The sequence below is a fragment of the Gorilla gorilla genome, chromosome 11 (assembly GCF_029281585.2).
Source record: "Gorilla gorilla gorilla isolate KB3781 chromosome 11, NHGRI_mGorGor1-v2.1_pri, whole genome shotgun sequence".
NCBI lineage: Eukaryota > Metazoa > Chordata > Mammalia > Primates > Hominidae > Gorilla > Gorilla gorilla.
The window spans coordinates 75810460-75882548 of record NC_073235.2 but is presented as its reverse complement, the minus strand read 5'-3'; the positions used below and the strand labels follow the sequence as shown (position 1 = coordinate 75882548).

Genomic DNA, 72089 nt, shown 5'->3' with positions numbered 1-72089 from the left:
AAAGTACTTTTCATCTCCAAGTCCAACCTGTTCACCGCACATCGACTTCTACATATATTAGCTTGGGAAGCAAGCCTGCCAAGATGGCCTGAAAACACTGGAAATTGGGGCCATCCCTGCAATTAATGAGGGGTGACAGTGGCTGCACTTGAGGGTAAATCCTCTCTGGCGGACAATTTCCTATTTGGATACACTCAAGTTCACCCTGTTTGTTTCTGAATCATAATAAACGCCCTCTGTGAATTTCATATACAAACCCCTGTTCTTGGGGCTATGCCAGACCCAGAGCCCACTCTGGATTTCATGGAGGAGAAAGATGTACCTAAGGTTTGCTCCACATCACGGCGTGTCTTCTTTCGCATGCTCTCGGTGGTTGTGTTAAAGCAACTAGAGGAAAGGGTAGGACACGGAGTACTTAAGATTTCCCTTGAAGCTGTTGGCAACACTGGTTGGAGAACTTCTGCTGTTCTCCAACCAGTGCTTATGCTGCAGGCAATTTTGTTGTTCAGAAGAGCTCACCTTTTTAAAATAAACAAGCCTCATCAATTGTGGGAGCCGAGGTTTTCTTTGCACTTCACGATTTAGCTACCTTATGTGTTTTTATGGCAACCTCCCTCCCACCCCCACCCCACCATTTATCACATCATCTTATCACAGTCTCTTTGGGAGACGCAAATAGCACACTAATGTTTCCTTTTGTTAGGGTGAGTTGTCAATCTCCTCAGAAAGGGAACAACTACAGACAGCTCTTTCTTTTGATAATCTTCCTGACACTTGCCAGAGACTGGCTTATCCATCACACAGAACCTGGCTCCGTGGAGAGGCACATGCCGACAGTCAATCAGTATGGATGTCACTTTGTGTCCATCAAGAAAATATGTAATGTGAACTATCGTGTATTTTGTTCCAGTAAATAGCCTTCCTTTCTCCCTAAATCTTCTCTGTTTTTTTGTGGGTTGACAGTACAAACACAACACACGCAGCTCTGCTCTTTGACTAAGCAAGTCTGAAAGCTGTCCTCTCTGCGCTGTTTTCAGTTTACTGACGTACTCTTGTTTTTGCTGACAAAGGGGAGAAAAACGTAGCGCCTCAAATGCCCTAAGTTTGGATCAAGAGCACCTTGTTAGAATTAGGAATGCTGGATTTGGTGTGAACTTGGTGCTGAGTTACATCACCAGCCATAAGCTTCCAGCCACTGAAAATCTTCCCATAGACAACAGTCCTCACTTCCCAGATGCAGAGCAAGCCAGAGAACCTGTAGGAGAAAACCAGGAATATAGAGCCAGAAACATACAATGAAGTCATTTCTCCAAACAAGTTTGGGTAAATCAGCCAAGTCCAGGCCCCCAAATTGTTCTTGGAAACTTTTCCTTTCCTGTAGGGAAAGAGGTTGGAAGAGGCTGGGGTGGAAAAAGGAAAGAGGTTTTATATGGACGTTTGTGTTCTGTTAGGCAGGCCATGCACTGGCTGTGGATTGCCGCCTTCCTTCTTTTCTGGGAATAGAAATGGGTAAAAGCCATCATCAACCAACAATTGTGATTGTCTCCAAGATCTCTCTAAGTAAGATCTCTGGCTAGAATTATAACTGGATCTCAGACAAAATTAGATTCAATATCTAGGTTTTTAATGGAAAAATCTGTAGAAAGCACAGATATCTGATAGAAAATGGTTAATAAATTATAGAGAGCCAAACTATGGAATCCTTGGCTGCTACTCAAGAATGAGGTGGATCTTTGTGTTCTGCCACAGAGAAGTGTCTAACAGGGAGTGAAAATGGCCTTTTGCATTACACTATGGACAATGCATCCCACCTTTTATTTCAAAAGCACGATACAAATGCCAATTATTAATCACTATCCCTGGGGTAATGAGACTGTGAGAAAATTTTATTTTCACTTTTTAGATTTGAATTTTTAAAAACAAGTGTTTATTTGCTTGGGTTTTTCTTTTAAGCCAATAGGAAAGATATACTTACGTTCACTCACACATAATCTCCTGGCCAGGAAGGGTTTTAGGAGAAAAACTTTATGCACTTTCATTGCTTTAGAGAAGAGGGTGTATTTTCTTTTTCTGGGCATGTGTTAGGATGAAAAAAAAGAACAAAATCCACGTTTAAAAAGCTCCCAAGCTGACTTCACTCTCCATGGCTGAGAAAATTAAGATTTTGGTGTGCTCTGCCAATGCAAGTGAATTGAATAGAATTTGTTTAAATGGAAGATAAACTGGAGCTTCTAGGCCTCCCACAAAGATCTAGGGATCCCATGACAAAGAAATAATAATCCCTGTGGCTTCTAGATTAAAAAGAATTCTGTAGAGTCAATGTAAACAAACATCCTAATAAAAACCCGTTTCACTTTAAACACATATCTCTGAGAATTATTTTTACTTGTCTTTTTGACTGAAAATAAAAGATGTCTTTAAAAAATAAATTAAATAACTGACCAGGAAAATAAACCCCTGATTTGAAAATTCAGCAAACGTGCCAACCCACAGCACTGGAGTTTTGTGACAGAGAATCTAACTCCTGATAGAAAGCGTGGCGTATCACACAAAAGCCCTAGGGGCTGGGTCTGGGAAACAAGGGCAGTGATATTCATGGATTAGAGTGGAAGGAAATTCGTGTGTGCATTCATGGGCGTGCTTTCCACTCAAGTGGAAGGGGTGACATTACAACAACTTCACTCAGAGGACTGGAGCCAGAGATATTTTTTCACCCTATAAATTGAAAGAACTGAATGGTCTGTGGAAGAAATTCTCCAACAACTAGAAATGAAATCTGGTGAGAATTTCTTTACTGACTTTTAAAACTATATGACATGCTGTGTGGATGCAAACATACTTTACATCTCCTGCTCCAAGGCTGGGCTGGATTGGGACCACTAGAATAACAACAACAACATAGAATGTATGTACACAGGCATGCATGCGTGCACACGTGTGCACGGGCACACACACATTCACACACTGTCCTTTAGCACGAGCCACAAGATGAATATATGCTAGGGAAAGAAATGGAACAAAAAGAGATGGACAATATAAAATGTAGAAGCATTAATACTCATAGTTAATAACAGTAAAATAGGATTACAAAGCCTTTGGAATAAATCCATTCATAGATGTCACCCTAATGGCAATTTAAGAATATAATCACAAAGGAACAATGCTAAAATGTTCATTAGCAGGAAAGTAGTTTACAAATTATGCCATACTCAACAATAGGATGCAGTCATTCAAAGTGATGGTTTCGTTTTATATTTATTGACAGAAAGATAATATATAAAGTGATAATTATATAATTTATATATGTATACATCACATAAATGTGACATTTTATTATATTATGTAGTAATACTGTACAAAATTTTATTTCATAAATATTATATAATAAAAATTTATTTAAAGTGAGAGGATCAGATTGTAATACCATATGAGTAGTTTGATCCATTTTTGTTAAAATGTGTGATATACATAAAATAAAGTATAAAAGTATAATATACTTTTATATATAATATAATATACTTTTATATATAATATAATATAATATAAAGTATACTTTATAAAGTATAAAAGTTAAATATAGAGAGAACAATGTATGCAAATACTATATATAGCCATATATATATATATATATATATATATATATATATATATATATGGCATGAAAACAGGGTCTGGAGGCAGGGAATATAAGGCTGATTCACCCTTCAGCTATGACAGCAAATATCCTCTCCACAATAAACAACTTTGTAACTTTACTTCATCCTCCTCATTTACATAGGGTATACCCCAAGTAGCCGATGGAATCCTCTAGAGGGTATTTAAATTCCCCAAAATTCTGTAACGGTGCCCTTGAGCCCCTATGCTTGGGTCCACTCCACACACTGTGGAGTGTACTTTCATTTTCAGTAAACCCCTACATTCCTTCCTTGCTTTGTGTGTTTTGTTCAATTCTTTGTTCAAGACGCCAAGAACCCGGACACCCTCGACCGGTGACAAAAGGATAAGCCTGAAATCAGAACGTGATTCCCTCTAGGGGAGAGACTTCTTTTGTTGTTCTTGTTGTTTTTGCTTTTTTGTTTGTTTGCTTGTTTGTTTGTTTGAAACAGGGTCTCGCTGTGTTGCCCAGGCTGGAGTGCAGTGGCACAATTTCAGCTCACTGCAGCCTCGACCTCCCAGGCTCCAGCCATCCCTGCACCTCAGCCTCCTGAGTACCTGGGATGACAGGCATGTGCCACCACATCTGGCTAATTTTTGTATTTTTGGTAGAAACAACATTTCACCATGTTTCCCAGGCTGGTCTCGAACTCCTAAGCTCAAGTGATCCTCTCGCCTCAGCCTCCCAAAGTGCTAGGATTATGGGCATAAGCCACCATGGCCGGCCATGGGGCAGAGACTTCTGAGTGGATATTTCTAAGAACAGACACAACACAGTTTGCTAGAGTACACGAAATGTTTTGATCTAGGGGGTGGTGACATGGGTATACATAATTTTTAGGATTTTTTAAATGTTGAGATGTTCACTTATGATTTATGCATCTTTCTTTATGTACATTTACCTCAATTTTTTTTTAAAAAAAGCACAGGACCAAGATGTTAAGAATGCTATCTTTGAAAGACATGATTGGTTTTTCTTTTTCTTAGTCTTTTATATTCTGAAAAAAAGAATAAAGCAATTGTTTAGGAAAAAAATAAAGCCATAAAGACCAGGATCGTGGTGACTTTTCCTAATCAACATAGAATTTCTCTCTGCCAGACTCTTTTCTTGGTTTATGGTAGATATATAATATCCATAACATGTTTTCCATACATTCTAAACATTTTCCCCAATGCCAACAAAATCAAGTTTTCACTCTGTGGTTAAAAGGCGTAAGGAACATGAAGACCTCATCCTCCTGCCTCATTAGGAAAATATCCAACCAAAAGAGGTCAGAAACCAGAGCAGTGCCCAGCCCGGGAGGGAAGTGAATGCGAGACGGGATGAAGGAAGCCCCGGCTCCGATTCCTGCAGCTCTGGCCTAGAAGTTGAAGGGCTCCGTTGAGGTGTGTTGCTGTGTACGTGCCAGGTTATGTTTATTTCATGTTCTGAATGATTCCTTTTTAACCTACCAAGTATTTATAGCCCATAGAAACTCAGAGATGAAAGTTTTTCCAATGTGCAAAAGCCACAAATGACAAAATCTTGTTAGAGTGGCCAAAGCCAGGAGGGCTCTCAAGCCCGTGTGTGTGTCCATCCGTCTGAAGCCCCGTTCATTACGACTGAGCTTTTCTGGGCTGGTCCTCAGAGGAGAATGGGTGACCCTAGGAAACCATTGCCACCACTGTGTTGTGAGCTGAAGGAGAGCCATTGAACACAAACAAAAAGAATGCTTCAAGGACACATTGCAACACAATCAGAACCATGCCACTGGCTCTGATGGCTAGAGGTGACAGCAGGAGTGACACAATTAGGGACAGGAGTGGTTCAATTTAGGGGGAAAAAACCCACAGAAGTATGCGGTCCGTGGGACAAAAAGGCTGAGTTCTAAAGTCCCCCCAGTAAGCAGCTTCCACAAAGAGCTGACCATGTGCATGGAGCAGGCTCTGCAGATGGCTCTTTCAGCCACACTCAGACCTGGCACTGTAAAAGGAGCTCGGGGGCAGCAGGCTTGAAGGCCAGGGAGAGTGGAGCTGCGTGAGAATGTGCATGTGCCCTCTCGTACCAGAGACAGTCCGGACCAGACAAAGCCCCACCTGGCAGGACTGGTGAGTCTCCACCCTGTGTCTGCTCTCTTCCTGCTTCTTCCCTCTTCTCCCCTCCCCAGCACTCCCTGGCTTATGCATTTTGAAGTGATAAGCCAGTTTAGAATTCCCACATCTCATTTGTTCAGCCATTTTGGTTACAAAGCTCAGTCAACCCACCGGTGAATGCTTTGCCTCCAGATGAAAATTCTCAGAAAATAAGAGCTTGTGATCTTCTGGAAGTATAGGTGGGAAAAAGCTGTGTCATACCTAGCAGGAATACCAATGATGTACCCTCCACTCCCAATGACAATGACTCACATCCAGAATAACTAGGGGAAGAGATAGATGAAGACAAGTGGAATAAAATATGTGTTTTCACTAAATCGTTTTCATGGAATACCAGGCCCAGGTTAATCCTTTATCAATATGTTCACAACCCACCCACGAAAAATGAATCTCAACCAGCCTTTGCTATGCTGCTGAGGTAGGAGAGATGAGGAAACTCCCAAACTGCATCTTACCATGCTGCTCTTGAGTGTGGAGAAATAGAGGTCACGGGTCACGCGGAGCTGACTCCACAGACTCTAAACACCTAAGTATTTGACTTCTGCGAGGGCTCTGAGTACAAATGTTTAAGTTGCTGTTCTTGCGGAAGACTTTCCTCCATCAAATACGAGTGCAATTTGCAGTAACATTAGTGAGAGGAATGTACTTGCATCTTTTGGAAAAGACAAAGCCTGTAAATCCTATCCATTTTAGGAAATAGACTTTCTGTAATAGTAGGCACAAGAGCAGTCTGCCTTGAAAAAAATACAGACTTCAAATTTACCACCTTGCAGGCACTCAAAAAAGAATTTGTATTGAATTCCCGGCTTCTGAGTACGGTTGTACAGTTTGTGAATGGAGCAAACCCCGGAGGCACTTCTCTAACTGTCACGTGCAATCTAATCTACAGTATGAAGACACATTGCTTGATGCTGACAAAGTAAGTGAATGTTTACAGTGGGATATTGTTATCCTGAGTCAATGTAAGTACTCACTCTCCTGTTTTCTTCTGCATCCTAACTCAGGTAACACGGCAGTGCCATGCCTTGACATACCTGTGCCTTCGCCTGCTGTATCCCCCCAAAGCCCACCTACCATAGAACAAGCACTTGGGTGTCTTCAAACTGCCACATGCAATAAGCTCCCCAGCCTGCCTCCCTGTAACCATGATGATTGTTTTCATGTATGGGATTTCTACTATGGGCCAGGGCCTGTGCTGAGGGCTTGACCGATGATATTATTTAGTCCCTGACAACTCAGAGAGGTAAACTGGCCCAAACTCAAACTCAGGTCTGTCTGACCCCAGCGGCCACATTCCCCACATGGTGACTGTGGTGCTCCTGCTTCCTTCCAGACCCTCTGACCTTCCTTCAGTTCACAGGGGCTCTAAGCCTCTGCTTCCATTGCTTCAAATGCTCTTTCCCATCCTAACTCCCTCTCACTCTTTGAGATCTCACTTCAGTATCACTCCCTCATAATAAGTTAGCCTCCCCTCTTCTGCTTTCCTTCAGAGCACTTACGCCGTAGGGACTCACGGTATTGTTTTGTACATGTCCTTGTTCAGTGTCTGCAATGCTGCCTTTCCTGCCTTACAAAGGCAAGGCTGGGCCTGCTACATGGACATAGGGCCTGGCACAGTGCCTGGCACGTAGTAGGGCTTATTGACATCTAATAAATGCATGAATGAATTAATTAATTAATGGTCAATGAGGGCGTAAGCAAGGCAGACACTGCAGCTTCCACTGCATCCTCATGAAACTCCTTCTAGTTTAGCTGCATGTGATTCTAATTGTGAAGAAAACTCGCAATTGACGTTTACACCTTCCTTTAAAAACCATTTTCTGTGCACCTATTAGGGTGGAAACACTTCAATCAGCCTCCCTGAGGAGCCCCCAGCCTCCCTTCTGCTCTGCTGTTCCCAACACAGCACTCAGCTGGCCACCTCCTAACCTCTCTGTCCAAAGAGGGCTTCCTGACCTCCCCTGGGTGATGAAATTCTGGCCTGACACCCCACAGTGTAGAGTCATCCCTCCCAGATTCTCCTGGGTAAAATGCAAGGCTGCTCACCGTTTTTAATGTTAATGTGACTCCATCCCACCACTAAGTACAATATTATTCATTAGTTTCGTGTACAATGATCATATTATAGTGATATAATACACTGTGACAATCTTGATACTTTAGTCTGACAAGCCAACAAACCTGACAATCTCATTTTAAGGCATCTGCAATTTAAAGAAAAAAATGTACACTCTAATGTCATTGTGCCCTCCCCATGAGAGGAGGGGTTGGACCCACTTGGAGTACGACATTCTGAGATGCTGTCAGAATTCTTAAAATTAAACAAAAATCCTCTTGGTGTTACAAGTGTGAAGACAATAGCAGCCACTACCTGAATAGACAGCTGTCACTCCAGACGACAGCCTGCCCACTATTGAGAGACACTTTTCAGGGGAGGGCTATGCTGAGGCTTCAGAGGGTGTTTCGGCTGGTTCCCAGATTCCAGCTGCCCGTGGGGTGGGAGGCTGTAACCTGGTTTAGCTAGTCCCTCATCAGCAGGCCATGGCTCTATGTCTAGGGAACAAAGGCTACCGGGGATGAATTGACATAGCCCTGCTATGTGGTAAGGCTGCTATTTACCGTCCATATTAATCCAGAAAACTGCACAACAATGCCGTATCCAGCCATACTTCCCTAAGATTTAATGTTTCCATTTAACTCTGCTAACTCTAAAAACTGTGCCTGCCCTCAGATCAGATTTTCTGGCTTTTTTATATATAGCTCCTCAATCAAAATTAATTACTTGCGTCCAAAAAAAAAAAAAAAACTTAGCTCCCTGCTATAAATAAAAGAGCAAAATTCTAGCCAGTTCTGATCCTTCCGAGCAGGAAGAAACCCCCAGGAGCTTGTAAAAACCATCAACTGTGCTTGCATTAGAGCAGGCGCCATGCTCTGCGGCTGGTTTTGAAAGAGCTGAGCAGAACCTGCACCTCGGCGGTCAGAGTCAAGGCCTCAGACTTGAAGGGCGGCGTGTGCCTGGAATCATTTCCCAGCCTTAATAAGAAGCCCTGTCCTTCCCAGGCGTCAGATGAGTGCTCCTCTGTGACCCCAGCACGCCAGCAACACCAAGTCGCTGAGACGATGCTCACCTTTGGGGAAAAGAATGCTGTAATCTTGATCCTGCTCCGACGGCTGCAGGAATCCCCCTGGTTGTGTGTCCTCAGTCTTTTTTTCTTGTTTGCTTTTGTGGTCTGGGTACACTGATCCTTCCCTGCTTGGGTGAGAGAGCAGCGCGGGCCGCAGGGCTCCCTCCCTCGCCTCCTCATCTGGGTAGCAGGCTTTTTCAACCCCCAGTCCTTCTTCACAGGTAGGAAGCACATCACAACTCATTAGTAATTTACTGCTACAGTAATTTTTATAATTACTGCCAGGAGGCCTCATTAAATTTGATCTAATGAATAAATATTGTATTTTTCAACGTGATTACCAGAACAGCTTAAGCTGAGTGCCATAAACAATTATTTTCCTCACTACTCAGGATGTCGGTGACTATTGATTTTTATTTCATAAAGAATTTACTGTAGTAATACCAATATAAATGACTTCGGGAATAGGCAACATCCCCCGTGGCAATTCGCAAGCAGCATCTAGCCCCAGAAACAGCCCATGGGGAGGGTTGGGAGTGGAAAGGAAAGAAAGATCTGAGCAGAATCAGGGTCTGCTAAGTGTGTGTGGCCGAGGATGAAGCTGGTTAAGGACGGGCTGGTGCTGCCCCGGCTTCCCATTCTGAGCCTGTGATTTCTGACTGCTGGGTGGCGAGTTCCCAGGCTGAACAATAAAGCTGACAGTTGATTTTTGCATTTTATAAAATCAAGTCCATAAGCTCAGTTGGAAATTTCTAAAGTAAAACACGAAAACCAGGCTATCACAGAGGAGACTCATATCAGCCCCTATTTATGCATCTGTTTCTTCACTTCCACTACGTATCTTGTGCTTTCCTGCTTTTCCTTTTTTTGGTTTTGTTTCTTATTTTATGTAATAGAATTTCTCATTTTAACTGGTGGGTTGGGTATTTCCCTACCTCTTCTGTTTTTATTTTTATTTATTTATTTATTTATTTTGAGATGGAGTCTCGCTCTGTCACCCAGGCTGGAGTGCAGTGGCACAATCTCGACTCACTGCAACCTCTACCTCCCAGTTTCAAGCGATTCTCCTGCCTCAGCCTCCCAAGTCACTGGGATTACAGGCACGCGCCACCACATCTGGCTATTTTTGTACTTTTAGTAGAGACAGGGTTTCACCATGTTGGTCAAGTTGGTCTCAAACTCCTGACCTCAGGTGATCCGCCCTCCTCAACTTCCCAAAGTGCTGGGATTACAGGCGTGAGCCACCATGCCCGGCCTGTTTTTCATTCTTCGTAATGCCCCAACCTCTTCATACTGTGAAGAGGCATGTGAAACGTGTCAGGATGCTTCTGATTTTGGTTTCTCTCCCTCTAGCCACAGCAGCAGTGTGCTTGCTACCACAGGGCACCGTCATTCCCCGGCTCGCTGCTCTTGTCACCTCTTTCACCCCTAGAGCTGTGGGCCTCAACCCTGGCTGCATGTTAGAATCATGAAGGAACTTTTAAAACCTGCTGATACCCAGGCCCTGCCTCAGAGATTCTGATTTAATTAATCTGGGGCAGGGCTAGGTTATAACTGTTCTTTTTGGAGCTCACCGGATGATTCTAATGTGGAGCCAAGGTCTAAAGCCCCTGCTCTAGAAGGTAATGGATGAAGCCAGAGGCTAGCTAGATGGGATAGGAGGAGCCAGACCTCCAGCCCCTTCAGACCTCCAAAATGCCCTGGGCATAGCTGCCATGGACTCAGTCGTGTCCTCCCAAAACTCATACGTTGATTTCTAATCCCTTGTACGTCAGAATGTATTTGGAGACAGGGCCTTTAGAGAGGCAATTAAGGTAAAATGAGACCATATGGGTGGGATCTAATCCAATAGGACAGATGTCCTTATACAAAAGATTAGGACACAGGTACTGAGAGACGACATGAAGGACACAAGACACCATCGACAAGCCAAGGAAGGCCTCAGAAGAAACCCACCCTACCAACATCTTGATCTCAAACTTGTACACCCCAGACTGTGAGAAAATAAATTCCAGTTGTTTACGCCACCTAATCTGTGGCACTTTGTTATAGCAGCCCCGGCAAACTAACACTGTGGTCTTCACAGACGGGATGGGAGAAGCCGGTGGCTACAGCCGAGATGCTGGAGGTAGAGCTTCACATTCTGGGTCTGTGTGCACCTGTTATACTGGTTACCTATTGCTGCGTATCAAATTACCTCAAAACTTAGTGGCATAAAGCAACCCTTTTTCATTCTCATGGATTCTATGGGTGAGGAATTTGGACAGGACGTAATAGGGACAATCTGTCTCCGTTCTACAACATCCGAGGCCTCAGCTGGAACACTGGAAGGATGAAGGTGCCTCAACAGCTGAGTCTAACATCTTCTGAAAGCATATTTTCTCACATGTCTGATGATTGATGCCAGGGGCTGGCTTGGGGCCCTAGTTGGGGCTATTAGCCAGAATACCTGCATGTGGCCTTTGTTCAGAGCCTGGGCTTCCTCACAACATGGCGGTCGGGTTCTTCACAGAAAGACATGTTCGGCCTTTTTAAATCCAGTCTTGCGAGTCACGCTGTGACATTTCCACCATATTCTAGTCTTCGAGGAAGTCACAAAGGCTTGCCCAGGTTGAGTGAGAGGAAATGGATGCCATAGCAAGGGGAATGACGGCATTCAGAAAAGCAAGCTCACAGCAAGGGGGAAAGCAGGTGGGACCAGTGATACTGTTGTGGCCATTTTTGGGAAAATGCAATCTGCCATACTCGGACATTTTTCTTTTTTTTTTTGAGATGGAGTCTCTATCTGTCGCCCAGGCTGCAGTGCAGTGGTGCAATCTTGGCTCACTGCAACCTCCACTTCCTGGGTTCAAATGATTCTCCTGCCTTGGCCTCCAGAGTAGCTGGGATTACAGGTGCGTGCCACTACGCCCAGCTAATTTTTTATATTTTTAGTAGAGATGGGGTTTCACCCTGTTGGCTAGGCCGATCTCAAACTCCTGATCTCAGGTGATCTGCCCACCTTGGCCTCCCAAAGTGCTGGGATTACAGGCCTGAGACATCGCACCTGGCCCTACGTGGACATTTTTCTTAACCTCTTTGAACTTGCATATTCTCATCCTTAAAATGGAATAATGTAAACTTGGTTGTTGAAAGGATTAAAATGGCAAATCTAAAGCACAGTGCCTGGCACCTAGTAAGTGCTCAGAAAATTCTAGTTACTCTTCATATCTGGCATAAGCATGCTTATTCTGGCCAGGCCTTGAGGGATGATCACAAGCCTCAGAGTACCCTGAAGCTGCTCCCACCTGCCTAGAATCCTAGCATCCACTTCCATCCCCTTCCTCTCTCCTACTCACCCTCTCCAGACAGACCCAGTACAGTGCCCCCTTGCTTAAAACTTACCTCCACCACCTCCCGAGGGCTCCCTTTGCCTCAGTGCCTTCCCACCAGTCACCAAGAATAAGAACCTGGTACTCCCCAGTCACCATTAACTAATTCAGTCATTTGATGCTTCAGCATTCTCAGGAGTATCTTCTTGTATAAAAAAGAAAAGATAATGTTCAGGGCAAAAAACTAATTTGAAAAAAGCAAGTTGCAAAACAGTATCTCCAATATGCCCCCTTCCCTCACCTTTTTTTTTTTTTTTTTTTTTTTTTAGAAAGGTCTTGCTCTGTCATCCAGGTTGGGGTGCAATGGCAAACACGTCACTGCAACCTTGAACTCCTGGGCTCAGGCAATCCTCCCACCTCAGCCTCCCAAGTAGCTAGGACTACAGGTGTGTGCCACCACACCTGGCTAGTATCTTTTATTTTTGTAGAGACAGGGTCTTGCTATGCTGCTCAGGTTGGTCTCAGACTCCTGGCCTCAAGTGATCGTCTCGCCTTAGCCCTTGTCAGCCTCCCAAAGCGCTGGGATTACAGGCATGAGCCACCACACCTGGCCCATTTTTGTTAAGCAAAAAAATGTATATATACCCAGACACAGAAAACAGAATAGGTTAAAATGTTAAAAATGTTTATTATCTCAGGTGGCAAGATTAGAGTTACCTTTATTTTCTTCTTTATGCTTTCAAGCATTTCCCACATTTTCTACAATAAACACAGATTAACTTTGTAATCAGAAAAAAAAAACAAAGTAGTTTTTTTGAGACCCTGTATCAAAAAAAATAAAAATAAAAAAGAATGGAGAGATCCTGCCCAGGCATGGTAGGTCACGCCTGTAATCCCAGCACTTTGCAAGGCCGAGGCAGGTAGATCACCTGAGGTTAGGAGTTGGAGACCAGCCTGGCCAACATGGTGAAACCCCATCTCTCCTAAAAATACAAAAATTAGCTGGGGTGGTGGCATGCACTGTGGTGGTAATCCCAGCCACTCGGGAGGCTGAGGCACAAGAATTGCTTAAACCCTGGAGGCAGAGGTTGCAGTGAGCCAAGATCACATCACTGCACTCCAGCCTGGGTGATGGAGTGAGACTGTCTCAAAAATAAAAAGAAAAATAGAGAGATCCCCAAAAGACTTTGAGAAAAATACAGGTCACTTGTGGAAAAAAAAAAAAAAAAAGATTATCACCAGCAAAGACCTCTGAAGGGTGAGGGAACAAAACTACAAAAATCCGAAGAGAAATCTGACTTCGTATTCTCTTTCCAATCAAACTAATAACTAAGTTTCAACACAATAATTTTCAACGTGTGCAATGACTTACCTCTTAACCTGGTCGATTTAATTGCCTGAGGATGTACCCCGGTACAATCAGAAATGGAAACTAAGGGAGGGAAAAATGTGGGTTGCAAGAAATGATGGAACTTGCTCTTCTTAGGAAGACAGCTTTGTAGCAAAACAGGGGAGTAATTTAGTGGCTTCAAGAGAAGAATGAAGAGGGATCCAAGCAATAAGTAGAATAAAAAAGAAGAAAGATTAAATATGTGATAAAGTGTGTATTTCATTTTCCTTTCAAGAATAAGGCAATCTAAAAACCTAGGAGAAATTTTGACATGTCTATAAGAAAGTTAAGAAAATAAAATGTGGGATAATTTTAAATAATCACTGGAGTATAAGAACAGACAATCCAATTGATGGTGGCACTGAGAATATTCTCCTTTGAGAAGCTGGCCACAGGTTGTCATCAAGAACTGAAGGGAAGGCAATGTAATATTAATGTATCACACCAGGCACGGTGCCTCAGGCCCGTAATCCCAGCACCTTGGGAGGCCAAGGCAGGAGGACAATTTGAGGTCAGACGTTTGAGACAAGCCTGGCCAACATGGCAAAACCTCGTTTCTAACAAAAAATACAAAAATTAGTCATGTGTCGTGGCATGCACCTGTAGTCCCAGCTACTTGGGAGGCAGAGGTGAGAGAATCACCTGAACCCGGGAGGCAGAGGTTGCAGTGAGGCAAGATCACACCACTGCATTCCAGCCTCGGCGACAGAGTGAGACCCTGTCTCTAAAAAGAAAAAAAAACCCAAACATATCACTCACAACTGTAGTAAAGGATGCTATATCATCTTATTAATGTACATTGTTTATTTTTTCTCAACCTTTTGAACAATCCTATAGACAAGGTTCAGAAGACATTTTTAGATCAAAAGGTAAATATTATCAGCCTTGATTATGCAAAAATAAAAGGAAAGTTGCCAGAGTTAGTAGCAGAAGTGAGGAAAAGAGGTCAGGAAGTCAGTGAGTAAATCAAAGTTTACACATCAAGAAATATCAGGAAAGAATTACTAGTTGAGATATGCAGGTTATTCCTCAAAAGTTATAAAAACTGAAGTTAAAAGTGGTTGCTCCCTGGAAAATAGGGCTGGGGTTCTGGAGAGGTGGAGAAAGGAGCTGTTGCTTTTTATCGTAAATCCTTCAGAGCTATTTGATTGTTTTAGCCAAATATTATGATTTAAATGTTTGTTCCCTCCAAAACTCATGTTGAAACTTAATCCCCAATGTGGCAGTGTTGAGAGTTGAGATCTTTAAGAAGTGATGAGGTTATGAGGGTTCTGCCCTCAATAATGAATTAATCTATTCATTGATTAATGTGTAAGTGAAGTAACGGGTTAATGGTTTATCATGGGAGTGGGTCAGTGGCTTTACAAGGGGAGGAAGAGAGACCTGAGCTAGCAAGCTCAGCCTCCTCTCCACATGACACTCTGTGCCACCTTGGGACTCTGCGCAGAGTGCCCCCCAGCAAGAAGATCGTCACCAGATATGGGCCCTCGAACTTGGACTTCGCAGCCTCCATAACTATAAGAAATAAATTCCTTTTCTTTATAAATTACCCAGTTTCAGGTATTGTAAGCAACAGACAATGGACGAAGATACCAAGTCCATGTTATTACTTTAATTTTAAAAAAGAAAAATAATCCATGAAAGACATGCCACAAGTAGCTGTCCAAATAAATATAAAGAAATTACTATTACTTCTAATAATGCATTTAAATTGATGTTTCCTAAAAGTAAGTCATTATCACATAATTTAGATGTGAAACAAAGGGTGGAGGGATAAAAGTTATATGTAGCATATAATCTTTTTTTTCTTTGAGACAGAGTCTTGTTCTGTTGCCCAGGCTGGAGTGCAGTGGCGCTATCTCAACTCACTGCAGCCTCTGCCTCCCGGGTTCAAGCAATTCTCGTGCCTCAGCTTCCAAGTAGCTGGGATTACAGGCCTGCCCCACCAAGCCTGGCTAATTTTTGTATATTTAGTAGAGACAGCGTTTCGCCGTGTTGGCCAGGCTGGTCTTGAACTCCTGACTTCAAGTGATCTGCCTGCCTCAGCCTCCCAAAGTGCTGGGATTAGAAGTGTGGGCCACTGTGCCCGGCCATATAATCTTAATAATACTCAGGTTCAGTACCCACGAATAACCCAATTCTTAACTGCAGTTACTTGTAAGTGGAAGGATTATGGGTGATTTTAATTATGACATTCCAATTTTCTATAATAAGTAATTAAAAGATAATTTTTGTTTTTGAGACAGAGTCTCACTCTGTCACCCAGGCTGGAGTGCAGTGGTGCCATCAACTCATTGTAACCTCAAATTCCTTGGCTCAAGGGATCCTGCCTCAGCCTCTTGAGTAGCTGGAATTATAAGGCATGCACCACCACACCTGGCTAATTTTTAAATTTTTTGTAGAGATGGGGTCTTGCTATGTTGCCCAGGCTGCTCCTGAACTCCTGGTCTCAAGCAATCCTCTTGCCTCAGCCTCCAAAAGTGCAAAATATACTTTTATAACCATCAAAAGATATTGAGCAAAATATTATTAATAATAATTTAAAATATAATAAACATAGGCTTATTTCCCATATCCCTCTTTATGTCTGCCCTGACATTTTAACATCTTCAAATGAAGTGCTATCTATGGTTAATTTAAAAGTGGGAACTGGCCAGGTGCAGTGGCTCACACCTGTATCCTGTAATCCCAGCACTTTGGGAGGCTGAGGCGGACGGATCACGAGGTCAGGAGATCGAGACTATCCTGGCTAACACGGTGAAACCCCATCTCTACTAAAAATACAAAAAATTAACCGGGCGTGGTGGCAGGCGCCTGTAGTCCCAGCTACTCGGGAGGCTGAGGCAGGAGAATGGCGTGAATCCTGGAGGCGGAGCTTGCAGTGAGCCAAGATCGTGCCATTGCACTCCAGCCTGGGCGACAGAGAGAGACTCCATCTCAAAAAAAAAAAAAAAAAAAAAGTGGGAACTTCTTGTTAATAAGGTAGTGTTGAATCCTCATATCAAGATGGGGTGGGACTAAGTAGGGTTGTAATATCCTTCAGCATTTAGAAAGACTGAGTGAGGATCAGAGAGTGACTGATAAACTCAGAGAATTAGCAAAAGTCCTCAAGAATGCACCGAAGGGAAAGCAGTTCCCTTAAAAATAACAGTAACATCGATATACAAAAATGAGTTGTGTTTCTATTTACAAGCAATGAATGATCACTGAGAATGAAATTAAGATAACAATTTGGCTGGACACAGTGGCTCACGCCTGTAATCCCAGCACTTTGGGAGGCCGAGGCAGGTGGATGGCCTGAGGTCAGGAGTTCGAGACCAGCCTGGCCAACATGGTGAAAGCCCCTCTCTACCAAAAATACAAAAAAAATTAGTTGGGCATGGTGGTACGTGCCTGTAGTCCCAGCTACATGGGGAGGCTGAGGCAGGAGAATTGCTTGAACCCAGGAGGTGGAGGTTGCTGTGAGCCAAGATCATGCTGCTGCACTCCAGCCTGGGCCACAGAGTGAGACTCCTTTCTCAGGAAAAAAAAAAAAAAAAATTCCAGGCTGGGTGTGTAGTGGTTCCTGCCTTTAATCCCAGCACTTTGGGAGGCCAGAATAGGTGGATTGCTGGAGACCAAGAGATCGACAGCAGCCTGGGCAACATAGCGAGACCCTGCCTCTACACAACATTTATTTCTAAATAAAATTTTAAAAGAAAAAAGAAAACAATTTCAGCTACAATAGTATCAAAAAGAATAAAATACTTAGGAATAAATTTAACCAGGGATATGGACAAAGGAAACTAAAGCATTGTTGAAAGAAATTAAAGAAGTCCTAAATAAATGGAAAGACATCTCATGTTCACAGATTGGAAAATTTAATATTGTTAAAATGGCAATATTCCCCCAAGTTGAACTATGATTCAGTATAATCCCAATCAAAATTCCAAATTCCATGTTTGCAGAAATGGACAAGTGATACTTTAATTCACATCAAGTTGCAAAGGACCCCAAATAGCCAAAACAATATTGAAAAAGAACAAAGTTAGAGGGATCACATTTCCCAATTTCACAACTTACCTATAAAACTACAGTTTTGTGGCCAGGCGCGGTGGCTCACGCCAGTAATCCCAGCACTTCGGGAGGCCGAGGCAGGCAGATTACGAGGTCAAGAGATCAAGACCATCCTGGCCAACATGATGAAACCCTGTCTCTACTAAAAATACAAAAATTAGCTGGGCATGGCGGCACGCACCTATAGTCCCAGCTACTTGGAAGGCTGAGGCAGGAGAATCACTTGAACCCGGGAGGCAGGGGTTGCAGTAAGCCAAGATCGCGCCACTGCACTCCAGCCTGGCGACAGAGCAAGACTCCGTCTCAAACAAACAAACAAAAAAACTAGTTTTGTAATCAACACAGTATGGGACTGGCATAAGAACATAAAGATCAATGGAATAGAATTGGGAGTCCAGTGATACACTCATATATTGGTGGTCAACTGATTTTCAACAAGGGTGCCAAGTGCATTCAATGGGGGAAAGAATAGTCTTTTCAACAAATGGTGCTGGGATATTCAATATTCATATGCAAAAGAATGAAGGTAGATCCCTAGCTCACACTGTATACAAAAGTTAACTCGAAATTGATTGTAGACCTAAATGTAAGAGTTAAAACTATAAAACTCTTAGAAGAAAAGATAGGGGTAAATCTTCATGACATTGGATTTGGCAGTGGATTCTTAGATATAATACCAAAAGAACAAGCAGAAAAAAAAAAAAAAAAGATAAATTGGACTTCATTAAAATTTTTGTGCATCAGAGAACACAATCAAGCCAGTGAAAAGACAGTCTGGCAGTTCCTCAAACAATTAAAAACAGTTACCATATGACCCAGCAATTCTACTCCTGGATATATACTTAAGCGAAATGAAAATATAAGTGCATACAGAAACTTGGACATGTTTATATCAGCATTATTCATAATCCCCAAAAAGTAGAAGCAACCCAAATGCTCATCAGTGGGCAAATGACAATGTGATATTCCCACACAATGGAATATTATTTGGCCATAAAAAGAAATGAAGTACTCATACACGCTTTAACATGGATAACATTGAAAAGACTATGCGCCACATGAAAGAGGTCAGCCACAAAAGTCCACATACTTTATGATTCTATTCATATGAAAGTCCGAAATAGGGGAAGCTATACAGACAGAAAGTATTAACAGGTCGGTGGTTGCTTAGACCTACGGGAAGCAGGGATGAGAGGTAGGGATAATAGCTAAAGGATACAGGGTTTCTTCCTGAGGTGCTGAAAATGTTCTAAAGTTGACAGTAGTGATGGTTGTACATATCTGTGGATATGCTAAAAACCATTGATTGTATTCTTTAATGGAGCATTTCAAATGTTTGTATGGTATGTGAATTATATCTCTATAAAGCTGTTAAAAATAAAAGTAGAAAACCCACAGAAATGGGAGAAAATAATTGCAAATCACATATCTGCTAAAGATCTAATATCCAGAATATATTAAGAACTCTTAAACTCAAAACAAAAAGAAAAGAAACCAATTTAAAATGGGCAAAGGGTCTGAACACAGTAGCTCACGCCTGTAATCCCAGTGCTTTGGGAGGCCAAGTGGGAGGATCGCTTGAGCCCAAGAGTTTGAGGCTGCAGTCAGCTATGCTCATGCCACTGTACTCCAGCCTGGGTGACAGAGCAAGACCCTGTCTCTTAAATAAACAAATAAATAAAATGGGCAAAGGGCTGAAGTAGACTTTTTTCCAAAGATAATCTAATGGCCAACAAGTACATAAAAGTATGCTCTACATCATCTGTCATTAAGGAATGGAATCCAAAATCACAATGAGATACCATTTCATGCCTACTAGGATGTCTATAAAACACACAAACCAGAAAATAACAAGTGTTGGCAAGGACGTGGAGAAACTGGAGCCCTCACACATTACTAGTGGAAATGTAAAATGGTGCAGCCACTAAGAAAAAGTTTGGTAGCTCCTCAGAAAGTTAAACATACAATTACCATATGATTCAGTGATTCCACTCCTAGGTATATACCAAAGAGTACTGAAATTAGGTGTTCAAACTAAAATGTGTAAGTGAAATGTTCATAGCCGCACTATTCACACTAGCCAAAAGGTGAAAACAACCAAAATGTCCACCAACTGATACATGGATAAATTGTGGTATATCCATACAATGGAATATTTGGGCATGAAGAGGAATAAAATGATGATACATACAACATGGATGAATCTTATTTATTAATTTTTTTTTTTAACACGGAGTCTCGCTCTTGTCACCCAGGCTGGAGTGCCATGGTGCAGTCTAGGCTCGCTAGAACCTCTGCCTCCCGAGTTCCAGCGATTCTCATGCCTCAGCCTCCCAAGTAGCTGGGATTACAGGCACCTGCCACCATGCCTGGTTAATTTTTATATTTTTAGTAGAGATGGGGTTTCACCATGTTGACCAGGCTGGTCTGAAACTCCTGACTCAAGTGATCCACCTGCCTCGGCCTCCCAAAGTTCTGGGATTACAGGCATGAGCCACTGCACCTGGCCTAACATGAATGAATTAGTAAGTGAAAGGACCCTGCTTGGTGTCGTAGCTCATGCTTGTAATTCCCAGCTACTTGGGAGGCTGAGGTGACATGATTGCTTAAGTCCAGGAGTTCCAGGATGCAGTGAGCTGTGATCACACACTGCTGCACTCAACCCTGAGTGACACAGTAAGACCCTGTCTGTTTAGAAAAACAAAAAAGCCAGATACAAAAAGCAACATACTGTATGTTTCCAAATGTCCAGCATATAAGCAAATCCAGAGACAGAAAGCAATAGGTTCTCATGGGTTGGAGAGAGGAAAAAAAGGAGAGTGACTTTTTAATGGGTACGAGGTTTCTTCTGGGAGTGATGAAAATGTTCTAGTGTTACATAGTGATGATGGTTGCACAACATTGTGAATGTACTGGAAGCCACCTAGTTGTATACTTTGAAAGGGTTAAAGTGGTAAATTTTATGTTATGTGAATTTTACTACAATTTTTTTAAACGTTGGCCGAAAAAAAGCAACAAAAAGCTGAACAATAGGCAGAGACCTAGCAAGCTTGATATTGAGTTGTTTCCAAACCCAGTTCTCTGGTCAAGCAAAGTTGCAATAGAACTTTTCCCTTACCAGGGGCAGCTCTCTAGCTGAGTCCCAAATCCTGCCTTGCTGAAATCAATTAATAGAGTTCTCGGTGTCTGCCCTAATGATCATGCACAGAAAAAATTTAGTTAATATCCTTTTCTCCCTCCCCAACACTGAAAAATAAGATAAATAGAATCTATCTCCATAATTTTACTTACTCATTTAGTTCAGTAGCATCTGTTTATCATGATTTACAAGAATTTGGCTGGCAATGAGAGTTGCAGAAAGCATTTGCATAAAGCAATTTTATTTACATATTTTTCCTCCTTAAGCACTAGGGTACTCGAAATGGTCACATCTTGGAAATTCAGGCAAGTGCCAGTGGTGATTACCAGTTTAAAAAAAAAAAACAGGCCATGCATGGTGGCTCACGGCTGTAATCCCAGCACTTTGGGAAGCTGAGGGCAGGTGGATCACCTGAGGTCAGGAGTTCAAGACCAGCCTGGCCAACATGGGGAGAAACCCTGTGTCTACTAAAAATACAAAAATTAGCCAGGTGTGGTGGCGGGCGCCTGTAATCCCAGCTACTCGGGAGGCTGAGGCAGGAGAATCACTTGAACCCGGGAGGCGGAGGTTGCAGTGAGCCGAGATTGTGCCACTGTACTCCAGCCTGGGACAAAGAGAGACTCCATCTCAAAAAAACACAGTGGATGGTCATTAAGCAGTGAAAAACATTTATAGCTAGTCAATTTAGAAGACAAACTTAAGGATTAGTCTATTAAAGTATGGAAAACCAAATAAAAATAAAACTGAAATACTGGTTCCTGTTGATATGGCTTGCCTACTAAGTGTGTGAGGAGAGGAAATTTTACTTTTTTTTTTTTTTTTTGAGACTGAGTCTGGCTGTTGCCCAGGCGGGAGAGCAGTGGCACAATCTCTGCTCATGGCAACTTCCGCCTCCCAGGTTCAAACGATCCTCCTGCTTCTCCTGCCTCAGCCTCCCGAGTAGCTGGGATTACAGGCACACACCATCACACCTGTCTAATTTTTGTATTTTTAGTAGAGACTGGGTTGGGTTTCACCATTTTGGCCAGGCTGGTCTCAAACTCCTGACCTCAAGTGATTCGCCCACCTTGGCCTCCCAAAGTGCTGGGATTACAGGTGTGAGCCACTGAGCCCAGCCGCAATTTGACTTTCCTAGCATAAGCCCACAGAATAGTCTGTCCTTGGGCATTTGAGTAGAACAGAAAACAATTATCTACAATATTTTTTTTCCTCTGAAACTCTAAAGCTTAATTCCATGTTCGTACTTGTGAGTACTGATTATAACTTCAGAATTCTTTTTTTTTTCTTTTGAGTCAGAGTCTCGCTCTCTTGCTGAGGATGGAGTGCAGTGGCACGATCTTGGCTCACTGCAGCCTCCACCTCCCAGGTTCAAGCAATCCTTGAGCCTCAGCCTCCCAAGTAGCTGAGATTACAGGTGTGCCACCAGGCCTGGCTAATTTTTGTATTTTTAGTAGAGATGGGGTTTCACCATGTTGGCCAGGCTGGCCTCAAACTCATGACCTCAGGTGATCCACCCCCCTCGGCCTCTCAAAGTGCTGGGATTACAGGCATGAGCCACTGCTCCCAGCCAAAATTCTTTGTATAATAAAATTATGTTTATCTCCCATATATATAGTTAAGTGAAAAAGGCAGGGTAAAAAGAGTATGTAGTAAGTAGTATGCTACCATTTATCTGAAAGGCAATAGGAGGGTAAAAATTATATATGTATATAATGTTTACATTTTAAAAACCAGGGCCTAATTTTTTATTTTTTGTAGAGACAGGGTCTCACTATGTTGCCCAGGATGGTTTTGAACTCCTGGGCTCAAGCAATCCTCCCACCTCAGCTTCCCAAAGTGCTGGGATTATAGGTATGAGCCAACCGCGCCCAGCCTAATTATACTGAAGCCATATTATATGTACTATAATTCTGTGTTACTATATAATTATGTAATTATAATTTTATATTACATATTAATTTGATATTATATATTTTAATATATAACTATATTATATAATTTAAATATACAATTTTACATTCTATATTATATGTATTATACTATATACATATAATTCTGAAGCCATATGTATACATAGCCACATTATTAATTTTACATATAAATACCAATATGTATATGTATGCATGTGTATACATGTATATATACACAAATATACTAACAATTAATAGATAGATATAAAAGAAATGTTTTGAAAACAACGCACTTGGGAGAAATGGCTGACTCCAGGCTTAGGGTAGAGAATGTGTAAGAGTGAGCCTGTAACATTGGATCTTACCAGAAAACAAAAGAAGCTACCAAAGACCACACTGGGGCCAAATTTTAATGCTAATAGTTGCATATGTAGTGTAAGTGCTACCATACAAAACAAAATACAGATTAGAAAAAAACAAAATGTTCACGGCTTTCAGCTTTGAGTGGTATCTTTTGTTCCTTGCTCCTTCCCTCAAATGCTTACATCACCTGGATGTTATAACGGATAAAGGACTTTCTCTGGAGTGTACCAGTTCCTCTGCAACCAGGAGTCCATCCCTTACAGTCCCAGTCAGATTCCTGGCTCTTTATTGCCACCCCAAGCTCTAGTTCCTCTTCCGTTGTCTCACAGCAACGGCTCCTAGAAAGTTTTCTTGCCCCCTGCTTTTCCTCCTCCTTCCCCAACCTTGTAGTTATCTAAGGAGTCCTCTCCACCCACAGGATTCCCATGCCCTTCAGTTAAAACCTCGGGGGTTTCCAACATCCATGTAGGATCATCCAAAGCCCTGGTTTCCTACTGTCCCACTGCCTCATTCCTTCTGAACCTGCTCTCCACCCATCTTCGCCCCCAGTGCAACCCCCTGATCCACACAAACGCTCAGACCCCTTCCAGCCCTGCCAGCCTCCCTGTTCAGCAGGGTTTCTACAGTAAGCCACATCAGCCAGGCTGGACCCAGCACCCAAGATGCCCTTGTTCTCCCTGCCAGAACCTTATCAACAACCCGCTCTTCTTTGACTCCTAAGGCAAAGTCAGCTTAAAGAGGGAAAAAAAGAATAAAGTCCTCTCTCTGGTGTTTGGCCTAGCTTTGCCTCTTTGGAGCTGTGTGATACTGGGCATTTTTCTCAACTTATCTGGATTTACTTCCCCATTCTTTCAGACATCTAATGGATGTGAGGTTAGCATTAACATAAAACCTCCTATTCCCCTCAGGACTGAGTACCTAATACTGTCCCCATACTCCCATCTTCTCCTAAAGCACTGAGACCTCTAGTTCTATTCTCCCAGTGACCTCATTTCCTTCCTGGGGCAATCAGAAGTCCCCTCTCACTTTCTTCTAAAAGCAAAATGAAACAAAAACAAAACCTTCCAGCAAAACCCTCTAACTGCAGCCTTTGCCCTTCATTGTGAAAGCCTTTTTAGTTCGTATTTCATTTCTTAACTCCTAAGTAAGAATCAAAACGTAAATACCATCTCTACCTCAGAAAACTCTACCTCAGGTTGAAGAAACAAATATGACAGCAGTTCCTGGGGCACAGCCACCCTAACACCACTTTTTGCAGCTAGCTGTGAAAACCGGAGTTCTCTCCACTCAGGATGGCCTGTGGAGATCTGCAGTGGGCCCCGTGGGCTCCCACAGTCGAGGCTGAGGCTGGGCAACTGACCTAAGGCTCCTTATTATAAAATGGGATCATCACAAAACCCAGGAGCTCACCCATGTTTTAAAAATGTCTGGTGATGGGAAAATGCCAATTCGTTTTTTTCCCTTCATTCCTGCTGAGAACATTATTTTTGGGTTTTCATCTTAGTTCCCCCATTAGATTGTAAATCCTTTAAGGATAAGGCATCCAAATCAACTGTTATAGTTAATTTTTAATGAAAACCACCATTACTTCTACTTCCTATTAAAACATGGTATCACCTGAACTTTTCCAAATAAGCATCAATTTATATGAACTCTAAACATTTAAGCTTCCCAATTACATATCCAATAAGGTTGGATTATAATTCGGGTTAAGATCCAAAAAGTTTACAAAAACAAAGTTACTGATTTCTTTTGGATCTACACAGAATACCAGTTGTACAATTTCACTCAGCTTGTTCTTCTCCCCAGATGAGCATGGGGTAAACATGGCTTCTCAAATAACTCTAGAGCAGACACAGTAAACTTTTTCTGTAAAGTGCCAGGTTGTAAATATCTTAGGTTTTGTGAACCATATTGTCTCTGCTTATTTAACAACCCTTTCCAAATGGAAAAAAAAATACTTAGTTCATATGCCATATGAATAAAGTCTGCAGCAGCATGTAGCCCACAGGCTGTAGTTTGCCAATCCCTGGTCTAAAGAATTGGACAGCCGGTGTGGTGGTGGCTCTTGCCTGTGACTTTGGGAGGCCAAGGCAGGAGGATCCCTTGAGCCCAGGAGTTTGAAACCAGCCTGAGCAACATAGCAAGACCTGTCTCTACAAAAAATAAAAAAAGAATTGGGCTATGAGAGCTTTTAGACCATGCCTTTTTTGTTGATTCTCACAGTCCTGGAATAAGCCTCAAGGCACAGCATGCATTTAATATATGTTTGAATGGTTGATAAAAGTAAGCCAGGTATTGCAAAGCACATCATAAAGGAAAAGAAAACACTACAAAACTTCATGGGCACATATTGTCTTCTATCAGGCACTGTGGTTGTCTCAGCCCGTTTTCTGATCACAGGTATTAGTCCTGTCACCTAGTGAGGTCCTTTCAAACAAGCTGACCTTAGAACTTCAGAAACTTCAGTCAAAAGGGAGACTTTTTTAGAAAAGGTGGAAATGGCCTTTTATTTAAATATGAGGAAAAAATTAGAATTAAGTACAGTAAGATTATTTTTAAAAAAGCAGACAAGTTAGAACAAACATTTTATTATTAAAATAAACTTTTGTATAAAAGCATTACAGATCAAAAGCTGTATTTACACTTATCGATTCAAGGTCCAATTATGCATCAAACATTGAATGGCACAGCAATGGTTTACATATGCAAGTAAATTGGACATAAAAACACTTAGATTCCACCTCTACCAAATACCTTGATTAATGCAAAGAGGAGGGGGAATACTGACACAGGAAACCTGCCCAGAAACTAGACTGGCAGAGATGTCAGGTTAACAAACTGCTAAAAGTTACATCTCCAAAAAGGCACTTATCATTGTTATAAAAGTGCTTAAAATCTAAACTTGAACCTTGTGCCTGGTTTATAAATTTAAAAAAAACTGCAAAGAACCACAGACTAGTTTTTAATATCAAGTTTCCATACAAAATTGTCCAAGAATTTATTTGCAATATCTTACATGTGAACTGAAATAAACTTTGCAAACTACAATTATACTAAAGTTTTATACTGAAAATTCAAATCAGCTTACTCATAATCTCCAGATAGCTCTTCCATCATTATTTTAAGTATTACATTGCCCACCAACCTTTGAATTATGATTGTGTAAGCTGGACGCACCACTTACCCTTCGGGCAGAAGAAATTAGGAGAAATTAAGTCTCAACTGTGACAACAACTTGTAACATAAGCGCAATACATGGGATTGAGAGACATCAATCTGCAATAATTACCTAATTTTTCCACATGGTTTTAAGACTTTTGTGCCTTGATTCTATTAAAAATTTCAACTAGTATGAATGCTAAATCATACTCGTTTTTGTGTAAACAAGTTAGAAGGCTCTTCTCTGAAATTCAATAGATCTAGTTAGTTAATACTATTATTGTGTTTCCAAGTGCTTAGGTTTTATGAGGGCTATTTCAACACCAAGTAAATAAAATATGCTTTCATAAAACTGTAATTTAAAAGAAATTCAGAAACTAAGCGGTTGGAGAGGAGCATTGGAAATAGAGGGGGATGCTATGAGATGGGGGTTGGGAGCAGAGAAGAAACTTCAGGAGGGCAAAGTGTAACTAGCAATATACCTTCTGTGATGCTCCAGAAACACATGTCTGCTAAGATTAACTTGATTGGAGTTTCTTATGAAACAGGCTGATCATCAAGATTTTTAACTCAGGTTTCAGTGAAAAAATTGGAAACTTTTACAAGAAAGATTTGAGAAGTAGAAGGCAGGCAGCAAATTTTCCAGATATTATGCTTGCATTTCAAATTCCTGTTTCAGGCTGTGAAAAACAAAAGGAAATGTGTCAGGACATAGTTTTCAAGCAAAGAATTCTCTTTTGAAAGCCTAATTCATTTTTAAAACCATTTTTATTGAGTTATAACATCACTATGGTCAAGTGTACGCATCTTCAAGTGTATTACGTGACTTTTTCATACACACCCACCCACCCGGGTTACCACCACCTAAGTGAAGACAGAAAATGTTCCCATCCCTTCCAGTGTGCCCCGTTCCAGTCAGTCTCCACCCCGAGTAACCACTCTTCTGACATCTATCATCTTTTCATTAAGACATAAATGAATATAAAATTCAGATGTGGAAGAGAAAAAAAAAACACCCACTACCTTTTCAAGTAGGCATGCACATTCCCAAAGCCATGATATTTGGCTAAATACACAAGGACCCCAGTCGCACACCGTCCATCTCGCTGCCGGCAGAAACTGCAGTTGCAGATTCCTCGACAAGGCGGGCAATGCCAGTTCTGAAGGAGGATTGTCAAACGGCACAATTAAGTTAAACCTTACCTCCCCCATCAACTTATCTACATTACATTTAACCCCTTCTTTATGGTTAAAAATTTATATGATTAATATGCATTAGTCATGCCTAATGTTTCCTAATGCCTAATGCTTCCTTCCAGGAGTGGAAGTTACAAGCAGCTACCAGGGATAAATGGAGCAGCAACTTCCCAGGGACAGTTCAGACCCGAGTATCGTAGAAGCGGCTCATGCCTATGCAGCACCATCCCTCTGAATTCATTTGTGTTCTGAATTAAGAGCACCCTGGGCCGGGCGTGGTGGCTCACACCTGTAACCCCAGCACTTCAGGAGGCCAAGGCGGGTGGATCACGAGGTCAAGAGATCTTGTACCACCACACCATCCTGGCCAACGTGGTGAAACCCCGTCTCTACTAAAAATACAAAAATTAGCTAGGTGTGGTGGCGCGTGCCTGTAGTCCCAGCTACTTGGGAGGCTGAGGCAGGAGAATCGCTTGAACCCAGGAGGAGGAGGTTGCAGTGAGCTGAGATCGCGCCACTGCACTGCAGCCTGGCGACAGAATGAGACTCCATCTTAAAAAAAAAGAAGAGCACCCCATAACAGAAAGGGCTCCACCCCTTCACCAATGCCTTTTTTCTGGCCTCATCACAGTTTGTGGCTGACCTTCAAGCCCACAGGACCAACCCCTGGCAGGCACCTACCGGATCCAGCAGAGCATCCCTGACCTCTTCACCGTAACGGTTTCGAAGGCAGGGGCCACAGAACTGGCCTCGAACGCCCCAGCAGTCTGGGTTTCTGCAGTTTGTTTTGGTATCAATAGTCTTCTGACGGCATTGATGACAAGTAGAGCCCTACAAATAAGCCATTAAGAAAAAAAACAAAAAAAAACACTGTTTTTCAACAGAGGAAATGGCATATTTACAGAATGTCCCTCTTTGTAGTATAGGCTTACATTTTGTCTATGAATCTCTGCATACACATGTATATGCCAGGGTATGAAAAATAACTCAACCAGGTGCAGTGGCTCACACCTGTAACCCCAGCATTCTGGGAGACTGAGGAGAGTGGATGGCTTGAGCCAAGGAGTTTAAGACCAGCCTGGGCAATATGGCAAAACCCCATCTCCACTAAAAATATAAAAATTAGCCTGGTGTGGTAAAACCACTTTCCCTTTAAGAAAAGGTCTTATTAAAAAAAATAACCTACCCAAATCCACTTTTATCTTTGGTGTACCACCACACTCCAGCACCTAGCTATGTATACACACATAATAGATATGCAATAAATATATGTTGAATGAATTGATTTCTAAATTAGGAGAAAAGATTTGCCATGACTACAGACCTACTAAGCAGATAATTCCACTGTGAAAGAGGGCTAAATCCCAGGGATACTGTAAAACTTTTCCTTCCTTGTGTAAAAAAAACATATAGGTACACATTTCACATGCTAGGCCCTTTAGAACCTGGGCAACACTTAGGGACAGAAGCTCTCTTCCTCTCACAGATGTTTACATTCTCAGGTGTAATTTAGAGGCTCTCACCAGTGAACGGTTATATATCTTCTCTCGAGAATTGCTGCAGACGTTCTCCAACTCTTCCTCTGTAATTTCTTCCACTGGGCGAATTATATGCGGAAGGGTCACGGATGATCTGGAGCGACGGCTTCTGGGCAGGTCATCTTCCTGCATTACAAGGAATACAAAACACAGAACTTCAAAACTGAAAAACTGAAAGAGATTCAAAACTGAAAAAACAGAGATTCAAATATGAAACACAGAGATTCAAAACTGGCTCTCCCCAGCTTTGAATCTCAGATACTTGACTTGTAATTTCTTCACACAAACTTCAACCTGGAAATCTCTCCTAGAGCTTATGGTAGGGGAACAAGCCATACACTTACTGTAGCCATAACTGGACATTTTGGAAACGATGCCTACAATTAAGAAGAGATGAAGAAAACCCAATTCTCGCCTGCTAATAAAATTACCAAGTAAGCTTATGTGACGTTTACAATTCTGAATGGTTAGAGGAAAACATTTACTATGGATCGCCTGGTGTTAAGGATGTGTGTGTACCTGTGCTGTGTATGATGCCAGGCCTACCGAAGATGAGAATCAGAAGAGCAAGTACCAACGCAGAGAACTCACATTCATGTAGCCATCCATGGTCTTCCTCTTTCTCACCAACATGTACTTATCCTCTTCCTCCTCCTCCTCCACGGGTAGAGCGTCAAGGGACCTGAGGATCCGGGACCTTGACCTGGTAAGAGGACGAGCTCTCCGTTCAGGGTTTCTCCTGGAAGCAACACCCGGGAATGTACGCCTTCGCGGTCTCCTTGATTGCTAAACAAAGCACGCATAAGGGAATCCATTTATTCCATAATAAAGAGAAGTAGTACTTTGGGGAATTCATAGCTTCTCCTTAAGGATGTTTTAAGTAAAGAGAGCTCTATTTTTTCTTTTTCTTTGTCCTTTGCATAATGCATGGCAAAATGAGCCTAAAACCTATACGGCCATCTTAATTTTGCTTTTGTAATACCAAGCCCAATTTCTTTCAACTTGAGAGATGAGCTATTTATTCTTTTACTTAATGAAGATGTAAGAAATGATCTTCTGTTCTAAAAAAAAAATTTTCTCTGATGTCTCTTGACCCTGTAGAAACACATTCAGTTTCTACACTGCAAAACAGAGGGATATCTGTATGGTTTCCCTCTTTCCATCTTTCCTTTCCTCAGGGAAAGGCAGGAAAAAGAAATCTTTTCTATCACAGCAGACACACCAAATCTCCCTGAGTTGTACCAGCTTAATTCCTCAGAATGCAATTGTGTATGATACCAAGCTACAACTTGATAAGAAATTGTGATTTTCTTCTTTTATTTTCATTCTCCAATTTTAAAAACATCTATTGCACATCTACCATGTAGGAGGAATGTGCTCACACTGGAGAACAGAAAAAAGTTTTCAATCTTCATTACCTGCCCATGAGGGGCTTAGTCTAGCTGGGAAGGAAAGAAAGAACCAATCAAAAGGAGTTTAGTGCCACAGGAGCACAGCAAGGAGAGACCAAACTGCCCAGGATTCAAGGAGGATCATCCAGAGATCTGTCAGGGGGTTTCCTCTAGGTCCCCTTCGTTTGTCTAGAAGGCCACACAAATAAAGAAATTAGATTTTTAAATACAACACAGATCGACCTTAGGTGTGCCCAAAACACTACTGTATATAAACAAGAACTGGTACTTACTGAGTCGGAGCCCGGGAGGGGATGTCTTCCACGGAACGAGCCAGGGAAGCTTTCTAATTCAGACATGAGTTTTGCAAGCTAAAAAGGGAGGAAATTAAACTGATATCATTGGCTTAGAATAACTGTCAAAAATGAGCAACTAACTTCTGGAAAATACTCAAGTACATCTCATGGTTTTATATTTGATAGTAAGCTGACACATTCAAAGTTTCTGATTTCCCCTATACACTTAACCAGGCCTTTAACAGATTTTAAAAAAGTAGTTCAGGGAAAGAAACACATTTTAAGGCACACATTGAAGACTTCACAGGTAAACAAAAATAACTTTTTATTCACGTAACAGAAAAAAATAACTTTTGCGTGATGGAACAGATTTAAGTAATGAGTCGCTTAGAGAGGAAAAATTAATTCTAACACAAAGTCAGACACCTACCATTGCTTTGTTTTGCTTTATATTTAAAGCCCTTTTCTCCAAAAAATTCATTCCACTTTCATCTTCTGAATCGGAGTTGGAATCAGTCACAGAATTCTCTGAGGGCTGGGGGGACTCTGCTTTTTTGTTGGTTGCTCGCCTGGTACTTCGCGCTGGAAACTTCATCGCCACCCTGAGAGGTCCAGAGTGCCTGCACTGGCTGCGGGTCCTACAGCCTTCCCGAACTGACTGCAGCCTCTAATCACAACAATTGAGTCATTAGGACTTGATCAGCAGACAAGCTGCATCAGTATAACTACAAAGTCCCTTTTCAATGAGACACTTGTATGAAATGAATTTTAACTGAACACTGATACCTCTGGGTAACAAAATCAGGAACCACAAAGAGTACAACAATCAACAGAGTGCAGTTTAATTCCATGTAGCCTATCCGGACCACACTGTTATAAGCTATTTTCATAGTCCCTAGGCCTGTGGTTCTGAGCCTTTTTTTAAAATGTTAAAATTCCTACCACCTGCTTTTCATTTCTTTAGAAACAGATCTTTATGTATTTTAAAAGAATTCTGACAAGAACAAATGTGTTCTCCTGGCTGGGTGCAGTGGCTCATGTCTGTAATCCCAGCACTTTGGGAGGCTGAGGCGGGTGAATCACTTGAGCCTAGGAGTTCGAGACCAGCCTGGGCAACACGGTGAAACCCCGTCTCTGCAAAAAAAAAAAAAATACAAAAATTAGCTGGGCATGGTGGCGCACGCCTGTGGTCCCAGCTACTTGGAAGGCTGAGGTGGGTGGATGGCTTGAGCCCAGGTGGCAGAGGCTCAGTGAGCCGTGTTCGTGCCACTGTATGCCAGGGCTGGGTTACAGAGCCAGACCCTGTCTTGAAAAAAAAAAAAAAGGGAAAAAAATGTGTTCCCCTATAAATATGGCTTCAATGTTTATGGCAATATTAAATTATATTAACAGATCTCAATTCTCTACTTTAAAAAATATATAATAAAATATACATGAGATTTATCATTTTAACCATTTCTAAGTATATAAGTCAATGGCATTAAATACATGCACATTGTTGTGCAGCCATCACCACCATCCATCTCCAGAATGTTTTCATCTTCTCCAATTAAAACTCCATCCATACCCATTAAACAGTAATTCCTCATTCCCTCTTTCCCTCCGCCCCTGGCAACCATCATCCTATTTTCTGTCTATACATTTGACTTCTCTAGGTACTTCTCTAATCTACTTTTAGAAGTTCAAAATGAAAATATTTCCAGATTCCAAAAGTAATATAGGTTTTCATCATTAAAAATTTATCCAAATTAGCCATAGGGTAATGTAAATCAAAATCACAATGACAGGCTGGGTGTGGTAGCTCATGCCTATAATCCCAGCACTTTGGAAGGCCGGGGCAGGTGGATCACCTGACGTCAGGAGTTTGACACCAGTCTGGCCAACATGGTGAAATCCCATCTCTACTAAAAATACAAAAATTAACCAGGCACAGTGGCACACGCCTGTAATCCCAGCTACTTGGGAGGCTGAGGCAAGAGAATCGCTTGAACCCAGGAAGCAGAGGTTGCAGTGAGCAGAGATCACTGAGATCACACCACTGCACTCCAGCCTGGGCTACAGAGCAAGACTCCGTCTCCAAAAAATAAAAATAAAAATAAACACAAAACATAGTGAGACACCACTTCATAGTAGAGCTAAAAAGCAAAAGAAGGCTGGGTATGGTGGCTCACATCTGTAATCCCAGCTCTTTGGGAGGCTGAGATGGGCAGATCACCTGAGGTCAGGAGTTCGAGACCAGTCTGGCCAAGATGGCAAAACCCCGTCTCTACTAAAAATATAAAAAATTAGCCAGGTGTGGTGGCACATGCCTGTAGTCCCAGCTACTCGGATGCTGAGACACAAGAATCGCTTGAACCCAGGAGGCGGAGGTTGTGGTGAGCCAAAATTATGCCACTGTACTCCAGCCTGGGTGACAGAGTGAGATTCTGTCTCAAAAAAAAAAAAAAGCAAAAGGAAAATAAAAAAAAGTATTAGCAAAAATTTGGAGAAACTGTAACCCTCACACACTGCTGTTAGGAATGTAAACTGGTGTAGCCACTCTGTCTATTTCTCAAAAGGTTAAACAGTTACTACATGACCCACAATTCTACTCCTATGTATATACCTAAGAGTATACATCTACACAAAAACTTGTACATGAATGTTCACAGTAGCATTATTCATAATAGCCAAAAAAGTGCAAACAACCCACTTATCCATCAACTGATGAATGGGTAAATCAAATGTGGTTGATTCACACAACAGAATATTCTGCAATAAAATGAAGAACTAACACATGCCACAACATAAATAAACCTTGAGATCATTATCCTAAGTGAAAGAAGCCAGTCACAAAAGACCACATATCATGATTCAATTTTTATGAAATATCCACAACGGGCTAATCTATGACGACAGAAAGCAGACTGATGGTTGCCAGGAGCTGGGGATGTTGGGAAAGAATAGGGAGTGACTGTTAATGGGTACAGAGTAATTTTTTGGGGTCATAAAGGTATTCCAAAATTGACTATGGTAATGGTTGCAGGTTAAAAAAAAAAAGAGAGAAGAAAAAAATCACCCATAAATCCCAGAATTTCACCCATAAAGACTCAGTTTTAACATTAAAATATTTATCAAGGCCAGCAAGGTGGCTCTTGGCTGTAATCCCAGCACTTTTGGAGGCCGAGACGGGAGGATTGCTTGGGCCTAGGAGTTCGAGACCAGCCTGAGCAACAAAGTAAGCCCACATCTCTATAAAAAATTTTTAAAAGTTCCCAGGCATGATGGTACACGCCTGTAGTCTCAGCTACTGGGTAGGCTGAGGGAGAATCGCTTAAGCCCAGGAGGTGGAGGCTGCAGTGAGCCATGATCACACCAGTGCACTCCAGCCTGGTTGACAGTGCAAGACCCTGTCTCAAAAAAGTCTTACATGCCCACAAACAGCTTTTCGTACTTTTAGTGTCCATGGATTGAGAGAGTACAAAACAACAAAAACCTTTCATGAGTTCCTAACAATTATAATGAATTGGCATTTTATTAATCATGACAGTATCTTCAAAGAACTGAAACACTGCCCAGAAATTATTCAGGCTATTGACAATGTTTGTGTCACATCCAGATCTGCAGACTGGTCCCCCTGCAACAAACTCCAGTAAGCACTGATTTGGACCAAAACACTCCTTGGCCAGGCACTGCCACTTGTATCAATGTTACTCAAACCATGATCCTCAGGCAATGGATCCATGTCAGACCAGTGAGTTGAAGAGCATGCACTTGATTATCAGTGAATGCACTGCTTCCTTTGTCAAGAAAGTCTTTGGAACAGGAAAATGTGTGCAGAATTAAACAGTATGCTCAGAAGAGTGGGACCGAGGCACAGCACAACAGTGGCAGCAGCAGTTAAAGGAAGGTAGCGTGCATAGGAAAAGCCAACCAAGGAGCAAAAGTAGCAGCAGGAAGGGCCCTCAATGTCATTATCTGCAATGGAGCTCCTGCACATAAGTTATCACAGCTTTTCAAGATGCAGCCACAGATCTACTATGAGACCAACATTTATCAAAGGTCTGCTCTATGACAGGCACTAGGCTGGGCACTTGAACTTAAATGCAAATGTAGATAATATTAAGAACTAGTGTGCTTCCTGATTAGGCTGGATTTTTGTGGTAACGAAAATCTGGAGATTGGCCAATTTTATTTTACCAGTTTCCAAATTTTCAGAGCCTACAAAATGTTCATGATTTGTAAGTCTGACTACATTAGTAAACACTGCTTTAAGACATGAAGAAAATACTAAAAATTTTTAAAAGGTCAACAAAGTCTGCTGGCATGACTAAAATCAAAATCATAAGAAAAAATTTTTTAAAAATATGTCATGCCTCTAAATGTATCTTACTTCTTGAAACTGGTGAAATTCTCAGACTCACCATTCCATCTTGTATCTCACTCTCTGAGAAACCGCAAAATGATTCATCGTCAGAGTCGGCATGAAAAATACCGGCCAGTTTGTTAGTGACATCTGGCCTTGGTTTCTGTAAAAATCCACAATGGTCTAATACATCTTGCACCTCACTTTCTGAAAAGCCGCAGAAAGATTCATTATCAGAGTCCTCATAAAAAACATTTGCCAGTTCTTCACTGATATCTGACCTGAATTTAGGTTTCTGCAAAATAAATAAATAAATGTGGTTGTGCATTTTTTTTCTTTTTCAAGAACCAATTTTCCATAAACCGTGCAGAGAGCAAATCACATTTACAAGTGCACTACAAGAGAACAGCTTTTGTTACAAAGAAAAATGGTTCAGAGGTTTACAAATGATTTCTGAGTTGTTATGGCAAATCATCATGCATGTTAGGTTAGGCGACATTTCAAAAGGATAGAATAAGTAGCTAATCTACCTCCAACAATTACTACCTAGAACCACAGCAAAAAGTGAAATGAAATTATAGTGCATACTGTATTTTCATAACGGCTGTATAGAAATGTAGGCAAAAAGCAAGCAGTTTTAATCACGCACAAAGCATCTGGGGCATTTTGAGCACTGCAGACTCAATTCTGTTTATTCTCAGGCAGCACTTACCGTGTTTGCAAAATTATCAGAAGCAAAGCTGTCACAACTGTCATCAGAGGATGACGACGTTTCCATGGAAATCAACTTCACATATCTGAATTTCTTTAAGTTCTTCTTTACTCTGAGATCTTTCTGCTGCAAATGGAAATAGCAATCCTATTAAGCCTGATGCTTACTTTATTTAACTAAAGACATCATTTTTTTTTAGTTTAGTAGGTTCAAACAGCACAGAGTAGACATGTCCATTTATCATACCCTACATAGAAAAGGAAGTTTGTTAACTGCTACAAAAAAATTTTTTCTTTCTTTTTTTTGTAAGAAGCAGAATCTCGCTCTGTCTTCCAGGCTAAAGTGCAGTGCTGAGATCATAGCTTACTACAACCTGGAACTCCTGAGCTCAAGCAAGCCTCCTGCCTCAGCCTCCTGAGTAGACAGGACTACATGCATGTGCCACCATGCCCAGCTAACTTATTTAATTTTTTTTAGAGATGGCGTCTTGCTATGTTGCCCAGGTTGGTCTCAAACTCCTGGGCTCAAGCGATCCTCCCACTGGAGCCTCCCAAAGGGCTTGGATTACAGGCATTAGCTACTGTATCTGGACCCAAAAATCTTTAAAACCAGGTCAAATTCTTTTTTTTTTTTTTTTGAGACAGAGTCTCGCTGTGTCGCCCAGGCTGGAGTGCAGTGGCGCGATCTCGGCTCACTGCAAGCTCCGCCTCATGGATTCACGCCATTCTCCTGCCTCAGCCTCCAGAGTAGCTGGGACTACAGGTGCCCGCCACCACGCCCGGTTAATTTTTTGTATTTTTAGTAGAGACGGGGTTTCACCATGTTAGCCAGAATGGTCTCGATCTCCTGACCTCGTGACCCGCCTGCCTCGGCCTCCCAAAGTGCTGGGATTACAGGCGTGAGCCACCGCGCCCGGCCAAAACCAGGTCAAATTCTAAGAAGGGATCCCTTTGCAGGAAAATTGTAAAGACATTTATCAATTTATTCAAACATCTGTAGAGCTACCTCTCAACCCACCTTTATGAGCCCCTAATCTTTAGCTCTTAGCATTATACTGAGCCCCACAGGAGATTTTAATGCTAAACTCCTAAAATCCAACCTGTTTTTTAAAAAAAATTTAACTGTACTTCTAAAAGGAAATTTCCAAAGTACAAAAGGGGAGAAAGATTTTTCTCCCTCAGCCAAAATCAAGCTAATGAGGTATTTTTATGTAAGCTTTGGGCTATGTACTGTGATGCTAATTTCACAAACTACAAAAACTGGGCAGGACCTCTACTTCAAGATGGCAGGCTTCCAAGCAGGCCCCTTTCCAATCAAGAGGGCTATCGTGATTTCCACAGAAGTCCTTACAAAGCAAATACATCAAACGCTTCAACAAATGGTACAAGGAGCCAAGTTAAAGATCAAATAGCACTCCAAATGCAGGTGGGATACCGGATTCCATTTTAGCACTCTATTACTTGAAGCTGTCATTCAGTTCTTGTTGCTGTCCCTTTGCTATACAAGACTTAAGTTTTTAAAAGTCCTTTTATAAAGTGTAAATTACTTATATAGAAATGCTTCATTCATTCATAAATACTGATCAGCCTGGCACTGCTCTCAGAAAATGCAATTGGCATCTCTCTTGTGTAAAAAAAGGATAGTGGTTTGTCATTTCTTAATATTTAACGAGATTTCTTAAGTGTTGCATTAGGTCCTGTGTTTTTATTCCTTAAATGGGGCCATGGAATAGCAGAAGTGATTCCTTATACTGAAAACTTTGAAAGGGCAAGCTCTGGTATAGATTCTACAAAATATGCTAAGATGTAAGATGTCAGGTGACCAGAACATTCTTGCCCTCCTTCTTTGCCTAACATTATGCATTTCAGTCTCTTGCAGATAAAGTTATTTTCATGATGATGGCACTCCTAACATCCCTATACCCCTAAGTAAACTCCGTTCAATCATCTTAGGAAGTTTTTGTCTTTTGCCCTCTTAACAAGGCAGGACAATGTGTAAAAGGTAGAGCTACTAAATATAAAGGTTAGGTGTATGTGTAGGGGGTTGGCTCACACCTGTAATCTCAGCACTTTGGGAAGCCAAGGTGGGAGGATCACTTGAGCCCACGAGTTCGAGACCAGCGTGGGGAACATGGTGAAACCCCGTCTCTACTAAAAACACAAAAATCAGCCGGATGTGGCGGTGCGTACATGTAATTCCAGTTACTTGGGAGGCTGAGGTGGGAAGACTGCTTGAGCCCGGTAGGCTGCAGTGAGCCGTGACTGTGCCACTGCACTCCAGCCTGGGACACAATGAATGTTGGGAGCTGAAAAGGATCTCAGATCCCATTTTCCAGATGAGGATATTCAAGGCCCCAGGAAGGTGTAATAATAGACTGCAAGATCACAGGGGCAGGAAGGAGAACTCAAGTCTGCCATCTTCGTAAGCAGCAGTGTTCATCGCATTACTGCAGGAATTACCACCCTTTACTCATCAATCTACCTGCAGTCAGAGGCCCCAGACAGCCTCAAAGGCGGCATTCTATTAGAAGCTGTCCGAGAAATACATGCTGAGCTTTAACAAGTCAGCACAAGCCAAGAGTTATTTACCAGGCAAACGTATCTTTGGAGGAAAAGCCACAAAAAAGCAGCAAGGCAAACAGTCAAGACGGAGATGAACTTCTTTGGCAGGTAAGTAATAACTAATACCATTTATAGCAGGCGTTTTTCGTGCCAGGCACTATGTTAAGTACACTTTCACGTCAGGTTTAATTCTTTGCAACAAAGGTGCTATCGTTATTCTCACTTAGCCAATGAGGAAACTGAGGCTCAGGAAGGCGAAATGGATTACTCAAGTCCCGTGGTGGCTCAGATTTGAACCCAGGCATGTCAGGTTCCAAGACCAGCTACACATGGTTTTCTTCATCCGGAAAGCCAATGCCCAGCTCCACCGGGGCGGCGACTCAGCTCTGAAACCACGCCCCATCGCACCCACCCCCGCGAACCTGTCCTCCCCAGCGTGGGTCCCTAACCCCTGATATTTATTTTAAACATGCCATTGTCTTCCGTTTCACCCAACCCCCACTCTCCTACCCTCTCCAGGAGCCCGACCCTACGTTCTGGCTTCCGTTAGAGCAAAAAGTAACGTTCCACTCAGAGCAACGTCCTGCAGCTAAGAGTAAGGCTGGGGGGTTGGGGGTTGGGGTGGAGGAAGTAGGAAACGAGCAAATGGTCGGCGAACGGTTTGGCCCACCAAGCCTTTTAAATGCACTTAACCACCGCCCGGGACTACGGTCGCTTCACACTGCGTGCGCAACCCAAGTTCTAGGAGACCGGTTCGCAAGACCTTAAACCTCAAACTAGCTGGCCCTCAGCGGTTAGAAGCGGACGCGTCTCTTGCCGGGCGGGGTGCGCGCCCAAGGGCCACCCACTGAGCGCGGGTATAGACGCGGCGAGCCACGCACTGGCTCCGAGTTGTGTGCGCGAAAGGGCTGGGCCGCTGCGGGACAACCTCCCAGGGGGCAGGCAGGCTGGCTCTGCCTGGCAGAGACAATCGGGACCGGCCAGCGCTCCCGGCCGCTGTCCGGCCTTTGGCGGACGCACGTGCCTAGGGCTTTCCAGCGCTGCTAGCCATCCTGCAAACGACTCAAGTCTCCACGCCGCCCGCACTTCGGGTGCGCACGCCACGCAGGAACGTCCCCATGGCCCTCAGTTATCCCAGGTGCACAAAATCAGGGGCTTGCCCAAGCGGGCAATGCCTAGGCAGGCCACCAGTTGATAAGGCAGAGCTAGGCTGCGGAGTTGGAGAGGGTCGGCCCGCGCCCGCCTGCGTCCAGCACCCACCGCGCCCGCCCCTCGGGTTCGCCCGCCCAGCCCTCACCGGCACGCGGCGAGCGTCCATGCTGGTGGCGGGTACCCAGATCGGCGCTTGGAGCGGGGAGAGCGGAGCAGCCGCGCGGTCAGCGGTCCCACAGCAGGAGGAGCAGCAGCAGCGCGGCCGGCAGGCTGGGCGCGCCGACCCGGGCCCGGAGGGGCGGGGCTCGGGCTGTCTTTCCCGCGTCGGGACACAGGTCCTGCAAGCTGTGGTAACGGCCAGACATGGCGCAAGACTAGATGGCCCCCTGGAAAAAACACGACCCCCCTATATATTCTGACCTCAAAGGATAGCTTTGGGCACTCCTAAAATCCGCTTTGAGAAAGGGGCGCTTTAGGGGCTACGGGGACCACTCTCCTTGTGCAGCTGCGCGGTCCTGAGCGAGTGGCGCGAAAATGGTTCGTATTGCCCCGGGGTTAGCTGGCTGATTTGCATGAATTTTCGTGGTGGCGGAGGAAAAGTGGAGTCTGGGGGGTAAAGGAGAGCAGCGTGAGGGTGGCGCGGGTCGCGCACCATGGCGTTTAGCACTTTCATTGCTGCGTGCGGTTTACAAGATTTAAAAAATCATAGAATCCAGCACGAACTCCACCCTTCATAATCCAGTTCACCGCCCCTGGATGTAGCACCTCTTATCTGGGAACCACACCATTATCTGAAGCAATAAAATGAGTTAAATCCTGATCTTTCTTTCCCAAAAGCACAGGAAGCCGACTTGTTTTACATTAGACTTGTGGTTTTCAAAGTAGAAGAAAAGCCGCAGCAGCTTGATGAAGACGTCTATAGTATAGTTAACCTCTAACGATTGTTGGGGATTGAAACTAAAGATTGGACAATTGTGGCTTGATGATCTTCTCTGTCTTCAGAATTGAGAACTACCCTGAGTCGGTGCGAACGAGAAAACTTTTCATTGCCCTTTTAACCAAACTTGGCATTACAACGAAAAAATGAAATAAAGCGAGGCTTTTTGTGTGCGTGAAGAGCAAAAAACTTGCTTCTAGAAGAAAAAGTAAATTTAGTTTCTTTAGAAGACACTAATTATACTCTTAACATTTAAAACAAGCGCTTGAAATGAAAACATTCGCATTTCCCCCTCATTTCAAAACTTTTCTCTGGGGAATAATTAATTCCTTTGCAGTAAGAGAGTGCATGGACATACTGTGTTCCTGTCTTGGTGTACTGAATACAAAAACTGTGAGCAAGTAAACAATGCCCGAGGACAATGGATTGGAAGGAGTCTTCCAGCCTTTCTTAAATATACCTACCCAGTAATCACTCTGCCACTGTGCAAGGGACAAAGAGCTCAAGGTCTAGAAGGTGAGTGCCAGGAGGAGAGGCTATCGGTGGGTGGTGAAATTACGGAATTACAGGGCCCTCAGTAAGTATTTGTTGAATGAATAAACATTTGGGAATATAATTTTGTGCCACTAAAGCTAAATATATGAAAATTCGGAATTACTAGATCCATGAAGCAGGGGAAGATTAAGTCACTTTGCCTGTGAAAGGTTCTGATAGGGAAACTTTTAGTCTTCCTGGGAGCACAAGAAAATAATTTGGTGTATGTGTTTTTTAAGGATAAGATCTCTGGTCTATTCGTCTTTTTAGTAATCAGGAAAATGCAAATTAAAACAAGTGTCACTGGAAAGGGGTCCCGATCTAGACCCCAAGAGAGGGTTCTTGGATCTTGCACAAGAAAGAATTCAGGGCAAGTCCGTAAAGTGAAAAAGCAAGTTTATTAAGAAAGTAAAGGAATAAAAGAATGGCTACACCATAGACAGAGCAGCCCGAGGGCTGCTGGTTGCCCATTTTTATGGTTATTTCTTGATTGTATGCTAAACAAGGGGTGGATTATTCATGCCTCCCCTTTTTAGGCCATATAGGGTAGCTTCCTGATGTTGCCATGGCATTTGTAAACTGTCATGGCGCTGGTGGGAGTGTAGCAGTGAAGACAACCAGAGGTCACTCTCCTGACCATCTTGGTTTTGGCTGCCTTCTTTACTGCAGCCTGTTTTATCAGCAAGGTCTTTATGACCTGTGTCGTGTGCTGACCTCCTACCTCTTCCTGTAACATAGAATGCCTTAACCTCCTGGGAATGCAGCCCAGCAGGTCTCAAGGCTTATTTTGCCCAGCTCCTATTCAAGATGGAGTTGCTCTAGTTCAAATGCCTCTGACACAGGAGATACAATTTCACTCAGACTGGCAAAATTTAAAGCGCCTGATAAGACCAGATATTGTTAAGAATATGAGAAACTCCCACAATGATGTTAGTAGTGTAAATTTTTAACTTTGCAGAGCAATTTGGGAATAGAGGCGTACCTCATTTTATTGCACTATGCTTCAAATTAAAGGTTTGTGGCAACCCTAAGTATAGCAAGCCTATCAGTGCCATTTTTCCAAAAGCGCAAGCTCATTTAGTGCCTCTGTGTAACGTTTTGGTAATTCTTGCAATATTTCACCTTTTTCATTATTTTTATATCCATAATGGTGATCTGCAATCAGTAATCTTTGCTATTACTGTTGTAATAATTTTGGAGAGTCACAAATTGTACCCATATAAGATGGCAGACTTCATCAATAAATGTTGTATGTGTTCTGATTGCTCCACTGACCAACCATCCTGTCTCTCTATCCTCATGCCCCCCTATTCACTGAGATAGAACAATATTGAAATTAGGCCAGTTAATAACTCCACAATGGTCTCTAAGTATTGAAATAAAAAGAAGAGTCACATATCTCTCACTTTAAATCAAAAGCTAGAAATGATTACACTTAGTGAGGAAGGCATGTTGAAAGCCGAGATAAGAAGAAAGCTAGACGTCTTGTGCCAAACAGCCAAGTTGTGAATGCAAAGGAAAATTCCTGAAGGAAATTAAAAGTGCTACTCCAAAGAACACACGAACGATAAGAAAGCAAAACAGCCTTATTGCTGATATGGAGAAAATTTAAGTGGTCTGGAGAGAAGATCAAACTAGCCACAACATTCCCTTAAGCTAAAACCTAATCTACAGTAAAGCCCTAACTCTCTTCAAACTCTGTGAAGGCTGAGAGAGATGAGGAAACTGCAGAAGAAAAGTTGAAAGCTAGCAGAGGTCAATTCACAAAGTTTAAGATTCACAAGGTTTAAGAGAAAAAGCCATCTCTATTACATGAAAGTACAAGGTGAAGTAGCAAATTATTCAGAAGACCTAGCTAAGATAATTGATGAAGGTGGCTACACTAAACAAAAGATATTCAAAGTAAACAAAACAGCTTTCTGTTGGAAGAAGATGCCATCCAGGACTTTTATAGCTAGAGAGAAGTCAATGTCTGGCTTTAAAGCTTCAAAGGACAGGCTGACTCTCTTGTTAGGGATGAATGCAGCTGGTAACCTTAAATTGAAGCCATTGATCATTTACCATTCCACATTCTTAATTCCTTAAGAATTATGCAACACCTATTCTGCCTGTGTTCTATAAACAGAACAACAAAGCCTGAATGAGAGCACATCTGTTTACAGCGTAGTTTGCTGAATATTTTAAGCCCACTCTTGAGACCTGCTCGGAAGAAAAGATTCTTCTCAAAATATTACTGCTCATTGACAGTGCCCCTATTCACCCAAGAGCTCTAATGGAGATTGATGAATGTTTTCATGCCTGGTAACACAGCATCCATTCTGCAGTCCGTGGACCAGGGAGTAATTTTGACTTTAAAGTCTTATTATTTAAGAAATACATTTCATGGCTGGGCACGGTGGCTCATGCCTGTAATCCCAACACTTTGGGAGGCTGAGATGGGCAGATCATGAGGTCAGGAGATGGAGCAAGTAAATAATGCCTGAGAACATGGGCATCCTGGCTAATATGGTGAAACCTTGTCTCCACTAAAAATACAAAAAATTATCAGGGTGTGGTGGCGGGCGCCTGTAGTCCCAGCTACTCGGGAGGCTGAGGCAGGAGAATGGCGTGAACCCAGAAGGCAGAGCTCACAGCAAGCCGAGATCGCACCACTGCACTGCAGCCTGGGCAACAGAGCAAGACTCCGTCTCAAAAAAAAAAAAAAGAAATACATTTCATAAGTCTATAGCTGCCATAGATAGTGATTCCTCTGATGGATCTGAACAGAGTCCATTGAAAACCTTCTGAAAAGGATTCATCATTCTACATACTATTAAGAAATTTGTGATTCCAGGAGTTTACATTCTAGTAGGAGAGCAGAAGTAAACAACAACAAAAAAATAGTTTCAGGTGTGCTAACTTCCGTGAAGAAAAATAAAAGCAAGGTGAAAGCTAAAGACAGGACAAGGGGAGAGAAAATGAAAGAGGTACAAATTTAAATAAGAGAAACAGAAAAGGCTTCTCTGAGAAGGTGACACCTGAGGAGGAACATGAACAAAGTCAGGAAGGAAGCTACAGGAAGAAGAGGAAAGTGCTGGTTTCAGGCACAGTACACAGCTGGCCCAAAGGCTGTAAGGCAGTGCGCAGCAAGGCACACTACAGAAAGCCAGGCAAAGAGGGAGACAGCCCAGATCATGTGGGACCTTCTTGGCCATGGGAAGAACTTTGGATTTATTCCAGATATGATGGGAAGTCATTGAAGGATTCTGAGAAAAAGAAAGACCCAATCCGACCCCATGAACTGTGTGGGTCGTAAACTGAAGGAGAGCCAAGAGTGAAAGCTGGGAGACCTATGGGCTCCCAGAGAAGAAAATGATGGCTTGGACTGGGATAGTTGTGGGGTCAGATGAAGTCAGATTTAAGATATATGATTATTATAAAAGTTAGAGCTAACTGGACTTGAGGGATGGATGGTTCATTCATATTAGCATTATGTATCATAGTAAAATACTGCAGTCAACATGCCCCTCAGAAGGGAAATGGATACATGAACAGTGGTGTATTTGTACAATGGAATCTGAACAGTAGTTCAAATTAATGGCATAGCTTACTGGCATCATTGTAGAGAAATCTTAACAGTGTTCAATGAAAAAGCAAATAGTAAAAGTGTCTGTAAAGTGTACCCTTTATGCAAATTTTAGAAACACAAAACATACCTAAGTTGGGAGAGTATAAAAACCTAGACAAGCAGAATAGCACAGAAGTTAACTTAAGGTGGAAAAAATGGAGGAAAGAGGCAAGGGTGGGTCCTTTGATTCTATTATTAATGCTTTCTTCTTTTCTTTCTCTTTTTTTTTTTTTTTAAAAAAGGCTGGGTCTTGCTATGTTGCCCAGGCTGGAGTGCAGTGGTGTGATCATAGCACATTACAGCCTCCAACTCCTGGCCTCAAGTGATCCTCCCACTTCAGCCTCCCACATAGCTGGGACTATGGGTGTACACAACTGCACCCAGCTATCATTAATGCTGTTAAATTAAGTTTAGCCTAAAGCCGCCTCCTTACATATTTTAAGTTCAGCCTAAAGGCTTCTCCATACACAATGAACTGTAACCCAACTGGGTGTATAAACAGACTAACTTACTCTTGTACCAACCACCATGTTTTGGCCAGTCATGGGTGACCAACTGTTCAAGCCGTGTTCAAATAAGGCAAACCCTGAGCTGTAACCAATCCAGCTGTTTGTGTAATTCACTTCTGTTTTCTGTACCTCACTTTTTCTGTCCATAAATCTTTTTCCACCATGCAGCTGCTCTGGAGCCTCTCTGAACCTACTCTGGTTCAGGGGATCCCCAATTTGCAAACATTCTTTGCTCCATTAAACTGCTAAATTTAATTTGTCTAAGGTCAGTGCTTTAACAGTGCTTTCTTGAAAAATAAAAACCATGGGAAGCAAATATGGCAAATTGTTAAATGTGACAAATGCCAGTGATTAGTACGTGGGTGTCTTTTACGTGTTTACTTTCTGTGCTGTTTTTTTTTTCTTTTTTTTTTTTTAATCTGAAACATTTAATAATTTTAAAATGTTTAAGTTTTGGAGAGTTTGTTCTGCCAATCAATATCAATATATTTATTGTGTTAAATATACAGTTCCTTTACAGGGTCCTATAAATAGGAATGCAAGTTTGTCATGCAATTTTAGATGCCTCATAAAGGTTTTAAGTCACTGTATTAATCACACACTGGTAAATATTTTCATTTTAAATGAAAGACACAAAATGAATAAGCATGGAAAATCAGTGTCCAGGGAAAGATGATGGCACAGGCCACAGCAAAAGGTAAAAGGAAATGACATTTTATAAGTACATACTTAACACAGACACTACTTGATACGAGGGCTGTTAATAAAACAGGTACTCAGTAAATACTTATTATATTTATAAGTATTATTTGTATAATTTAATTTAATTATTTTTTAAGTTCCAGGGTAAATGTGCAGGATGTGATGTGCAGGTTTGTTACATAGGAAAATCTATGCCATGGGTGGTTTGCTGCACCTAGCAACCCATCACCTAAGTATTAAGTCCTGCATGCATTAGCTATTTTTCCAACGAAAGTGGTTGTAGGTGGAATTTTATTTTATTTTTACATTTTTTCTTTTTTGAGACAGGGTCTCACTCTCACTCAGGCTGGAGTGCAGTGCTCATGCCATGGCTCACTGCAGCCTCAACTTCCTGGGCTCCAGCAATCCACCTACATCAGCCTCCCAAATAGCTGGAGCCACAGATGTAGGCCACCACATCTGGCTAATTTTTCTATTTTTTGTAGAGATGGGGGTTTCGTCATGTTGCTCAGACTGGTCTCGAACTCCTGGGCTCAAGCAATCCGCCTGCCCTGGCCCCTCAAAGTGCTGGGATTACAAGCATGAGCCACCATCCCCAGCCCTGGAATTTTAAATCTTCAAAATATTCTAAAATATCAATCTCTTGTTAAAGAGCTTTGAATTCCCTGGGCTACTACAAACCTTAAGAATTCTGTGTTTCTCCGTACCTTTTATTCACCTTGCACAAAGAATTCCATTTCCTATTATTAAGTTTGAAACTTGACTGTGAGGTTCAGAGCACTTACATAATGAGGTAAGTTAAACTTCAACTCAGAATGATTGGTTTTCGGACAAAGAATGCAACCGCTAATAGCATGTATCATTTTTAGATGAGATTTAGAAACAATGCTAATGTTTCATGTGCTGCTCTCAGTCCCATGCACCCATCTCTCAGGCGGTATAACATGAACCCAAGTGCCCCTGTAAACCAGAGACCTTCAATAGACCAGATACCCCTGGAGACAAAGGGCTGGAGCAATTTCACTGTGTTTGTGGATATAGACAGTTTGCAGTCTGTCAGGTCACAAATCTCTGTTTTACATAACCCCTAATTACAGATTTACCTCTCCAGTGCCTGCTTTCAGGATGCATAAAGGCAATATAGCTAAAAGGCCTAACGTTAGGCTTCAATTGTCAAAAGCTGCTCTGTTGGAGGGCCCAGCCCATTATCACCCTGGCTGTTTGGTTCACAAATGCTGGCTCTCCAAGCCATATTGGTATGTTTGTTTTTCATTGTATGCCAACACTGTTTTAAGTAGATCAGTTTGCTGACATCTGACACCTGATTAGAAAAAGGAATATGGAAAAATGAGTGCAAATCTGACCATTTTTTGGCAAGAAGAAATATTTGTTTTTCCATGGATGAACATTGTCTATTGTGAAATATATTAACTGCTAGTGTTAAAACATCATTAAACACTTTGCACAAGGGAAAGTCAAGCTTTGATTACTGAATCAGTCAGTTCCAACACTATGGAAGCTGAATTACAGCCAAAACCTAACTCAGCTTACTTCTTACCATCCACAGTTTCCCTGTCACTTGTTCACCTTTCCATAATTTCTTTTTTCCATTTGGCAAAGTTTTTGTCTGTTTTTATGTAAGAATTTTTCATTGTTTTTAATTTGATCATTTTTTTCTCTGGAAACACCCATAAAAGGTGTTAAATGTCTCTGTTCATCACATAGGCAACTTATTCTAAATTGTCCTAGTTGTGAATTATATAAATCATTTGTGTCTTCTTCAGATCTGTTCCTTTCAAGCAACTCTTTGGAAAGAGAATTGCTGCAGAGAGAAGAACTTTATTAACTAAAAGGAGACTTAGGGCTCATTTGTAGGTGGTTTAATTTCTGAAGTAAACCAGTGCAAGATATTGGTAGGGGGTCCCGGGGAAGAGGCTAATCTGCACATTGTCCTATCAACCTAGAATTCAAAATTGGTCCCCCAGCAGGCCTCAAAAGTTAAACATAGGGCCAGGCCCAGTGGCTCACGCCTGTAATCCCAACACTTTGGGAGGCTGAGGTGGGTGGATCGCCTGAGGTCAAGAGTTCCAGACCAGCCTGGCCAACATGGTGAAACCCCATCTCTACTAAAAATACAAAAAATTAGCTGGGCGTGGTGGCAGGCATCTGTAATCCCAGCTACTCAGGAGGCTGAGGCAAGAGAACCACTTAAACCCAGAAGGCAGAGGTTGCAATGAGCTGAGATAGCACCACTACACTCCAAGTCCAACCTTGGAGACAGAGCGAGACCCTGTCTAAAAAAAATAAAATAAAATAATAAAATAAAATTTTGATCCTTTGAACGTGGATAAAACTTAAAAATACTATGCTGAGTGAAATAAGCCAAGCGCAAAAGGATAAATATTGCCTTATTTCACTCATATGAGGTACTTGGAATAGGCAAATTCATAGAAACAGGCCAGGCACGGTGGCTCACGCCTGTAATCCTGGCACTCAGCCTGGGAGGCTGAGGTGGGTGGATTACTCGAGGTCAGTTGCCGCGAAGAAGAACCAGCACTGAGACAAAGGATTTCTAAGCAAGGCAAATTTACTTTGGCAGAAGGGTGCTGCCTGCGTCCGTCACGATCACAAGAGCACACAGAACAAAGTAGAGTAGGGATTTTTATTCCTAATGCAGATTCTACCTCTGTGTCTTTCCCCCATTGGCTGGGGTTGGACCGCACAGTCTAAACTAGTCCTGATTGGCGAAATATTCAAACTTTCTTAGATAAGGTAGGCGTGTAATAGAGGAGAGAGGGAGAGGAGGAAGCAGTCACTTCTGGGGGACTAAAAAGCTAACCTATTCCCACATAAGGAAAGGAAGGTGGACTGGGGCTTATCATATCTAGGCATATTTAGACAGGTTAATGCCCAGCAAAAGCCAGGGGTGGGGAGGGGGTACTTGGAATTTAGAGAATAAAGAATGGGGGAACTTGGCAAACTGTTTGAAGAGGAACCTAGCTGTATCTAACATCAGGAGTTTGAGACCAGCCTGGCCAACATGGTGAAACTCTGTCTCTACTAAAAATATGAAAAAATTAGCTGGGCATGGTGGTGCATGCCTATAGTTCCAGCTACTCCAGAGGCTGAGGCATGAGAACTGCTTGAACCCAGGAAGTGGAGATTGTAGTGAGCTGAGATCACACCACTGCACTCCAGCCCGGGCAACAGAGCAAGACTGTCTAAAAAAAAAAAAAAAAAAGTCATGGAAACAGAAAGTAGAATACCTGTGACCTGGGACTGGGTGGAAAGTGAATGGGAAATTATTGCTTAATGGATACAAAGTTTCTGTTTGAGATGTTGAAAAAGTTCTGGAAATGGTGGTATGTTTGCACAGCACTGAATATACTTAATGTCACTGAATTGTACACTTTAATTTAATTTTTTTTTCTCAAGACAGAGTCTTGCTCTCTTGCCCAGGCTGGAGTGCAGTGGCGCAATCTCAGCTCACTGCAACCTCCACCTCCCAGGTTCAAGCAATTCTCCCGCTTCAGCCTCCCAAGTAGCTGGGATTACAGGTGCGCACCACCACACCTGACTAATTTTTGTATTTTTAATAGAGACAGGGTTTCACCATGTTGGTCAGGCTAGTCTCAAACTCCTGACCTGATCCACCCACCGCGGCCTCCCAAAGTGCTGGGATTACAGGCGTGAGCCACCATGCCTGGTCTGAATTGTATACTTTAGAATGGTTAACATCTACTATGTACCCATAAAAATTAAAAAATTAAAAAGTAAAAAGAAGTGTTTAATAAGAATGGTTAAAATGGTAAGTTGTATGTTCTGTGAGGGGTTTTTTTTGTTTTTTGTGTTTTGGGGTTTTTTTTGAGATGGAGTCTCACTCTGTTGCTCAGGCTGGAATGCAGTGGTGGGATCTCTGCTCACTGCAACCTCCGCCTCCTGGGTTCAAGCGATTCTCCTGCCTCAACCTCCCGAGTAGCTGGGATTACAGGCTCGCATAACCACACCCTGCTAATTTTTGCTTTTTCAGTGGAGACGGGTTTCACTGCATTGGCCAGGCTTGTCTCAAACTCCTAACCTCAAGTGATCCACCCACCTCAGCCTCCAAAAGTGCTGGGATTACAGGCGTGAGCCACCATGCCCAGTCTGTTCTGTTTTGTATGTTTTATCACATTTTTTTTTTAAATAAAAGCCTACCAGAAATCTTGATTCCATGAGGTTTCTTTTTTTTTCTTTTTTTTTTCTTTTTCTTTTTCTTTTTCTTTTTTTTTTTTTTTTTTGAGACGGAGTTTTGCTCTTGTTGCCCAGGCTGGAGTGCAGTGGTGCAATCTCGGCTCTCTGCAACCTCTGCCTCCCAGGTTCAAGCGATTCTCCTGCCTCAGCCTTCCAAGTAGCTGGGATTACAGGCACCTGCCACCATGCCCAGCTAATTTTTTTGTATTTTTAGTAGAGACGGGGTTTCATCATGTTGGCCAGGCTTGTCTTGAACTCCTGACCTCAGGTGATCCACCCGTCTCAGCGTCCCAAAGTGCTAGAATTACAGGTGTGAGCCACCATGCCTGGCCTTTTTTTTTTTTTTTCTCTCTCAAGACAGGTTCTAGCTCTGTCACCCAGGCTAGAGTGCACTGGTGCAATCTTGGCTCACTGCAACCTCCACCTCCTGGGTTCAAGTGATTCTCCTGCCTCAGCCTCCCGAGTAGGACGGACTACAAGCATGTGCCTCCCAAGTAGCAAGGACTACAAGCATGTCATCCCAGGCATGAGCCACCACACCTTGCAGATTCCATGAGGTTTCTTGGGGTCAGGTTAAAGGTGTTGAGAACAAAGAGGAGAATCACATTCTCATGCCAGCCACGCCCAGCTTTCCAGAGAGGAGAAGAGATTATTGTTGGAAATATGATAGAATTATTAATAACGTATAAAGAAATCATAGTTCACATCTCCTTTTTGTTTTAATAGTGTGTAAAGATTGCAATTTTTTTTTTTTTTGAGACAGAGTCTTGCTCTGTCACCCAGACTGGAGTGCAGTGGCGTGATGTTGGCTCACTGCAACCTCTGCCTCCTGGGTTCAAGTTATTCTCCTGCCTCAGCCTCCTGAGTAGCTGATACTACAAGCATGTGCCACCACACCTAGCTAATTTTTTTTATTTTTAGTAGAGACGGGGTTTCACCGTGTTAGCCAGGATGGTCCCGATCTCTTGATCTCGTGATCCGCCCACCTCGGCCTCCCAAAGTGCTGGGATTACAGGCATGAGCCACTGCACCTGGCCAAGATTGCAATTTTTTAAAATAATGATAAAAATGTTTCACTATTATGACACATAATCTCTATACCCGCAAAGATGTATTCACTTCTTGGGCCATCAGGAAGAAATGTGATGAAAACATTCAGAATTGTCAACTAGCCCACATGCACAGAGATCCGGCCCTGGGAGAACTAGCATCCCTGTCCCTTGCTGGGTGTCACCTAGCATGAGGGAAACAAGCTATAGGATACTCAGGCTGAGTTAGGTTCCTCCTGGAACACCTAGGAATATCTGGCCCAAAGAAAGAGGGTTTGTTTGTTTGTTTGTTTGTTTGTTTGTTTCATACGGAGTCCCACTCTGTCACCCAGGCTGGAGTGCAGTGGCGAGATCTCAGCTCACTGCAACCTCCGCCCCCCAGGTTCAAGCAATTCTCCTGCCTCAGCCTCCCAAGTAGCTGGGATTACAGTGGCATGATCTCAGCTCACTGCAACCTCTGCCTCCTGGGTTCAAGCGATTCTCCTGCCTCAGCCTCCCGAGTGGCTGTGATTACAGGTGCCTGCCACCACATCCGGCTAATTTTTTGTATTTTTAGTAGAAACAGGGCTTCGCCATGTTGGCCAGATTGGTCTCGAACTCCTGACCTCAGGTGATCCACCGGCCTTGGCCTCCCAAAGTGCTGGGATTACAGGCATGAGCCACCGCGCCTGGCCGGAAAGGTTTTGAAGTGGCACACAATGATCTACTCAAATGGTCTCCCAATGGGCTGGGTGGAACTTGTCCCTCCTGGGGTTGTAACTAAGAATGGACTGCTCCCTTGGGGATTAAATGAAAGAATTGTAAAAATGGGGAGAAGGCTTTTTCTATCTCAGCAAGACTAGAAACTGCAATTACAAGTGTCATCAAACAGACTCTCATTGATGACGGAGGGCGTGATGAGGTGACATGAGTAATAACAGCAAGGCACTTTGCCCATGAGGACCACCAGGCAGTGGAGCAGAAAAGAGGCACTAACAGGTGTCACAGGGACAATCTAATGGCAAGCAAGGACATCACAGGCGCCTCTTGAGCTAGAATTTGAAAGGCTTAAGGAGTTTGGGTTTCATCCTGAAGGCAATAGGGTTATGAGCAAAGGAACAATATAATACAATTTGCATTTTAGAAAAATAACTTTGGCAGCCAGGGAAGACTGTCCTGTAAGAGGGCAAGGCTGGATGCTGGGAAAACAGTTAGAAAGCGATTCCAGCAATCTAGACAAGAAATGATGAGGGCCTAAATTAACATTCTTTGGATGGTATTAAAGGGAGGGGAGAGCATGAAACTGGTCATAAGAGATACTAAGAAAGTCAGAGGGAACAAGAATATAACCAGTGGGAGAAAAGTACAAAATGGCACAATTAACGGAGATTTAGAGTGGTGTCATAAAAGAAAGAGAATCTCACTCATGTCCTCAAGAAACAAGCCAATGAACTACATTCCTAATGCCACATGAGTTTGGAGATATATTTTTAAAAATGTGTGAAAAACTGAAAACCATGTATATGATTCCAATAATCAAATCAAAGTTAGAAGTAAAAGTACAACATTGGTCTTCAATTGGAATGATATAATTACTAGGGTGATAAAGTATAAGAAAGACCCCATGTTAGTGGATTTACTCTGTCTGTACTATTCACTCTGTGCCCAGTGCTTTGCTAACATAAAATCACTTAAGGCAGGAGAAAACAGGATCTAGTTTTCTAGGGGCAAGACTCAGTGAGCTGAGCTCATCCTTACAATACTTTAATTCCTAGAAATTTATTTATTTTTATTTTATTATTATTATTTTTTGAGATGGAGTTTCGCTCTCATTGCTCAGGCTGGAGGGCAATGCCACAATCTCGGCTCACCACAACCTCAGCCTCCCAGGTTCAAGTGATTCTCCTGCCTCAGCCTCTGGAATAGCTGGGACTACAGGCGCCCGCCACCACGCCCGGCTAATTTTTTGTATTTTTAGTAGAGACGGGGTTTCACCGTGTTAGCCAGGATGGTCTCGATTTCCTGACCTCGAGATCCACCCGCCTCGGCCTCCCAAAGTGCTGGGATTACAGACGTGAGCCACTGCGCCCAGCCTAGTAATTTATTTTTTAAATTTCCTCATTCATTTAATAGGTACTTGATATACTTTACTCTTTTTTTTTTTTTTTGAGATGGAGTCTCAGTCTGTCTCCCACTCTGGAATGCAATGGCACAATCTCAGCTCACTGCAACCTCCACCTCCCGGGTTCAAGCGATTCTCCTGCCTCAGCCTCCCGAGTAGCTGGGATTACAGGCGTCCACCACCACACCCAGCTAATTTTTGTATTTTTAGTAGAGACTGGGTTTCATCATGTTGGTCAGGCTGGTCTCGAACTCCTGACCTCAGGTGATCCACCTGCCTCAGCCTCCCAAAGTGCTGGGATTACAGGTGTCAGCCGCCATGCCCGACTACTTTACTCTTTAATTAACATACTTCAATACATATTTAAATAATAAATATTTAAATAATATATCAGCAATGTTGATATAAGTACCATTTAGTCCATAGGTTATATGGCAAGAAGGAATTGGAGCAGAACTTGAGATATAATGGACGTTGTCAAGAGGTTACGTACTCTGAGACTGAAAAGCATACTTTAATATTGCCCCATGATATCATCTCTAGATACAGTAGCTGGCTATGATTTTAGGAGACTTTTTTCTTTCTTTCTTTTTTTTTTTTTTGAGACACAGTTTCACTCTGTCGCCCAGGCTGGAGCGCAGTGGCATAATCTCGGCTCACAGCAACCTCTGCCTCCCAGGTTCAAGCGATTCTCCTGCCTCAGCTTCTCAAGTAGCTGGGACTGCAGGCATGTGCCACCATGCCCGGTTAATTTTTGTATTTTTACTAGAGACTAAGTTCTGCCATGTTGCCCAGGCTGGTCTTGAACTCCCAACCTCAAGTGATCTGCCCACCTCAGCCTCCCAAAGTGCTGGGATTACAAGCATGAGTGAACACACCCAGCCTAGGAGCTTTTTTCTTTTGGAACAGGCATGTGAGCTTATAATTAGAAAAGTATATTTGAATTATATTGGCCTAGGGCTACTTTGGAACTGTAGAATGAGAAAACATATGTGTTTATCAGACTTGATAATAATAGCTAAAATATATTGAGCACTGCATTCATTCCAGAGATGTACTCATTTTATCCTAATGCCAATTTGTGAGGTAGCCTTGGATTATTACTTAGGAATAAGTACGCTGAGACACAGAGAGATTAATTTGCCGAAGTTCATAAAACATGATAAGTGGCAGAGCTACTTTTCTAGCTCAGGTGAAGTCTACATTCTTTACCATTGTACTGAGCGGGACAGCATCTGAATACCCATCCCTGGCAGCTTAAGCACTGCGTTTGACACCATGTGATACTGCTCCCCTACTTCCAGTCACCAAAGATTGGACGCCTGATGACATAGGGACTGCCGATTCAGAAACACACATGCATGACGTGAACTAAGCCAGTCATTTTTCTTCTCTTGGCTTCATTAATCTCTTCTAATACTAAGAGATAATGCTGGTCAATGGTAAGATTAAAGGTAAAACCATGCCCTGGTTTTACCGCAGACCAAAGCCTGCTGTGAGCAGGCTTTATGAGGCTTTATGAGGAAGCAGAAAAGACACAATGGCCAGCGAGGAGGCTGGGCTGCTTAGGGCAGCATTAAGAACTACTCAAGGCTGGGCGCGGTGGCTCACGCCTGTAATCCCAACACTTCGGGAGGTCGAGGCGGGCGGATCACGAGGTCAGGAGATCGAGACCATCCTGGCTAACACGGTGAAACCCCGTCTCCACTAAAAAAAAAAAATACAAAAAAATTAGCCCGGCACCTGTAGTCCCAGCTACCCCGGGGGGCTGAGGCAGGAGAATGGCGGGAACCCGGGAGGCGGAGGTTGCAGTGAGCAGAGAACGCGCCACAGCACTCCAGCCTGGGCGACAGAGCAAGACTCAGTCTCAAAAAAAAAAAAAAAAGAACTACTCAAAACTTGGAAAAATTAGGAACTGTAAAACCTGATTCCATCAGTCATGAATCGTAGTTGGAAATTGGTAAGGCCTAGCTATTCTAGTTGTCTTTCAGAGTGAGGGTTTGAAAGATCTCGTCTAGTTTGTCACCAGTGTTATGACGGCATCTCTAGCATTCCCTGCCACGCTGTTTGTGTTTGGACCTCTCTTTTTCAGGTGAGAGACTGGAAGCCTGGCTGTGGTGTTATGTGAGTTTCCTAGGGCTGCCATAGCCAATTCCTGTCAACTTAGTGGCTTAAACAACAGCAATTTATTCTCTCAGAGTTCTGGAAAACAGAAATCTGAAGTCGAGGTGTTGGCAAGGCTGTGCTCCCTCCACAGGCTCTAGGAGAGATTCCACTTCCTTTTCCAGCTTCTGTGGCTGAAAATGCCTTGAATGGTGGCTGCGTACTCCAGTTTCTGCCTCTGTATTCACAGGGCCTTCTCCTCTGTGTCTGTGTCTTCTCCTCCTGTGTCTCTTATAAGGACATCTGTCATTGGATTTGGGGCCCACCTTGGTAATACAGGATGGTCTCATCTCAGGGTCCTTAATTTAATTAATCTGCAAAAACCCCTTCTCCAAATAAGGCCACATTCACAGCGGCTCGGCATTAAGACATGGACATATATTTTGAGGGGCTGCCATTCCACCTATTCCAGGTCCTGGATGTGGTGTGGTGCCACTGTTTTTCTAAAAGCCTAAGGAAAGACAAAGGAGGGTAATACACTTTCAGGTTTCGGTCAGTGTTTCTTTTGTTTAATGAACTCTATGGGTTGGGCCCATGCAATTCCAGAAGGATTGCTAGAGAAAGTATCAGCCCACAATATTCTGCATGTTTTATGTCTGAAGCATGGGGAAAACCTTTACAAACAATTCGATTAACTCTTCCCACAGTTAACTTTGGGGACTCCCAGAAGATAAAATAATAAGAAAAAAAGCTGAAATCCTGCCATTTGACCAGTGAACGTTCCTGATCTAGTGGACTTAGAAACCTTCCCAAGGGACCTGATGCAAATTTGCACCAAAGCAGCAGCTGCATTTCCACAGTTCTAGCTTCACCTTCACAATGTTTCCCTTGCTCAAAAAGGCACTAAGTCATCTCCAAGTTTGAAGCACCCAGCGAACAACAGCAAGGCAGAGCCACCAGAAGCATACACCTGATTTTCATGACAAACACGGTAACGCTGTATGAGCTAGTGAAACCACTTTCTGTATTGCTGTACGGATATGTATAGCAACACAAACTGGAATAGAATGGAACATGCCCCCTGTTGGCAGAGTCACCCCAAAGGAATGGAGAGATAAGTAGGCATCCCAGCTGGTATAATATTGAATTGTTTAGAAAACAACTCATAATTGATGCCAAGTGAAAGCACTGTGTACCCATTAAAACATTACATTATTGAAGAAGTAATGTTTTGAAGAGTGAACTCTTCAAAAAAAAAAAAAATCTTACCTAGGATCACAAACTGGTGTTGTCTAGGAGACAGTTCAGGTTACAGATAAAACAGAGATCTACCCAAGATAACTCGAGTAAAAGATACATGGGGAACAACAAAGAGACTCGTGCAAACCCAGAATCAAATATTAGGCTGTAACAGGTCTGGGCCATGTGGGGAATGGGGTTTGGATTTGTAGCAGCTCCAGGATTTCATGGATCTTCACCTGCTTTTCCACCCATAACATGACTGGCCTATACACCACTGTGTGTTTCTGTCTCTTGATGTCAAATATAATTTTCAGAAATTTGGAAACATAATTCTTATAGTTTGCTAAGTTTTGTACACAACTGGTTAATGTCCCACAGGAACATGAAACCGTCTTTTTCAGAATTATCTTCTCTATTAACAGAAAAGAAAGCTATCACATCTTATCCATTTTACACAATTATAGAATGTCTAGCTTCTAATCAATTCTGTAAACAAAGTCCATTTCCCTAGAGAGTTAGGTGACGCTTAAGTCAAAGCTTTGGCATGACACTAAAAATTCACACAATCAAAAAAAATTTCATAGAATCATATCGTTGCTTTATTTCTAAGTTTTGCATAATTCTCCTAAACATTCCCCCTTTTGATCAAAAGTAATCTTTAAGCATCCTTATTGGATAGTCAGCAAATCTAGAGCCATGTGGTGTTGATCAGCTGCTAAGACCAGAATATTAAATTTTGCCTAGAGATTAAAAAATCTATAGTTTCATCTTCAATAGCTTCCATGGATTCAGAGATGATTTCTATGGCTATTTACTCATCCATTTCAAAGCTAGGAAACCAAAACCAGAGAATTCAGCTCTACAAAGTTTTACCTGCAGTACCTTGTAAATGTACAGACAGGATCATCTGGGACTTTTGTCTGAACTCTTCTTTATTCTAGGCCTTGTTGTCTGATGCCATTTTCATAAACGTTGATTATTTTTCTTTGCCACCATGTTTTTCCCTCCTTATAACCTGTCTTCTGACAGAGCCCCTTCAGTCTTTAAACTTATTTCTACCATCCTGCCCCTGGCTTCTATCTTGTAATGAATTCCCCTTTTCTGTTTAAGCCAGCTTGAGTGGGTTTCTATTGCTTATAATTGAGTCTGAACCAATTCAATCACCTAATCCTACAGCCTAGGGTAACCAAACGTCAACTCAGACTTTGGTGGGACCCCACATTACCCTTGGAACTGAAAGATCTAAACTAAAATTAATGTTTGTCTGACATTTTGATTAGGAAGAAACTATCAAAGGTAAAATTTGAGTTAAGTCTTGAAAAATCAGGCAGTTATTTATTTTTTTAAAAAAGTACTTGTACAAAAAAAGTATTTGTGGGGACTTCCACTTCTGAGAAGATAGAACAGACATATTTTTTTCCCTATTTCTCCTACTAATTACGACTAAAAACCCTGGATACTATATATACCTGGATACAAACATAAGGAGACTCCAAAAGATAGAAAGAAGAAAGCAGACCAACAAGGTACAGTGGAACCTGAGAACCCACACACGGGGGATTTCCTTTGATTTCCTTTTTGCCTCACGATCCCAGACTTGAAGTGGAGGAAGCCAGCAACCCATGTTGTCAGTGATTCCAGAACAAAAGAGCCCCAACAAAAGTCTATTCTCTCCAGCCAAAAGACCAAGAAAGATGTAGCCAAATAAGACAAGAATTTTAGACGATACCCACTCTACTCCATCCAAACACCATAGAAAACAATTGTGGCCCCATCCCTACCCCCATTGGCAAAAGTCAAGAAGCCTAAACTTCCACTCAGCAGATGCCATAACAAGGTATCTCAACACCCAATCCCAAAGGGCTGGTGTCAGAGAGGGACAAGCAGAGAGCTGAGAGCTTCATCTCTGCTGGCCAGTAACAGGGACCTTCCCCTCTCCATGGTGTCAGTGGAGACCATATGGGGAGCCTGGACTTCCAGCCCCTTCCAACACTAATGAGGCACCCTTTGCCATTCCTGCCAGGGTGGTATCAGAGGGTCTAGTGAAGAGTCAGAACTTTGACCACTGTCTAGCAGTAATTAGGTCACTCCCACCAAGGTGTCAGTGGAGACCACATGGGAAACTGAGGCAGAAGGAGTCTGCTCCCCTCAGGTCTCAATGGTGGCCAAGTAGAGAACATGGACTTGTACCTCTACCTGTCATAAAGAGGCAGCATCATCACACATATCTCCCCTACCAGAGTAGTGTCAGAAAAAGCCAACTAAAACAAAAAGTTTAGATAAAATCCAGAGTCTCAGAACATAATACAAAATGTCTAGGTTCCAGTGGAAAAGTACTCATCATGCCAAAAACTAGAAAGATCTCTGTCTTAGCTTAGGCTGCCATAACAAAATACCATAGACTGGGTAGGTTAAATAACAGGAATTTATTTCTCACAATTCTGGAGACTGGAAGTCCAAGATCAGGGTGCCAGCAGGTCAGTGTCTAGTGAGGGTCTTCTCCTTGGATTGCTGTGTCCTCACATGGCCTTTCTTTGGTGCACAAGGGTGGAGAGAGGGAGAGAGGAAGCAAGCTGTCTAATGTCTCTTCTTTTACGAGTGCCAGTCCCATAATAAGAATTCCACACTTATGACCCCCCAAAGTCCCCATCTCCCAAGCATTATCACACTGGGGCTTAGGACTTCAACATATAAATTTGTTGGGAACACAGTTTGGTCCATAGCAACCTCAAACCTGTGAAAAAAGACAATCGATATGTGCCAACACCAAAATGAGAGAGATATTAGCATTATTTCACAAAATTTTAAAGCAGCCATGATAAAAAATGTTTCATCCAGACATGGCGGCATGCACCTGAAGTCCCAGCTACTTGGGAGGCTGAGGTAGGAGAACTGTTTGAGCCCAGGAGTTCAAGACCAGCCTGGGCAACATAGTGAGACCCCCTCTCAAAAAACAAAACAGTTGGCCAGGTGCAGTGGCTCATGCCTGTAATCCCAGCACTGGAGCGGGCCAAGGTGGGAGGACTGCTTGAGTCCAGGAGTTCAAGACCAGTTTGGGCAACATAGAAAGACCTTGTCTCTACAAACAATTAAAAAATTAGCTGGGTATAATAGTGCATGCCTATGGTCCCAGCTACTGGGGAGGCTGAGGTGGGAGGATTGCTTCAGCCTGGACAGTTGAGGCTGTGGTGAGCTATCATGCCACTGTACTCCAGCCTAGACAAGAGAGAAAGACCTCATCTCGAAGAAGAGGAAGAAGAAGAAGAAGGAGAAGGAGAAGGAGGAGGAGGACGATGACCCAAACTGAAATCTTAAAGTTTAAAAATACAGTAACTGAAATTAAAAGGTAACTGAAATTAACAGCAGAAGGGAGTGAACTTGAAGATAACGCAATAGAAATTAACCTGAATAGCAGAGAGAACAAAGCCTAAAAAAAAAGAAAGAAAGAAAGTCAAACAGGGACCTGTGGGTTATAATAAAGTATCTAATATTAGTATCATTAGAATCCTATAAGCAGAAGCAAAAGATAGTTGAGAAAGTACTCAACAAAATAATGGCTAAAAACTTTCCAAATGTGTCAAGGGACATAAATTAATAGATTTAAGAAGCCAGGCATGGCTGGGCATCTTGGCCCATGCCTGTAATTCCAGTGCTTTGGGAGGCCAAGGCAGGAGGAGCACTTGAGGCCAGGAGTTCAAGACCAGCCTGGGCAACATAGTGAGGCCCAGTCTCAAAAAATCAAAAAACGGCATGATGGCACATGCTTGTAGTCCCAGTTTCCCAGTTACTTGGGAAACTGAGGCAGAAGGATCACTTAAGCCCAGGAGTTTGAGGCTATAGCGAACTATGATTGTACCATTGCATTCCAGCCTGGGCAAAATGTGAGACTCTGTCTCTAAAAAAATAAAATAAGGTAAGAAAAGATTAAACTTAAAAAATTAAATATGTTTTTTAAAAAGCTTAACAAACCCCAAAAAGGATAAACTCAAAAAAACATACCAAGGATCAGGGATGGTGGCTCATGCTCATAATCCCAGCACTTTTGGAGACTGAGGCAGGAAAATCACTTGATCCCAGGAGTTTGAGACCAGCCTGGGCAACATAAAGAGACTCTGTCTGTAAAAAACAAACAAACAAACCATACCAAGATATATAATAATTAAACTAAAGACAAAGAAAAATCTTGAAAGCAGCCAGAGTAAAATAATACCTTATCACTAAGTGAAACAATTAAAATGATAGTGTACTTCTTATCAGAAAGCATGGAGATCAGAAGGAACTGGCACAATATTTTTTCAGTGCTAAAAAAGAAAACTATTGATATGGTTTGGGTGGGGACACAGCCAAACCATATCATCTTGAATTCCCACATGTTGTGGGAGGGACCTGATGGGAGGTAATAGAATCATGGGGGCAAATCTTTCCCATGCTGTTCTCATGATAGTGAATAAGTCTCACAACACCAGATGGTTTTAAAAAGAGGAATTCCCCTGCACAAGCTTTCTCTCTTTGCCTGCTGCCATCCATGTAAGACGTGACTTGCTCCTCCTTGCCTTCTGCCATGATTGTGAGGCTTCCTCAGCCACGTGAAACTGTAAGTCCAATTAAACCTCATTATTTTGTAAATTGTCCAGTGTCAGGTATATCTTTATCAGCAGTGTGAAAATGGACTAATACAACTGTCAACTCAGAACTTTATACCCAGCAAAACTATATCTTTCAGAAATAAAGAAGAAACCAAAACATTCTCTGATTAAAAAAAAAAAAAAAACTAGAAAAATCTGTGGTTAACAGACCTATTCTCAAAGAATGGCTAAAAAAAGTTCTCTAAACAGAAGGGAAATGACAAAAGAGGAAAGTTTGAGACATCAGGAAGGAAGAAATAACATATTAAGGAAAAGTATGGATAAATAATGCCTTTTCTTCTCCTAAGTTTTGTAAATTATGTTTGATGATTGAAGCAAAATTTACAATGGCTGATGTAGTTCCAAATGTATGCAAAGGATATACTTAAGACAATTATATTACAAGCAGGGGAGGGCAAAGGGATGTAAAGATTTAAGGTTTTATACTGTATTTGAACTACTAAAATGAAAACACTAGTAGACTGTGATAAGTTATGTATTCATAATGTAATATCTAAAGCAAACACTTAAAAAGCTACACAAAGAGATACATTCAAAAACACATTAGACAAATCAAAATGGAATTCTAAAAAATGTTCAAGCAACCCACAGGAAGGCACATAAATAAAGAAATGAACAAAAAGAAAAGAGAAAAACAGAAAATGAAATAATAAAATGGCAGACACATTTTTTCTCAGCCGTTTGGCTAGATCAAGTGTTAAATGGCAGACCTAATCCATTATTTTTAATTAATTAATTAATTTTTTTGAGACAGCATCTCTCTCTCTGTGTTGCCCAGACTGGAGTGCAGTGGTGCGATCGCAGCTCACTGCAGCCTCAACTTCCTGGGCTCAAGCAATCCTTCCACCTCAGCCTCCAACATAGCTGGACCACAGGTGTGCACCCCCATATCCAGCTAATTTTTTATTTTTTGTAGAGATGGGGTCTCACTATGTTGCCCAGGCTGGTCTGGAACTCCAAGGCTCAAGCAATCCTCCTGCCTCAGCGTCCCAAAGTGCTGGGATTACAGGTGTGAGCCACTGCACCTGGCCACACTAAATCTTTAGCATATTAAGAATTACATTAATATAAATGGTCTAAATATACCAACTAAAGGACAGAGATTGCAGAGTGGATTTTAAAAAAATATGACCCAACTATATGCCATCTATAAGAAATGTATTTCATATATAATAATATTGGATGACAAAGATATTATACAAGCATTAATTTTAAAAAGTAAGAGTGCTATATCAGTATCAGATAAAGCAGAACTCAGAGTAAAGAAAATTAACAAGGACGGAGAGGCACATTTTATAATGACAAATCAGTCACTCTACCAATAAAACACAGTAACCTTTTTTGTTTAGACAGGGTCTCACTCTGTCACCCAGGCTAGAGTTCAGTGGCATGATCTCAACTCACTACAACATCCACCTTCCATGCTCAAGTGATCTTCCCACCTCAGCCTCCCAAGTAGCTGGGAGCACAGGCATGTGCCACCATGCCCAGCTAATTTTTGTATTTTGTGTAGAAACAGGGTTTTGCCATATTGCCCATGCTGGTCTTGAACTCCTGAGCTCAAGTGATTCACCCGCCTTGACCTCCCAAATTGCTGAGATTACCCATGTGAGCCACCATGCCCAGCAAAATATGATAATCTTAAATATGTATATGGCTAAGAATAGAGCTGCAAAATGTGAGAAACAAAAACTGATAGAACTTAAAGGAGAAATAAATACATCCGTAATTATAGCTGGAGACTTCAACACTCCTCTCAACAAGTAATAAAACAAGTAGACAGAAAACAAAGATATGGAAGAACTCAACATCATCAACCAATAAGAGCTAAGTAACTTTTATAGAATACCTCACTGAATAACAACATTATACACTCTCTTTTCAAGTGCTCAGCAAACATAAGCAGATACATCATATCATAGGTCAGAGCAACAATCCCTAAGACATTTAAAAGAATGTACATCACACAGAATGTGTTCTCTTACCATGATGAAATCAAACTAAAAATGAATAACGTAAAACTAAGAGTAAAATCTTCCAACACTTGGAAACTAAACAACACACTTCTAAATAACCCTTAAAAAGGAAGTACCAAGGGAAATTAGAAAATACACAATACTTAATGAAAATAAAAATACAACATATTAAAATGTGCCAGACACTCGCTGTTGATAGGGAAATTCACAACCTAAATGCATATATTAGGAAAGAGGATAAGTATCAAATCAGTAATTAAAGCTGCCAACTCAAGAACTCTGAGAAATAAGGGCAAACAAAACCAAAAATATCCAGAAGAAAAGAACAATGATTCAAGTATAAATCAATGAAATTTAAAACAGGAAACCAATAACGGAAATCAATGAAAGGAAGAGCTGGGTCTTCAAAAAGATCAATAAAATTGACAAATCTCTTTTTAGACTGACAAAGAAAAAAGAGAATACACAATTGCCAATATCATGAGTGAAGCAGGGGATATTACTACAGACTCTGCAGACAACACAAGGAAAATAAGGAAATACTATTAACAAACCTGACAGACAAAAATTTGGCAACTTAGATAAAGTGGACCAATTTATCAAAAAACACAAATTGCCACAGCTCACCAAACCTGAAATCAATAGTTTGAATAGTTCTATAACTATTAATAAAATTGAAGATGTAATTTTAAAATTTTCCCCAAAAGTCATAACGAGGCCTGGATAGTTTAGAGAAATTCTACCAAAAAATTAAAGAAGAATTAACACCAATTCTATACAATCACTTCCAAAAAATAGAAAAGGAAGAGACACCGCCCAACTTATTTGATAAGTATTACTATAATGCCAAAAGCAGAAAAAGACAATACAAAACCCAGTAAACTACAGACCAATATTCAAAGAGGGAAACTTTCTAACTTGATAAAGACCATCTACAGAAAACCCACAGCTAGCACTTCACCTAATGGTAAAAGACTGAATCCTACTCTGTACAATTGGGAAAAGGCAAGGTTATCCATTCTTCATTCTAATTACTTCTATTTAATACAGTACTGGAAGTCTAGCCAGTGCAATAAGGCAAGAAAAAGAAATAAAAGCCATACAGTTCAAAAAGGAAGAAATAAAATTGTTTCTATTTGCAGATGACATGATTATTTATGTATAAAGTCTCAAGAAATCTACAAAAAAACCCCAAAACCTTTCTAGAATGAATATTTACAGCAAGATTGCAGGAAACAAGTTAATATAAAAAATCAATTGTATTTCTATATATTAACAATGAACACAGGGACATTGAAATGAAAAATACATTACTGGCCAGTGTGGTGGCTCATGCCTGTAATCCCAGCACATTGGGAGGCTGAGGTGGCAGGATCACCTGAGTTCAAGGATGCAGTAAGCTATAATCACACCATCACTCTCCAGCTTGGGCAAAAGAATGAGACCCTGACTCCTAAAAATAAATAAATAAAAATACATTATCATTCACAATAGTACCAATAAAAAAGAAACAGGTGTAAATCTAACAAAATGTGTACAGGACTTACATGTTGAAAACTATACAACGTTGTTGAGAGAAATTTTAAAATTTATAAACAAATGAAAAGAAATACTGTGTTATTGAGTTAGAGATCTGATACACTAAAGATATCAGTTCTCAAATTGATATACAGTTTAATACAATTCCTAGCCAAATACCAGCAAAGTTTTTGAAGGTATAGAAAATAAAAAGCAGGCCAGGTGCGGTTGCTTAAGCCAGTAATCCCAGCACTTTGGGAGGCCAAGTCAGGTAGATCACATGAGGTCAGGTGCCAAGACCAGCCTGGGCAACATAGTGAAACCCTGCCTCTACTAAAAATACAAAATTAGCCTGGTGTGCTGGCACACGCCTGTAGTCCCAGCTACTCAGGAGACTGAGGCAGGAGAATCGCTTGAACCTGGGAGGCAGAGGTTGCAGTGAGCTAAGATCACACCACTGCACTCCAGCCTGGGTGACAGAGGGAGACTCTGTATCAAAAAAAAAAAAAAAGGAAGGAAGGAGGGAGGGAGGGAAGGAAGGAAGGGAGGGAAGGAAGGAAAGTAGAGTAGCTAAAACAATTTTTAAAAAGAATAAATGGGGCTGGGCCTGGTGGCTCAAGCCTATAAGCCCAGCACTTTGGGAAGCTGAGGCGAGTGGATCACTTGAGGACAGGAGTTCAAGACCAGCCTGGCCAAAATGGTAAAACCCCATCTCTACTAAAAATACAGAAAATTAGCCAGATGTGGTGGCACATCTGTAATCCCAGCTTGTTTGGAGGCTGAGTCAGGTGAATTGCTGGACCCTGGGAGGTAGAGGTTGCAGTAAACCGAGATCACAGCCACTGTACTCCAGCCTGAGAGAAACAGCAAGACTCTGTCTCAAAAACAAACAAACAAAAAGAATAAATGGAGAGAAATTGGTCTATCCAATTTTAAAACTTACCATATAGCTATAGTAATCAGAATCAGAGTGTGGTATGGTGAAGGGATAGACACATACATCAATGGAATTTCTGTTGAGAACCCCGAAATAGACCACCACAAATATACCTAACTGATATTTCACAAAGCTGCAAAAGCAATTCAATAAAGGAAAGATAGCCTTTTCAACAAGCAGTGCTGGAGAATTGTGCATCCATAGGCAAAAAAAAAAAATGAACCTCAACTCACTTTTCATACCTTATACAAAAATGACCTCCAAATGGATTATGAATTTGACTGTAAAATGTAAAACTATAAAACTTTTAGAAATAAACATAGAAAATCTTCAGGACCTAAGCTAGGTAGAGAGTTCTTAGACTTGACATTAAATCATAATTCATAAAAGAAAAATTGATAAATTTGACTTCATCAAAATTAAAACCATTACACACTGCTAAAGATCCTTTTATAAGTTTGAAAAGACAAGCTACAGTTTGCAAGAAAGTATTTGCAAATTGCATATCAGAGAAAGGGCTAGTATCTAGAAAGTATAAAGAGCTCTCAAAACTCAACAGTGACAAAGTAAACAATCCATCTGGGCATGGTAGCTCATGCCTATAATCTCAGCACTTTCAGAGGCCTAGAGAGCTAGCTCACTTGAGCTCAGGAGTTCGAGACCAGCCTGGGCAATATGGTGAAACCCCATCTCTACAAAAAATATAAAAATTATCCGGGTATGGTGGACTGTGCCTGTAGTCGCAGCTACTCAGGAGGCTGAGGTTGTTGCAGGAACCAAGGAACTGGAGAAACCAATGGGTGGAACAGGAGGATTCTATTTAGGTGCACTGGCCCAGCAGATTTGCATCCAAAAGGCTGAGCCCCAAACAAAGACTTGGCTTGACTTTTATACATGCATCAGTGGTGCAAAATGCAGTGGTGCGAAAGCAGGTTTATAGAAGCAGAATAAAGGCAGTTTATTAAACAGCAACAGGCTCATAACTCAGGCTTTCATGTGATTCTTGCTATGCGGGCCAGGTGGCTGTTATCTAGGCTTGCTGAAGATGCCCGCACAATCTTATCTCGTGTCCTTCCCTATGGCACCCAGATGTCTGCAGTCTAAGCTTTCTCAAGCTTGCTCAAAACTTGCAGTGCAGGATACAATTGCATGGAGTGGGGAGCGATTCAAGGGGGAAACTGTTCATACCACAGGAAAGGAAGAAAGTTTGTTTTTTTTCTTCTTGCATCTTCTGCTTCAAGGTAAGAGGATTGCTTGAGCCTGGGAGGCAGAGGTTGCAGTGAGCTGAGATCATGCCACTGTAGTCCAGGATGGGCAACAGAGTGAGACCTTGTCTCAAAAAAAAAAAAAAAAGTAAACAATCCAATCAGAACAAGTGCAACACATGAAGAGACACTCCACAAAAAACAAGATGTACAGATAGTAAGTAAGCACATGAAAAGATCTTTGGTATCATTAGCTGTTAGGGAAATGTACATTAAAACCACAATGAGATATCACTACACACCTATCATAATGGTTAAAATTAAAAATAGCAACACTGCCAAATGCTGGTGAGGATGTAGAGAAACTGGATCACTTATACATTGCTGATAGGCATAGAAAATGAGACAGCTACTCTGGAAAACATTTTAACAGTTTCCTGAGAAACAAAGCATGACACTACCATATGACTTAGTCACAGAGATTTCCCTGCAATAAATCTCACCAGACCCATTAGAAGAGACTGGCTGCCCAAAAAACAGCAAACAGCAAAAGTATGCTTTCAAAGGGGAAGCCATTGCAAAAAAAAAAAAAAGAAAAGAAAAGAAAATGGCCTTAAGAGAAAAACCAAGAGAAAAACAGGGAATTGCAAACTTGTGTTCACACAAAAACCTGTACATGAGTTTTCATAGCAGCTTTATTCCTAATAGTCAAAAATTGAAGGAAAAAATGCCCTCAAATATCTCTCAGTAGATGAATGGTTAAACAAACCATGATACATCCATACCTTGGAATACTACTCAGAAATGAAAAGGAACAAACTACTGATACATACAATAATGCATTACGAGAATTATATTGAGCGAAAAAAAAAACCAATTCCAAAAGGTTATGTGCTGTATCATTTAATTTATGTAACATTCTTTTTGCTGTTGTTATTTTAAGACAGGGTGTCATTCTATCACCTAGGCTGGAGTGTGGTGGTGTGATCATGGTTCACTTCAGCCTTGACCTCCTGGGCTCAAGCAGTCTTCCTGCCTCAGCCCCCAAGTAACTGAGACTACAGATGTGCACCACCATGCCTGGTTAATTTTATTTTTTTTGTAGAGATAGGGTCTCACTATGTTGCCTGGGCTGGTCTTGAAATTCTGGTGTCAACAATCCTCCCACCTCAGACTCCCAAAGTGCTCGGATTACAGGTGTAGGCCACCATGCCTGACCCTATAATATTCTTGAAATGGAAATATTATAGAAATTGAGATGAGACTATTGGTTGCCAGGAGTTAAGGAAGGCATAGAGGCATCAGGAAAGTGGACATGGTTATAAAAAGGCAACATGACAGATCCTTGTGGTGATGGAAATATTCTGTGTCTTCACTGTATCAATGTCAATATCCTGGTTGTGAATAGTTTTGCAAAATGTTACCACTGGGGAAAACTGGGTAAAGGGTACATGGGACCTCTATTACTTGTTACAGTTACACATAAATCTATAATTTCCTCAATATAAAAAGTTTAATTTAAAATTGAGGCTAAGCATAAAAACACTGAACAGTTGTCTATTAAAGCCTAAAGTAAAGATTCTGCCCATAAAACAGCCCAATTTTATTTTTGCAAAGACAAATTAAATCAATATCATAAGAAGGAAAAAAACTTGTGAGATTCTGCTTCAGAAATGATGTAGTAACTCCTGTGGGGCCACACTCCTGGACAAGATCTAAAAAACAACTACCTGAAGGCACTTGAAAGTGACTAAAAGTAGGTGGGAACTGCAGAGAAGGCTGTAGTTGGAAGAAGGGAATGGCTTTTCACTTGAAGGCAGTCCTTAGTCCATACCAGACAGATTGGCTAAAACTTCAATGGAAATTTGCAGTCTTGGCCGGGCGTAGTGGCTCACGCCCGTAATCCCAGCACTTTGGGAGGCTGAGGCTGGCAGATCACCTGAGGTCAGGAGTTCGAGACCAGCCTGGCCATGGTGAAACCCCATCTCTACTAAAAATACAAAAAATTAGCTGGGCGTGGTGGTGCACGCCCGTAATCCCAGCTACTCGGGAGGCTGAGGCAAGAGAGTCGCTTGAACACTGGAGGCAGAGGTTGCAGTGAGCCAAGATTGTGGCATTGCTCTCCAGCCTGGGCAACAAGAGCCAAACTCCATCTCAAAAAAAAATTAGCCGGGGGTGGTGGCAGGCACCTGTAATCCCAGCTACTCAGGAGGCTGAGGTAGGAGAATTGCTTGAACCTGGGAGGCGGAGGTTGCAGTGAGCCAAGATCACACCATTGCACTGCAGCCTGGGGGAACAAGAGCAAGACTTCATCTCAAAGAAAAAAGAAAGAAAAGAAATTTGCAGTCTTACTGGCTTGAAGAAACAGATTGACAGAGTTCAAAGTGACCACTGCAACTGGAAACTGAGGGAAAAACCTCAGAAAGGAGACAGTGACAGAGGAGTGGCCTCCAATTCTGCAAAAAACCCTGCATGTAAGAATTCTGCACATAACAGTGGCTCCCCTGGAGAGAGTGAGAAGCCCCAGGGGCATAGGGTGCCACCTTTTACATTTCAGCTGGGCAGCAAGGTGAGTGGGCACAGTGGCTGCTCACCCCTCTGTGACAGTCACAGTATTACAGGCCAAGCAGGGAGACATCATGGCTCAAAGAATCTTGTCAAAGAATCTTGATGTTTTTACTCTAAATTTTTAAAAATGCAATATTTTTACTTAATACTTTAAGCATATGTGACACTTTGGTTTTATTCCTCCCTTCATAATGGTTTTTCTCTTAAGGCCTCTTTTTTTTTTTTTTTGCAATGCCTTCCCCTTTGAAAGCATACTTTTGCTGTTTGCTGTGTTTTGGGCAGCCAGTCTCTTCTGATGGGTCTGGTGTCTCTAGCTGCATGTATGGCCTCAGGAGAGTAAAGATCTGGGTCTGGGTTTAGGGTGTGTTGGGGCCAGAATCACAGATCACAGCTTTGTGAGGGTGGACAGAGCCCTGGCAGTTCTGGCTTACAGCCAAGGTGCTGGGCATACAGGCACCCATTAAAAAGTGGGTACATTTGGAAAAAAAAAAAAGAAAGAAAAGAATTCTGGACATAAACTCTGCTCAAATCTCTGGCTGATCTCTAAGCCACATATACAGAACATATCCAAAGAGTTCAGCCATGGATAAAAGAGCTAAACAAAGATTTCAGCTGCTGCCAACTGCAAGGAAGTTTGAGTTTAGAGTCTGAGGCAGGACTAATTAACTTTCTGTTAAAACAATCAAGACTATTTGATAGAATAGAACAGAATCTGAAATCTCTACAATGTATAATTTACAATGTCATGAATAAAATCAAAAATTACTAGACTTAGGAAGAAAAAGAAACTGTAACTCATAAGCAATCATTGCAGGCTGACCAGAAGATTTCACATATACTGAGTTAGCAAAGATTTTTAAGATGGCTATTAAAACTATGTTCAAGAGCATAAAGGACAATATCCTATAATTAATAAACAAACAGGACATATCAACACAGAGATCACAAGTATTTTTAAAAATCAAACAGAAATTCTAGAGCTGAGGCTGGGCATGGTGGCTCATGCCTATAATCTCAGCCCAGCACTTTGGGAGGTGAAGGAGGAAAGATCACTTCTATGAAAGAAGAAAGGAAGGGGAAGGGGAAGGGGAAGGGGAAGGGGAAGGAGAAGGAAATTCTAGAGCTAAAAAATAAAGAACTGAAACAAAATATTTAATGGATGGTCTTAATAGAAGACTAGAGACGTTATAAGAATAAGTGAACGTAAAGACAGATCATTAGAAATTATCAAATTTCAAGAACAGAGAGAAAAAAGATTGGAAAGTGGGAAAAGAAAGACAATAGAAATGGGGCTTAGTGACCTAAGGGACAATATAAACATTTCTAACATATGACTAATTAGAGTCCTGGGAGGAAGGAATGGAATAGAAAAAACATTTGTGGGCCGGGCGCGGTGGCTCACGCCTGTAATCCTAGCACTTTGAGAGGCCAAGGCGGGTGGATCACAAGGTCAGGAGATCGAGACCATCCTGGCTAACACTGTGAAACCGTATCTCTACTAAAAATACAAAAAAGTAGCCGGGTGTGGTGGTGGGTGCCTGTAGTCCCAGCTACTCGGGAGGATGAGGCAGGAGAATGGCATGAACCCAGAAGGTGGAGCTTGCAGTGAGCGGAGATCAAGCCACTGCACTCCAGCCTGGGCGACAGAGCAAGACTCTCCGTCTCAAAAACAAAAACAAAAAAAAAAATAAATAAAGAAAAAAGAAAAAACATTTGTGGAAATAACAGCTGAAAAACTTTCAAGTTTGTAGATTCAAGAAGCTCAGTGAACCCCAAGCGGAACAAATACCAAGTAAACCACATCTATAGTGTCTTTGTAAATTTTCTAAAAAGCAAGGATGAGAGAAAAATCTTAAAAACAGTTTTTAAAAATCAATACATTATAAACAGCGAATTACAATACAAATGACCACTGACTTCTCATCAAAAGTATTTGTTATTTAAGTGTTTCAAAGTCAGTGTCTTAGGTGTAATTCAACTTTAGTATACCACCAGCCAAAAAAAAAAAAAATGCAGTTGGACATGTGTCCATGATGCCAAGCCCTTTACATAATTATTGGGAATTTATTATTTGGTCACATCTTTCAAAATAGATCAAAGAGCAAGTTACTCCACAGTAAACTGACAAAAACCTAGTTGCTTAAGAAAATAAAACTGTGCCTTCAATATATAAATAAGTATTAGCACCAGGTTGTCATATCAGCCCTTGAAAGGCCAGGGTAGAAAGGATTGGTAGCAGAGAGTTTGGAAAAAAGATAGCTGATTAAATTGGATTATCATCCTGATGTCCCCTTCTTCTAATCTTTAGCCAGTGCTGTCTCCCTGGGGGTTTATTTTCTTTATATTCTTTGGATAACAGAAGTGTTAGTTTTCAGGTGATATTGACCTGATCCAGGACTAGAGTCAGATGACTTAAAAGAAAATTTTATAAGTCTCTTCAGGATCAAGATCAATGATTAAAAAAAAAAAAAGAAAGGTAACAATAGAGATTTCTGAAATTGAAGAAGTTTTCATCAGAGACATTCAAACAAATGAACTTACAGAGCTATTTTAAAGCTATCTTCACAATGGTTAGAAATAGAAAGCAAAAAATCAAATATAAAACATAAATCAGAAGTGGAATTGAGCATGTTATAGTGAATCTTACAAAATTTAACAACCTATAAGGATAAAAACATCTCAGGGGACCAAAGATAGAACCTCTTAGAATGGCTGTATTCTCAACAACCTTTCACATTAAAGTTGTAAAACCTGATTCTAACAATGGCACTGGACTGAAGGTGTTAA

At 41.8% G+C, this 72089-nt stretch overlaps 1 protein-coding gene and 1 pseudogene across 2 annotated transcripts; one reads left to right on the top strand and one right to left on the bottom strand.

The window, feature by feature from the left end:
- Positions 1-25652: 25652 nt before the first annotated feature.
- CDCA7 (cell division cycle associated 7) lies at positions 25653-39756 on the bottom strand. Of its 2 annotated transcripts, XM_004032806.5 has the most exons (10): positions 39581-39751; positions 35723-35848; positions 35069-35305; positions 31096-31332; positions 30663-30740; positions 29570-29764; positions 28964-29104; positions 28122-28271; positions 27267-27403; positions 25653-26923 (listed from the first exon to the last, which is right to left on the bottom strand). In XM_004032806.5, exons 1-10 carry the CDS (start codon positions 39599-39601, stop codon positions 26893-26895), a joined length of 1353 nt encoding a protein of 450 aa, XP_004032854.4. In that variant the 5' UTR covers positions 39602-39751; the 3' UTR covers positions 25653-26892. The 2 variants fall into 2 exon arrangements, with proteins under 2 accessions (XP_004032854.4, XP_004032853.4); XM_004032805.5 differs by lacking the exon at positions 35069-35305 and having other exon boundaries at positions 39581-39756.
- A 16288-nt stretch (positions 39757-56044) lies between these two features.
- Positions 56045-56634, top strand: LOC101153434 (cytochrome c oxidase subunit 7B, mitochondrial-like; annotated as a pseudogene).
- The last annotated feature ends 15455 nt before the right edge of the window (positions 56635-72089 follow it).

What these genes read in the sequence shown, in the direction of transcription:
- CDCA7 (XM_004032806.5), bottom strand. Translation starts at nt 39,601, where the DNA reads ATGGACGCTCGCCGCGTGCCG. An exon ending in CCATGGATGGCTACATGAAT is followed by an intron (nt 29,105 to 29,569) that starts GTGAGTTCTCTG and finishes CTTGTAATGCAG; the next exon opens with GAAGATGACCTGCCCAGAAG. An exon ending in GGGATGCTCTGCTGGATCCG is followed by an intron (nt 27,404 to 28,121) that starts GTAGGTGCCTGC and finishes ATCCTCCTTCAG; the next exon opens with AACTGGCATTGCCCGCCTTG.